This window comes from Rhinolophus sinicus, linkage group LG03 (genome assembly GCF_036562045.2).
Source record: "Rhinolophus sinicus isolate RSC01 linkage group LG03, ASM3656204v1, whole genome shotgun sequence".
In the NCBI taxonomy this organism is placed as follows: domain Eukaryota; kingdom Metazoa; phylum Chordata; class Mammalia; order Chiroptera; family Rhinolophidae; genus Rhinolophus; species Rhinolophus sinicus.
In genome coordinates this window covers 82,838,507-82,899,454 of record NC_133753.1, presented here as the reverse complement: position 1 = coordinate 82,899,454, position 60,948 = coordinate 82,838,507, and the positions used below count along the sequence as shown (strand labels likewise).

Genomic DNA, 60,948 nt, shown 5'->3' with positions numbered 1-60,948 from the left:
GGAATGGCTACATATTCCATATAAACTCAGAATCCAGCAAGCTTTGGCCTAGACACTTATGTGCCTTTAAATCCTATTTACATCCTTACTGTGAAACAGCCAAAAGTCAAATTTAAAAGAAACAAGATTACCTAAAATGGGATCCTCAAAGACAAATTTGAGATAAATCTCTCTATCAGGGGCCTTGTGTAGAGAAAACGACTCTTCCCACTTTCCTGAATTTCAGAGGGTAAAAAGTGAAGAAATGTTTTAAATGTCAACCCTCATCCCTATCTTTCAAGAGTGTTGGAAGGGTAATAGGAAACAAAACAAAACAACAGGTTTGTAGGAAGGTAGTTTCTAACTAGAACTAAAAGGATGGAGCAAAACTTTCCTTAAAAGGATTGTGGCAAGCCATTTCTCTTGGGGAATGATGATCTAAATGGAGATTATAGAGAGCGCAAAATTTCCATCTCCTGCCAGCACCAGACTCCGATATCAAGTGGACACTCAAAGTCACTGCTTAAATGTCTTGAGTCATATCAAACTCAGCACTTCTAAAACTAAACTCCTGATCTTTTCCTATGACATGTTCCAGTCACATCTTTCTCATCTCAGTGGGTGGCACCTCCCTTCTTTCCAGGCCCTCAGATAAAAACAAAAAACAAAACAACAAAAAAACACTTTTAATTTCTATCTTTAACTCCTGTCTTTCACAACCCACATTCAATTTGTCAGAAAAATCTGTTGTCTCTTAAAAATACATTCAAAATTGAACCATGTCTCGGCTTCACTGCTAGCACCCCAATTTAAGCCACCATCACACTAACCCCCTGGATTACCACAAGATCCTCCTGGGGTCCCCCTGCCTCTGCTCTTGTCCATCTGTTCCCTATTTTCAACACAGCAGCCAAAGTGATCCCTTAAAATCAGAAGTCAGTTCACGTCACTTCTTTGCTCACAACCCTACAATGGATTCTTAGTTCGCGCAAGAGGAAAACAAAATCCCTCCAAAGGCCTACAGGGCCCTACATGATCTTCCCCGGTACTTCTCTGGGAATCTCTTTACTCTTCAGCCCCAGCCATACTGGCCTCCTTGCTGTCTGGAAGGCACCTGCCACACTTCACCTCTCAGCCTGGAATACTCTCCCCCTAGATTACTGTCATACATCCCCTTCCTATCTTTGCTCAGATCTCACTCTCAGTGCCATTAGAGGTGGCACCAGTTCAACTGGATTTCAGATAAGCAATGCATAGCAGCTTAGTGTAAGTATGTACCAAATACTGCACAGAACACACGTATATACTAAAACAATTATTCATTGTTTATCTTAAATTCACATTTTACTGGGCATCCTGTTGTTTTGTTTTCTAAATCTGGCAACACTACAGTGGGTTCTACCCCTGTGCAAGTACATTCTACTTTCCTTCAACCCCCAGATTCTGATTCCTCTCCCTTGCTCTATTTTTTTCATTCCTCATAACATCCAGTTTCTTCTAACAAACGACACAACTTACTTAAATTTCACGTTTATTGCCTGTCTACCTCATCTGGAAAATCATCTCCATGTGAGCAATTCCAGCATAAAAGCATGATTTATTTTGTGGTTAAAGAATTTTATTTTTCAGCATATTTATTTTCCACTGGTTTGAAGGGTTTGGAAGGTTTTCATGAAAACAGCTGGGGAAACATAGGCACTTGTATCTCTCCACCCTTGCTGTTCTTACACATTTAACACACATGCACGTATGTTAATATAACTGATTTCCATTCAAAGCTAACCATTTACTGTAAACTATAGGAAAGAAGTTTGTCTTCCAAAAAATACACCAGACACATAACTCACAAAATAGAAAATTCCCATTGGAGGAAGAATTACCTTTAAAAAAAAATCCAAACACTGTGATTCAGTTTCCCAATTATGACCTTTCTTTGATAACAGCCAAACATAAATGTGTGTTGTGAATTAATAAACGAACTTTTCTGCAGCAGCAACAAGGCCATCTGTGGATTTCTAGAGTTCAATTCAATGTACGGAATATGTAACCACCTTGTTCTATGTTGATTGATTCATCTACTTATCATTCAACACATAGGCCCTCTGTCAAGTATTGGGGAGGAAAGTAGTGGGAGAGAGACACCCTTGAGAGGGAGGGAAGAAGGGCCCAGGTCCGAAGGAACCTGTAAATCAGCTTAAGGAGCAGGTTGGAGGAGAAGGGGATGTTTCGATCAGACTTGCAAGGTAGAAAAATTACTCTGGCTTCTGGCTACAGTGTGAATAGATTACTATGCTCAAGTACATTTCATTTTATTAAGAAGTTATTATTACAAACAAGGTCTTATCTTTAAACTCTAGGTCTCAAAGTAAATATTTCAGAAAAGGGCCCTTTTGAAGAAACCACAGTAAATCTGTTTTAAATACCCTGATATGGTCTGTTTAAATGTAGTTTTTAAAGGTATATGTATAGCAAACATCTGCAATTTTATTCAATTGTGAATTTCTACTAACTCTAATTCTAAACCTAACCTTAACTTTTTAACCATAACCTTAACTCTAAGCCTAAATGTATCCCTATGCCTCACCCTAACTCAACACCTAACCTAACTTGTAACCCTGACCCTATACCTAACAGTAACCCTAACTCTATCACAAACCTAAACCAAACACTAAACTCCCACACTAAGCCTAATACTAACCCTATACTTTACCTCAACCTTAAACTGGAGGTGAGAGTTTAATGGAGAAAAAGAAAGAAAGCACTGGCACGAACTAATAATTGTGAATACTCTCACTCAAACCAGATAAGGATGAAGGTCTTCTCATGCATTATCTCTTTTAATCCTTACAATAAACAGAGAGGTTATATATTATTATTCCTATTTGCAGATAAGAGATTTCAGATTCAGAAAGGCGAGTCCTGTCCTCTCTGAGGGGCAGGGTTGGTTACCCTGCCTTCACCACCTTCTCTGAAGCCCATATTCTCGCCAGGACAAAATCCTGTAAATACATTTATAGTACAGCTAAATTAGGCAGCAGACGAGAAGGGGAAATGCTGGGATAATGGTGAATAAAAACAGAATAAAGGGGGAAATGGTCAGCTAAAGGAAAAGGGAAAAATTAATTAGAAAAATAAAATTAAGAGGAATTACCCTTTTGATAGGAGCAAAAGAGGCAATTTGCTTCTCAAATGAAGAGAGATGGAGCTTGGAGATGAAAAACTTTGAATTTTTTGGAATACCACAAGTACAGCCATAAACATAGCTTCTATTAACTACAGAATTCAAGAGATGGCCTTCTTGCTGAGGTACTAATATGAAAGATAAAATGTTACAGGAAAAAGTCCACTTATTAATTGATTTAACACAACCCCTTTCACATAGCCTGATCTTTGTCATTGGCCAAGGAGATTTGATCAGCATTCAAATCCTCTGAATTCCAGCTGCTTTTAGTAGAGTTGGCTGCCTGCAAGGTAACATTGCTTGCTACAGGAACAGTGGGTCTCCCCTCCCCCAAAGAAACTTTCATCCAAGTTTCTGCCCACAATTCTAGCATACAGACTCTCTCTGGAGGAAGATCCAGTCACTCAGAATGATTACTTCAAGCCCTTTCAAAGATACAGGTTAATCCAGGGCCAGTTAATGGTCACCCACATACTGAGATTTGAGGGGCACAGGAAATATCTTCGTCCTGAAACCAACTTCCTTACTACCTGGCAGAGAGATTTTAGGTTAATATGCGTGGTGGCATTACCTGACACATCTCATTAAACGGCCCATCAGCTACCAAAAACTTCACGAAATGGAACACAGATTTGGAAGGGTGTGAGGGAAGAATGCTGGCGCAGGTTAATCTGCCTCACAGAGAAGGCCAGCTAGTCAAGAAGCAGGTGAATCTATGTAGGTAAAGAAAACAAGAGCTGTATATCCGACATTCCACAAAGTATTGTGTACGTGCTCAGTATTTTTTGAATAATTGTTGAGGTGTTATGAAAACTAGGGGTCAGGGGTCAGCATCCAAACTAATGCTTATTTAACAGGTTTTTCACTGACTATATATGAGCAGGCCAACAAACAAACAAACAAACAAAACCCCCCACTGCTTAGTTGAGCAGTGATGGTGAAGTGAAAGCATATATATCGTCTCCATGGGACATGGTGGGAGCCACGTATGCACCTTTCTCTTTGTGGGGACAGAGTCCCAGAGAGCAGTTTCCAGGCTCTCGGCCTCACATGGAAAGATGCTGGCTCGGGTAGTAGACAGCCATTAGCTGTGACCAGTTGGCCATCAGCTGTAATCGGTTAGCATTAGCCACTAATATAACTGTCATGGCTAAGCTAGCAAGTGTGGATTGCAGCTAGCAAGTTGGTTGGTTGGGTGGCAGAGAAGTGGACTGCGGATTGCCGATTGTGTTGCTCCTGCTTCCTGTGTCTCCAACCCAGCCGCCAGCAAGACTATAGTGGTATGAACCCCCTATCCATAGCTCCGTTGGTGTTCCTTTTTGGCCTCACCATATCCTGCGTTCTTATGTGGGGAGCGGGACCAGAAACCCCGCATGACACTCTTCTAACTATGGGTGGCTTTCTACTTGTTAAAGCAGCAAAGAAAAAAGATGGACGAGAAGGAAGGGGAGAGAGGCAAAACCAAATTTAGTAGGTAATTCTCTTAGCTCCTGTCTGGCCTCTTTGGGCTTTCAGACAGCATCACTTTAGGCAGGCAGATCAACTATAAATCAGTACACCTTTGTCCCCAAGGTGGCCTTTATGGAGGAATATATTTTTACTGAGAGACTTAAAGCCTAACTGGCATTAGCTTCCCGGAAATGGGAGTGGGGGCAGTCTTTGAAAATTCTGATGCAATAAACCAGCAGCCACTAAATGAGAACAGGAGGGAAGAGAAACATTCCTGCTGCCAGAGCATTTTGCAGATAATTAAAGCAAAGACTTGGATTCACAGCAGGATGATTTTAACATACCTGACACAGGGCTTGACTAGAGCTCTCTCATGTCTCTCCCAGTGCAGTTATGTTATTAGCTTTCAGAATATCCTATATGAGGGAAAACACTTTTCTTCAAGCTATTCCATTTTTCAATTACTAAAGAGCTTTGAGTTTAAAAGTTCACCAAAAAAACCCATCATGCTCCCATCTTGGACATACCCCTTGTCTAATGAGTAGTAACGAGATCACTCTTTCAGACACTACAGTCCACATTACTTAAATATCCAGCTGTCCCATTTCACACTTAGCATAGGCTACTCAATAAACCTATTTGATCTTTTCTTTATTGTCTGTCTCAGGAATGTGTGCAGGATTTTCTTTGCTATAGGAACAGATTTCTTCTTTGCAGTGTAGGAAGTGATTCACCTCTAGGAGGCTAATTTCTTATAGTTGAGTGCAGGATCTTAATAAATAAACCAAAAAGTGAAGTGCTATTTTGAACAGCCCTCACACCAGCAGGAAGAATCGGTGAATGAGGAACCGTGGAAGACTGTTCACTACATACCCATTTACTCCAAAAATGTTATTTGGATCAGCATTGGATATTTTTTAATAAATTATAAGTGATTCTTCTTTCTGTATTAATTAAGGACGTACACTACTCTTCAAGTGTTTTAACTCCCCCAGTGCCAAGCTTAAGTCCTTTGGATTAATCCTAATGCATGAAGAGCTTTGGAAACATAACAATGGTAAGCAACAACCCAGAGTGATTAAGAAATCAAGATGTGTGCAGGTGCTAGTAAAAAAAATATGCAGAAAGATGGAAAATGGAAATTAGAAAGATTGCCCAGACATACTGTCAGAACAAGCTAATACCTCAAGGCTTCCAATATGCTAGGTTTATATCATATCTCTCTATAGAAGAAACTGTGGGAGGGTATGAAGAATATTGAAGACACAAAGCTGTTAGCAGAGGGCCTAGCTCAGTGTAAGTACTCAAAATTAGCATGAGACAAAAAACAGTGAAAAAAGATAGGGATAGAAAGAAAATAATTTTTCTATGGTCCTTTTAAGTAGATTTGCAGCACAGAAAGGGGACTAAGGCATCTTTTGTCCAAGCTAGCAACATCTGATGAGCTATCCTAGGTATGAGATTGGACAATTAAGTTCGCGAGCTTGTTGCAACGCAGTTGCTAACCTTTTTTATATCAGAGGGATTATTCATTAAGAATTTGTACCAACTGGACAAACAGTTAACCAAGTTTATTATTTGGAAGTGCTGAAAAAGCTGTGTGAAAAAGTTAGACAACCTGAACTTTTTGCCAATTCATGGCTCTTGCATCACGACAATGCACCAGCTCACAGGACACTGTCTATGAGGGAGATTTTAGCCAGTAAACAAATAACTGTATTGGAACACCCTCCCTACTCACCTGATCTGGTTCCCAATGACTTCTTTCTTTGCCTGAAGATAAGGGAAATATTGAAAGGAAGACATTTTGATGACATACAGGACATCAGGGGTAATACGACAACAACTCTGACAACCGTTCCAGAAAGAGTTCCAAAATTGCTTTGAAGGGTGTACTAGACGCTGGTGTCCAGTGCATAGCTTCCCAAGGGGAGTACTTCGAAGGTGACCATAGTGATATTCAGCAACGAGATATGTAGTACTTTTTCTAGGATGAGTTCGCGAACTTAATTTTCAGTCTGAGTATGTGCATTAGTCAGGGTGCTCCAGAGAAACAGAGCCAGTAGGATACATGGATGGATGGATGGATGGATGGATGGATGGATGGATGGATGGATGGATGGATAAGAGATGATGATAGATAGATAGATAGATAGATAGATAGATAGATAGATAGATAGATAGATAGATATAGAGATAGATAGAGAAAGCTACATTATGAGATTGGCTCACATAATTATGGACACTGAAGTCCACTGAATGTCTGCCATCTGTAAGCTAGAGGCCAGGAAAGGCAGTGGTGTAGCTCCAGTTCAAACCCCAAAATCTTAGAACTACGAGCACCAAAATCCAAGAGCAAGAGAAAATGGATGTCCCAGCTCAACAGAGAACAAATTTGCCCTCCCTCCACCAATTTGTTCTATTCAGACTCTCAACAGATTGGATGATGCCAACCCACAATGGTAAATAAAGGTGATCTTCTTTACTCAGTCTACCTATTCAAATGCTAATCTTTTCTGGAAACACCCTCACAGACACACCCAGAAATGTTTTACCAGCTATTTGGGCATCCCTTAGCTCAGTCAAATTGATGCATAAAATTAACCATCACAGTATAACTATCAACTTACAAAGCCTATTTCAGTTCAATCAATCAAGCAACCAAACCATTCTTTCTATGCCAACATAATACTGTCATTCTGTGATATAAGCCTGTTTCTTCATGCATAGGTTTTTCTCAGTTTGGAGAAATGGTGGCCAATGGTTTTCTCCAAAGCCATTCTGAGAGGATGGCCACTGGAATTTTCCACCCAGATCCTGTTAATTGGAGGCTTCCCTGACAGGGAAGGAAGCAACCAACATGTAGTGATATTGAAGTGCCTCAATTTACCAGAAACAGTGAACCAGGATCCAAAACGCGTCCCTCAGGGCTTCCCAGTAATGATCTCCCCGACTGTCTCAGGACTAGAAAAGTAATCTCAATAAGTCTTACTTTTATGGAAGAAGAACAACTTCAGAAAAGCTAACTGTTTCAGATTTTGATTAACTTTATTCCAACATGCAAGTTTTCTTCATTGATAGGTTTTTCATGTCAGTGATAAATAATTTAAGACTTTCTTGACAAATGCCCAATAGAAAGCTTAAATAGTGCTTTATTTGCCTTCCCTCAAGGTAAACTCTTGCCCACAGGTTCAGTACTGATTTCTTTAATCAGTACTGAAGGATGGTCAGTGTTCATTTTTACCTGAGCATAACTGAGCAATTGGATTTTATAGACTGACTTACAGAGTGGAAAACAAATACAAGCTAATTTTATGGAATAATCTCTAGGAAGAAACAACCGTATCAAAACAATTCCCTTTGTAGATCTTCAATTAAACTATGCTGTGTGATGGACAAAATACTCATCATAACCAGGAATTGAAAGGTATTGTTTCAAACCTATTATGTACAAATCATCTAATTTTTCAAGGTTAATGAGTGTAATTTACCCATTTTTGGTAACTAAAGGGGTGATATATGATGAACAAAACTTAAGAGATCATCCATTTCATTTCTGTTGTTGATTCACCCACATTTGTTTGGCTTTTATGCTCATGTAATTGATTTGTATAATTCTGTCCAAAGCAGATGGGCAACTGCTCATGACCACTTGCAAGCCATTTAGATTATTATTGTACTGATGTTTATTCAAGGACAAATGGAGAGAACATAAAAGGTGTGATGTTCAACTTAGCATAACAATATCATGAAAAATCTATTTGGTCTCAGCAGTAAAATAGATTCTCTCTACCAATCAGTTTCATAAGTGCAAGTGAATTGCTTCTGTCCACGTGGCTGGACTAGCTACCCAAATTAATTACGGTACAGTCTTCTAGTTCCACAATATATTGCAAACTCTCCAAGAGCATAATAAAAGAACAGTCATCTCCGATGCTACTTGATGTTACTTTCACATTGAAGACTTATACTTCTCCTCACACTTTTGAACCAGAGGATAAAAAAATTATAATCATCTGTTAAAAATAAGTGAAGAGATATGTTTGACAATCCAGAGAGCCATAGTCTACTCAAATAATTCACAGATATCACTGATCCTATTTTTTTCAATGAATGGCTTTTTTCTACTTTAGAAATATGCTATGTTAAATATCCCAACTTTATAGTCTTGCTTTGAATTATAATTAGTACCACCGAAATAACACAATGTCTATACAGAAGCTTTCAGCTTTCTTTTCTGGAAATTTCCTATACAAATTTATAATTTATTTTCTATGTTTAAATTTGACATTTGGCTGAATATAAACAAGTTTAAAGGCCAGTGTTTATTAGGCAAATAGCAGGGAACTTTTTCTTTATGCCACCAGAAGCTAATTAAAGCTATTTCCCTAAAACGTAGATCAGTTAAAAATGCTTTGGAAGGACTGGCAGGGTGTTTCAATTTTTCTCCTCAAGTGCTAATGATCAACTCAGTCTACAAAGCAGATCGGAGATGTCAAGAAGATACTTAAGATGTGTGCAGAAGAAGGCCATGTGTTTGGAAATGTGTACACCTCGGTAACTGAGAGGAAAAGCAAATGATCTCTAATCTTTTGCTAAAGATCATTGTGGCTGAGATCTGTGAGAGATTCGCTAATACCTTTTTCTTTGGATGGACGTGATATAAGTCACAGACATGATATAAGCCATTTTCTGGCTTGGCCATAACCCCTCCCTGGTCTCTTCATACCAGAATTTCTTTGAGGTCAGTCCAAATTTACAAAGGGAAACTGAAGTCTACTTTTTATTTTTATTTTTTAACATACTCATTTTAATGGACATTTTTAAAACATTTTTTTTTAAATTGGGGAATATTGGGGAACAGTGTGTTTTTCCAGGAACCATCAGCTCCAAGTCAAGTTGTCGTTCTTTTGTTTTTGTTTTTTTGTTTTTTTTCAATCTAGTTGTGGAGGGCACAGCTCACTGGCCCATGTGTGAACCCAACTGGCGACCTTGGTGTTATTAGCACTGCACTCTAACCAACTGAGCCAACTGGCCACTCCCTGAAGTCTATTTTAACAATCAGATAGAAATTCAGATGATTAGGCTGAAATTCTCTAAACCAGAAAGCTTTGGAATCCTTGAAGAATGAAAGTTGTTTAGGCCAGTCTAATATGAGCATTGCAATATATTCCGTTTTTTGAAGACTGTGTGTCTTGGAAACTGGAAGTGTCACTTATAGTACATACATTAGTGAGTGTGAAGGATTAAGATACAATAATATAGAGAGGTTTTTAAAAACTCAACCAGATGTAATGCAATTTTGTTTTGATGATTGTGCAGACAAATCAGAATTCCAAAATCTTCAGGTTCATCATTCTGAGCATCAGTGTTCCTTGAACAGTAGAGTTGATGCAGAAGGTAAGGGTGACTTGGCTGAATCCAGAGTAGCCCATGACATTCCCTAGCTTATATTTTTAAATAAAATCCTAAAATGCAAGATTTTTTCATTGTTTTTTCTTTCTGCGACACCACCCAGACAAAAACACTTCAGTTACTTTAACTTTCCTATTTGTTTATTGCTGAGGAATGGGAATTTATTATACATATACTAATTCAATTTTTTCATGTCATAAGATGTACATTTATGTCCTTCTCACAACACCTACCACTGGCCTCTTTCTCTAAGTGAAGGTTATTTAGCTTTATAGAAATACAAGAAATGGCATGCATTGTACATATTAATATTTAAAATCTCCGTTTAAAAGGCAACATATTTTACAGTGAATGCTAAGACATTAAACAACTCACTCTAATGTGAACTTTAAGTCTGGCATTTAGGCATAAAAGATATTTTCTTCTCTTATTCATTTGAGTGTTTATAAATTCAAATTCTTTGTAATGTTTTCCTTCTTGTATTTAATGTCGCTTGATCTTTTATTTAGAAAAATATATTGTCATATTTATTAATTTTCTGAGAAGTCTCTTAAACAGCTTTACCTTATAAAATGCTAGCGCCACAGTGTAATGGTAAGTCTACAATGAAATTATATATTTTTTGTAATCCTTCTCCCTTAAGTGAATAATTATTGGTTAAAGAATAGTTTCTTCCTAAGAAGGCTTTTGAATGGTAGGGTCCATAATGCCACCCGATAACCTCAGCGAGTGAATGAGCTTGTCACTAGGGCATATAATCCTCCAGGCAAAGAAGAAAATATGTTAAGACATAATTAAATACTTACTTTTGGGGAAAATATAGGAAAAGAAACTTCATCTTTTGTTAAACACACTTTTGTTAACCCAGACTTTGCCAGATTTGCAGCATGTCAAAACTGGTCTTTTCCTTAGCCATTTAAGTTCCAAGAATGCACACTCATTGTTCACAACTAGTTTCCGCTTGCGTGTGACAAAACAGCTAGTTGGAGAGTCAGCCTCGGTCAGTGTCTATTTAGGGCAAAATGTCAAAAAAGAATGTCCTGCATTTGGGGCTCAACAATAATGAACATGGCTAAATCTGAAAATTAACAAAAGAAAGTGAACAGCCTTTTAAATTCTGAAGAACATTAGATTCTGGTGTCCTTTTTGTTCTGATTGTTGTGGTTTAACACTCTGAAAAGACCACCTGTTGGGCAACCATTTTGTGATTGTATTAAATGCAGTGATTGCATAAAAGAACACTTTCCAAAATAACCTGGCATGATTATTCACTTATTTTATAGTACATCTGCATTCAAAACCTGCATTAAAATATAAGGCTTTTCTCCCACGTGAAATTTAAAGCTGTAAGTTTGATATAAATGCATACTCAACAGCAAATGCATGATTTTATGGTCAAATGCATTATACTTAAAAATGAATTCAAGCAAACCTTTGATATGGCAATTAGAGAGTATGTTGAATGAAGTGAAACAGTCAAAAGTGGTGCATAGTAGACAGGGAATCCCCGAGGAAATGACACAAACGGATAGCATATAATTAGACTGACACAGAGACAAAATGTAGTAGGAGAAAATGACTGTTGCCTATTAAAAGAATATGATATCCTCAGCAATCCTGAAAGCATATTTTACTGGAATAATACCTCCAAATTCATGAATAAAAGAAATGTCATGTCCCAAATTCACAGACTTTGCAATTCACTTATGCTAAAAATTTCTCCTAGAAGACAGTGGAAATTAAAATATTATTGTTTAAGTCCAACTGCTGAAAATGAAAGTTTATGATGACTAAGAAAATACAGGAAGAGAATACTAAAATAAAAAGAAAAACTGTTCTTAAGGTAAAAAAATAATTTGTCATAACTATCTTTCTACTAAGTTTTTTAAATATGCATTTTGACATTAAATATAACGTGTATCAAAGAATCATCTGTGGTACATGGATAAATATTTTGGATGTTTGACTCTATTTTTAGCTTTGTGGCTACTTTAGAATAGCATGGTGAAGATCAGTTCTGTATTCCATGATTTTTAGGGATACGTGAGCCTAATACATTTTCTGAATTTGGAAAACATAACTTTCAAAGTTTTTTAAATATTTCATTGGTTTCTAAGATTTCCTAAATATTTCCTATTTCAGTTTAATTCTGACTATAGTCTTTTCCTCAAGATGATTTATTTCATTTCTTTAAAATTTGCTCTACTTAATGACGTAAAGGAAGTTGGGTGAAATGAATGATTATATTGTAACAAAAATAACACTCTTGTGTCACTGAGATACATCCAAAAAGTTTTTTCCCTAAGTTTTTTAAAGTTTCCATTCATTTAAGGCTTTACTTCTATAAATGTTTTAATTTTAAAAAGTAAAGCTTTAGTTCTGTTATATTAAAAGTGAACTTCTCACAAAAACTCATAGGCACAGACAATAGTTTAGTGGTTACCAGAGGGTAAGGGGGACAGGGGGTGGGAGATGAGGGTAAGGGGGTTCAAATATATGGTGATGGAAGGAGAACTGACTCTGGGTGGTGAACACACAATGGGATTTATAGATGATGTAATATAGAATTGTACACCTGAAATCTATGTAATTTTACTAACAATTGTCACCCCAATAAATTTAAAAAAAAGCCTTTGAGGAATTTGATATTAAAAAATAAAAAGTGAACTTCTCCTTGGAAGAGAAAAAATAAAAGTGCTTTCTTTAAGCCTATTTCTGAAGTAGAAAAGACCACCAAAAACATTTCCAATTTGATTAAGTTTGTAAAAAAAATCTATTTCATTGTTGATTAATGCAAAATATATTGCCACATTCGTCAATTTTCCAGTAACTTCCCTAACTTACAGAGACTCTGTACGGTATAAATTTTGAATATTTAGTCAGTTTTTAAAAATCCCTCTCTGGTTAGATTTAAAGGAAGACTTTTTTCTAAAAATAAGCACATTTGGATTTTATATCTTCTCTGACTTTATTTTATATTATTTAAAGAAAAGCTTACAACTTCCATATCCACAAGCAAACATAACCTCAGTTCTTCAAGAATATTTTTTCCTTATGTTTAAGAGTATTATATAGAGAAATACAACATCAAAATATAAACTTATGGAAGAATACAGCAAAAAGCAAATATTCACGAACAGGGACGGTAAATGAAATAACTCTTCATAAATTTGGGTTTTTATTATGAAAAATTATGCATGCACCCAAATATCATGGCCATGTAGTATCTGGAAAAAGTTTAAGATATTGAAATTATCTGGCAATTTTAAATTTTAGTTCGTCTCTCATAAGTTCAGCTTCACAAAGATATTTGTGCCACTCAGTGGAATATTCATCACCCTTCTATAAGAAAAACCATACGAAAATTTGATGAAGGAATTCATGTCATGTCAAATCATGTCATAAACTAGTGTTAGAGACCATCGGAAGTCAGAGACTTAGCAGGTTAATACAATCTAAAGATGTTTGTAGAGTTGTTCTATACCCAGGCTAAAATATATTTTATTCTACTAAGGAAAATACCATCTTACACTCTCAAAAAAAGGCAAAATTATATAATATATAATAAATTAATGTAAGAGTTTCCTGTTTGCTAAAAAGACTGAGTCCATGAATTTAGTTAGATAGAATCATGGATAGAAACTTGAGTTCGTATATAAAAAAAAATAGGTTAGGCTTAAAAAAAAGAAAAGTGTATCTTTATGAGAGTCACAATGCATCTGGAACTGTAAAGGTTAATAACAGGTAAGGAGGATGTAAGGGAAAGGAGAGATGAAGGAAATAAGAGAAACTGAGCAGAAGAAAGAATGGATTCAATGAAAGGTATTGTTGGTTACAGCTAGGTGTCAGAAACAAAACGACAAAAATGGGAACTGCTTCAACATTGGAAGGGAGATTAAGAAAAAAGTATACCACATAGTAAAAGGAAAAAGAAAATAAGAAATAATAAAAAAAGGCTTTTAGGCATTCCACAGAGCATATCTGTGAAAAAAAAAAATAAAGCAAGCAGGAAAGAAAAGAAACAGTGAAATTGAAATTTTCTCCAAAGGTATCTCATCTAGACGGCTTCATTGTACCTTCCCTTTCACATCAAGAATTTAATTTTGCATTCCCTTTGTCTGTCTTGAGGCACATTTCTAGTTTATTCCATGGATTTCTTTTTCTTTAAAGTTCTCCTTATTGGCTAAAAGAAAGGAATAAAAATCAGATCCTTGCCTACTCTCTTGTCCCAAGGTTAGGAAAGAGGGTAATATTTTATTCATCAACGTTTGGGGATTTGCTCATTTTCTCTACTGTACTTGTAACAGCCACCATTTTCATTGTCTTTAAGACACTCCTTATAATGATCAACTAACAGACTCTATACTACGAATTTATCATTAGTCAATAAAGCTCCTTCTATATGTTCATGAAATGGAATATAAGTTGAATTGCTCTTTACAATCCCAGGGTTGCAGTACTAACCTGAGGACACATTTTCCTTCTGGTCCTTTGGGGTCTGCCCAGGCTGCTGTGGGAAGTCCCAGCCATCAGGAGGAGGGATTCCAAAACTTAATAAACTTAAATTCCAGATTTGACTCTGGAAGGAACTAAGTAATTTCCTCACTCTTTTGCTGTTATGGCCCAGGGCCACATAAGCTAATCAAATTCTGTCCGTCTTTGCAGTTTGGGATTAACTCTGACCTGCGCTAACCTGCAACCAGGAAGAACACCTGTCCAGTAACTTCCTTAAGCTATAGCACACGGGAACAAGACTAGGACCCAGCAACTGCATCAGGTCCCCAACTGATTCTCACATTACCTGGGCAAGGAACCTCAGCTTATCTCTCTATAAATACAAGGGTATCAGTTATTTCTCACTTCACCAGCATAGCACCAGGGTATAGACCTGTTCTCTTCCACTGAACACGACATTTGTTGAGTCCCCACGAAACGAAGACACTACCATTCCGCTGATGATGCCAAGCCCCCATATACTGTGTCTCGGCTTATGCCCATCCCCCATAACCGCAGGCAGCAGTCCTTATTCTGAGCTTCTCTCTGGTGCCCATGGCAACCCCATCTACTAATGCTGAAATGTTACTGCAGGTTGTTTTGTGTGTGTGTGTGTGTGTGTGTGTGTGTGTGTGTGTGTTTCTTTCCTGGAACCTTTTTGAAATGAACTGTTGATGCTGCAGTTTTTGCACATCCTTCAACTCGTGCAGAATTCACAGCCGGAACTTACCAGCCTGAATCCAATCAAGTTTGCTAAGACACACCATCTAAAAACTGACTTATGCATTCTTACTGATTAAACCTGCCATTTAACAAAAGCTTTTTGCATTTCAGAATTCATTTTCCTCCTTTCACTATTTTCTCTTAATTACTACAGTAGAAAACTACTTTTGGGAGCGAACTCTCTTGCAAACCCTTTAGATTTACATGAACAACTTACACGTGTGTGTGTGTGTGTGTGTGTGTTTGTGTGTGTGTGTGTGTGTGTGTGTGTGTGTATGCATGCAACACTTGAAGGACTATGGATTTAAAAGCTTATACATATTCTATATTTAGAAAGTTCTATGTAGTTTCTTTTCAATTTACTACTTCTCTGGGCTATCATATTTACCAGATTGATATTAGGGGTAGAACCTGAAAAATCTCCCTTGCACCAAAATGTTTTATCAATCATTTATTTTTTGCTTATTTACAAATTCTTTATAATCAGTTTCTGAAAAAAAAAATGACATTAACATCAGTTTCTGCAAAGAAACTTGTTAGTGTCCAGGTAACATTTGAATGTTTGATAACGTTTCCTGGTTTAACTTCTTCCCTTCCCAATTTATATTACTCTCACTTTCACTGGAAATTGCACATTACTCAGTTTATCCATTCTTGCTTCTCCAATACAATTTTTTTAGCTTTTTAAAAACTCTGTTTTGGGGTCAAATATGTGGTAATGGAAGGAAACTAGATTTCGAGTGGTGGGCATGCAATAGAGTATACAGATGTCTAATTATAATGTTGTACACTTGAAATTTATATAATGTTATTAACTGTTACCCCAATAAATTTAATTTAAAAATAAAAAATAAACAAAAACTCTGTTTAAAAACTATTTATTTAATATGTCTGTCTATAAGACATTAAAAATCCTAACGCTCCTTCATTTGTATTATCGCCTGTTAAGGTAACATCTTTTATAAACTGCAATAGAATGCCCAAGTAATTAGAAGAGCCAGAACTCTATCCTGGAATCACCCACTGCTGAAATTTAGCTACTTATTACATAAAAAGTAACAGTTGTGTGTAAGCATAACACCGGCACACCCTGGTAAGGCAGGAAATAAATGGAAAGACTTTCTCGACCTGAATGGTGGTGGGGGAGAATGTTTAAAAGCTGGAATGTAATGACCCCACATGGGAATTTAAACCAAAAAACTCAGGGTTAAATCTTGCCTTATAATAAAAGATGGATAAGGCCATTATCAAAGAGAGGGTCTGCTCAGCACCAAGCTAGGGCATGTCCTTGGGGTGGAGACAAAGGCTGCCTCCTATAACATTATGGAAGGGACCAGCCACGGGTAATTTCATTCTTTTCTGTGCCGGCCCAAGCTGAACCTACCAGGAATGTAGGCAAGACCTGGTGGGCTACAGCCCTTGTAGGGGAGTGTTTTATGTGTCACTCCCTAGAAGAGGAACTTTCTGGCTGCTTTTAGAAAGGACTGGCACAAGCAGAAAAAGTGATACCTGACAGGCTTGCTAAGCAAGGGCCAGGTTCTTACAGTAAGAGATGGTCTTTTCCTGTGAAGTGCTCTATTAATTATCCATGTGGGCAGGAATTGTTTCTCTTGAGCAGTTACTGATACAGATATTCAAACAGTTAATGAAACTCCATCTGTATAGGGGCTTCCAAGTGGGAGTGCAGGCTGAATTCATTAGTTTCAGATGTGAGGCTTTTTCTTTTCTTTCTTTTCTCTTTTTTTTTTAAGCAAGGAGAAAACCCACTGTCCAAACAAACAGCATTTGTAAAGTTCTGAAAAGACACTGCTATTGGAAATAGGGAGTGAAGAAAAGGATAAATGCTTTTGAGCAAACCCTACTTTCTTTAAAATGAAAAACAATAGTAAAGGTTTCCATATGTAATTAAAATCTCATTCTGAAGTTACCATTGCTACTGGCTTCCAAAGGACTCAATTAACAGGAAACTGCAAAGAATATGGTATTTTCTTTGAGATGCTTTAAGAAATGCTCCTAAGTAGACAATAGGTTGGATAGTAGCTTTTACCTCCAAATGATAAGCAATTATGGTTGATTCCAGGGTAGAAGAAAGGGAGGTAAGGCTAAGAAAAGTAGGTTTATAATATTGAAATTAGATTTTCAAGTGTGCGTATTTATCATTAGAACCTATACTGAAATTCAGACGGGAAATGATACGTTTGTACAAAGTCTAACTTAACTAAGAAAATTACCTTATTGCTTTAAAAATAAACTACAATCCCTCCCCTACCCATTGAGAATATTTCACTCCCCCCATGCACCAAGGTCTCATGTCTCAGACAGAAGTTTCCTTACAATTGAAGACTAAATGCACAGTTCTGGGGGTCACCTCACCAGCCCCCCTTGTTGGTTTCCCAGGTGCCCTCAACACTATCAGTTTTAATTTCAAAGTACTGAATGAGGCCTCCATAGGTGTGTGGAGATGACAGAAAGCACAGAAGAGACAACTTATGTCACCCTGCATGGTAGTGAAGTTGACAACCATGCTAGTCAGCCGTGGGTGATTTGATTAAGCACTGCGTCAGGTGTCTGCCTCTTTGAGTTACTAAAAACTGGGTCTTAGAATTCAGTTTCTGGAACAGCCCACCGCACAGCCAGGGCACTGACAGATAGATGGGGGCTCGCCTATCCCGAAGAAAGTGGACCGCCATCCACACCTGGGGAAGGCAACAGCGGTGCACGCTCTTAGAGCTAATGAGCAAAAGCAGGGACACCTGGGATGTAAAAAAAAATTAAATTATAAATAAATGAATACCAGCCAACTACCTGTTAGTAGTTGGCCCTCACTACCTGTGAGGGCCTAGGAAGGCTACATCACATCCCTGCACTTTCCCTTTGATCACAGAAGCAGACTGGGAATTTTTTTTTTCGATTCCTTCTTTTCTTACAGGCTTTTTTTTTTTTTTTTTGGTCCTTAATGGAGATCTTGAACTGCAGAGCCGCCGTGTCAGAACTCAGATGGTTAACATTCACTTCTTGCTGTTTTATTGCATATTACTGTGCGCGCCTGAGCAGCGGGAGCAGATTCGGGCAATTACAATCAAGTCAGGGCACACGCCGCGGCGGAGCAACACGAGCATGATGAGGATACTGATGAGGCACTTATGGAAAACCCCACATCATCCACACTCATCAGCCACAACATGTCACCCCAAATGAGGCATCAGCTGCCTTCAAAAGGCTCATTGCACAGTGTTTACCGCTTCCCTCGGACCCACTTTTGATTTTACGGTCAGAGCTGGGTTCAAACAGCAGCTGTCTGGCAAAGACAGGTCTGCGGCTTCTAGCAGCTTCCCCCTCCTCGGAGGTCTGGGGCTTTGTCTGGGGAGCTTTGGGCGGCGGGGCCTGGCAGGGCAAGGGGACGCGGGATGGCAGAGACGTGTCCAGTTCCGTTTCTCTCCTCGAGGAATCCCTTTCTCAGAAGGGGCCCTTGATTAATTTCAAGCACTAGCACACTGTGGTGGCATAATGGGGGGAGGGGGAACGAGAGGGAGCCTTTCACAGTTTTCCTTAAAATAGTAACAGGGTGGGTGGGACCTCTCACGCAGAGGGAAGTCCTAGAAAGGTCAATCCCTTTGGAAAAGACAGCTCCAACCAGGAGAGCCATTCAAGTGATAATTTTTAATTCTTTCATCATCGACTCATTCCTGGATGGAGGCCTTATTTCCAAAACCATTTTTCTGCTGTAGAAGGAAGTAGGTATGTTCCCAGTAATACTCCTTAAAACTATTCTTTGTTTTTACTCCTTAAAAGTATACTTTATTGTTTTGGGTTCATGCAACTTGCAGGTAAATACTTGGGAGAATCTATTTGTTTACATTGAAAAAATAATATGAAAAAACATTGCCGTATGTTTTCCAACTTATGTCATTCCTGGTAGGGAAAGGGCATCAGGCCGACTGTTTTTTTTTTGCATGTTATTTTATGGTTGGATTAATCAATGTCATTTATTTTAAAGCTAAGTGCTCTTAATTTTGTAAAACTCATCCTACGGTAAAATATTTTCCAGTTAGATCTAGACCAGTTGAACAAATACCAATAAAAGCCACGCAGACTTCCAAGTTTTCAGTCTTTTGGAGACTTTTCAGCTCTCCCTCACCCGAGTGAGTGTCATCGCAACCATCCAACGTACCAAAGTGAGAACGAGTGGTAGCATGTGGCATTGAGCCTGGCCTGAGGCAGGTAGGGAAGGTGGGCTTCCTCTCCCCACCCCCAAAAATGATCTGTCCTGGAGACAGTGCCATGTGCAAACATTGTTCAGCAAGGGGCTTAATGGACATTAGGTAGGTGCAGTGAGACTGTGGGCATGTGGCAGGCCACCAGACAGCCACAGATGCTGATGAAGGACCAGGATCCTGGGACCTGGAAACAACCCTAATGCATCCGTCACAGGACTGAAGTGCTGCTTTCCATACTGGGTACTGAAAAGGAACTCTTGTCCTTTTCAGCTTTACCGCAGCCACTGGTACTTTATTTTCACTATTTTTGTATGTGATTCTAAAGCAGTTTGGCACTAGGGTTTCAATGGGATTTTAACATCTTTATAAAAAGTGGGAATCAAACTAAATACTTTGGTAGACCTCTGGATTTGAAGAACTCTGATAATTATGAGAAATTAATTTACTTTTTCTAGTTAAGTCATTTTACGCACTCTTCGATACTAAAGAGTTTCCAGAAATGTCAGGAAAGGGGCTCCTTGACTGCCATTCTGTCTCAGAGGTTGTGCTGCTTTTCTTTCCTTCTAGGTCCTTTTTCTTCTCTAAACCTTCTAAAACTCCTCTTATGTTCCTTACTTGGTATTCCAGGTTGACCCTTTCTACCCAAACTCTTCTATAGTTTCTGGAGGTCTTTCCTAAGTTTAAGCCCACAGGTTGGTATTACATACTTGGATTCAAGGGGAAACCTCATGACATGGTCTAGGGTGGTGAGTGCAAAGCTCAGAGCAGGCTCGGTTTTGTTAGCTCCACAGGAACCAAGGCAGAAGGAGGCAAACATGAGCTTATGTTTCCCTTTATCACCTTAGCCCTCTCAGTCTCCAGCAGGAAAGAGAAGGCTTGATGCCTCAGGAACCTGTGATTATTATATTATGGTAAGTGAATACTAAACAAATACGCACTATGAAAGCAGGAAAGAAAATGGGTGGGTACCATGGGATAGTAGAGAATTTTGGAAGGTTCAATGAAAAATTAACTCGAGAATCTCAGATTCATCTTGGTCTTCCCAAGTTTTGCCTATGACTGATTTTCCACTGTCGAGTCTTATCTACCTTTCACTTAGTATTTCTTTTTAGAGCTCTTCTAGTAGGTGGCATCTATCAATGACATAAAAAGAGAGAAAATGAACATTTAAAGTCAGTAGTGGATTATGGAGAGGATTCATTAAACAATCAGATGAATTTATACGGACTTTAGCAACTTTCTAACCATCAGCAATGCCTATCTTGGTTATTGGTTCTAGGGGTTGTAAATGTTACTTATAATTCTTTAGGAAATTTTAATATCGTTGGTTGTATGTGTGTGTTTTAAATTTTTGTGTATCGGATACCTTTTAACGTCTTGCTACTAATGGAAGGGGATGGGGGAGGCAGGAGAAGGGCTGCAAATTAAAATGCAACGTGATAAATTGTAGGCAATTATCCAAACCAAATGAAAAGGAATTATTCATGTAGAGTATTCAGAGGAAGGAACTCACTGGTCAGATGGCTATCGAGCCTCCTAGTTTTCAACCTCTGGCTTAGGAATCTGGAGAAAAACAATCCTGCAGTATCCTTGCTGGAAGCTTCAAAGAAGATCCAGGCAAAAAAGAGATAGTTTGCACGTGTATACGCATGCAGCATGCACGTCTGGTGTGTGTGTGTGTGTGTGTGTGAGAGAGAGAGAGAGAGAGAGAGAGAGAGAGAGAGAGAGATCTTTGTGGGGTCATCATCTAACGCTCTTTGTGATGCACATTCTAAATTAGGCAAGAGGGATGCATCTTTCAAATGCAGATCATGTTTGCATTAGAAGAGCAATGAGAACACTTGTCAGTTTCAGAACATTTATGTGCTAGAAGTACTGTTAGCAGAAGAGCAGTTTAGATAAATTCAAGACTTTTTTTGCTGATCACAAACATTAAGCTTCACACCTGAAGCCCTCAACCCCCCGCTGTGCTCTAATCCTAGCACCATTCACCCTTAGAGACTCAGAGTGCTGTGCCTCAGCTCTCAAACCTTTGATTGCCCTTACTTTGAATGCCACCACCTGCAAAAATGCCTTTTTATTCCCTTTGAGCCTCTTGAGAAGGAAGTAAAAATGATAATTCATGACAAACATTAATTAATTGTTTACAAGATGATCTTTTCTTTTTCCAACTTCTGTTCAGCAGACATGTTGAACTGCAAGATTCCACTCGCGACGCCAGAATTCGTCAAGAGGCCTGCATTGTTGTTTCTCACTGAGGCATAGGACCGACTGCAGGCCATTGTTTCTCCAGCTCAAGTGGGCTTGTCTGGTTCGTGTTGGAAGAATGGGGGTGACATGCGTGAGTTCCCGAGTATAAAAGAACTACCGGTTCTAGGAAGGAACGGGAGTTTAGCCACTAATGCAGAGTAAATAAACATTTTTCACCACCTCTTGCTCCATGTGATTTTTTTGTAAAGGTCAAGAGCTGCCATTACAGTATTTTAAAAGCTTCAAATTATGTTTAAAGACTGTATCCCTGAACTCACAGAAACCTTATCAGAATTTAGGAACCTACTGTGATTGTTTGGATCTTGAGTTTATCATCACTGGGAGATGGATTGTAAAAAGAATGCAGATGCCCCGTGGTTTCTGACATCCTGCAATTTGCTCAAAGTGAATGTTGTTCAAGTTCTTCCAAATTTTCTTAAAAATATGGAGAGCGTGGAGACACTTCAATTTCAAAATGTCATCTGATCCACATCGGAGGTCACCCATTCTGGACAAACAAGAATAAGGTTCTGGGGACCTTTCATGACAAGCATGTTCAAAATGCAAAGGATGGGTCATGTTCCGGGGAAACCTCCAAATGTGTGCGTGAAAGAGAAATAAAAGGCAGTGGGAGATTTCTCTTTTAAATTAAAGACTAAAAAGCTTACTTCAAGGAAGTGTAGAATAACACAGAAAGACTTCCTCAGCAACTGAGGTTTTTAGATTTCAAATTAGGAGCCCTTAGATCACGGCTGCTAGGCTAAAAATCAATTCTATATTTTCTGAGTTAATACTAAGGATTGCACTTAACAGACACGGAGACTAATAAGGTATGCAGAGGGAGTAAAAGCAGCACACACACACACACAAATTCAGGCCTTAGTTTTGGCCACGATCCAGCACAATGATGTTTCAACCAGATTTGAAAAAAAATCAATAACATCTGTGGTATAATGGTTAATTAAAGCAGCTCTTCAGCAGAGCTCAGGAGGAGAGGCTCGGCCTGAAATTCAGACAGCTGAAGCTTGATTATCAGGAAAGAATGCTTTTTTAGCTATAAGTGGATAGGCCAAAAGCTGCAATGTGCCGAAATGGGGAGAAAAAATTGCTTTTATTTTAACTTTCTTTAAGTAATCAATACATGCTTTTCACCTGTATTAGGACCCTGCTCAGCTCCAAAGCCTGTTACTCCACTTCAGCATAAATTCTAGCTACTGTCTTTTGAAACTTAAGTTTTAAAAGGAACCCCCAATTCCCTTTAAAGCAAAAGGAAAGAATATGCAGGTGTGAATGCATGTGCTTGAGACCAGTTAAAGCTCAGGCTCTAGCATGGTCCAAAGGGTTTAATCCACATGCACAATGCTGACCTGACCTGGGAGTATACAGAGGTCACAGCCAAAGTACTAAATTGGCGTGACAAAACTACTAAAAATTCTCAAGGAAACTGAAGAGGAAGGTAAAATTTCCCTCTTCCTTTTGTCTTCCTATTATTTTGAGGACCATGCTGGGGATGTCTTCTTTTACCTTTTTAAGCACAAAGTTCAAAGAATCAACCATGATGTCTCCTGGCCATAGATGGCAAGGTCAGCAGGTGACTTCTCCAAAGAAAAAACAATTGGTAACAACACCCCATCTGACTATTTTCTTGGCATCTTGCTTGGCTTCTACCTTAAGTAGAAGTGTCCGCTAGGGCTACAAATTTCAAAACTCCCTCCAGTCAGCTGCACTCAGAAAACGGCAGAGTGAGGGTTCCAGAGTTTCACGGAGAATTGACTCTGGAGCAGAATCTTGGAGAAAGAGTTTCCAGGCAGACATGGGAGAAAGGCAGAGAAAGCATTCATAACATATACTTATGTGAATTGTAAGGATGAGCTCAGAAGAATATATATATATGGAAGAAGTGATACAAAAGTTTGATAAAATCTTCATAATCTATCATTTTACATCAGCTACCCTCATTTTAAGAACTATTAGGATCAGAGATTCCAACACCTTCCTTTATAGCTATCACAATTAGCTAGCTTTTTCTTTCATCTGACCATACTCTCTCACAGGAGGTTGGAAAATTCATCAGTATGGTTTCTTCTCTAAATTGTGTTCAACATTTTGGCTTTTCCTCAGGGGTCCAGCTTCTCATCCTATCACTTTCCTTTTTAACATTTCTCTGAGCCCTTTCCAGATTCCCTTCTTTTTCTCCACAATTTCAAAATGTAAACTAGATTAAAGGTGCTAAGAAGCTGGCCTGCCCACCAGCACACTTCTAAGTATGCCTTAGAAGAATAAACAATAATGCATACCACTTGTCATCTTTAAAATGTTAGTGTCTGGGTGAAATCCTGTTCCTCCATTTATTGTGTAATCTTGGGCAAGAAACATAAACTCTCTGTACTTGTTTCCCCATCTGAAAAATGGACATATAACGATAACTACCTCAAATGGTTGTTATGTGGATTTAATGACTTAACATTTGTAAAGTGTTTAGAATTGCCAAATCAGGCATTGTTAAATAAATCAGTTATCAGCATATGGTTCTCTGACCAAGCTTATTTTTGTCATAATTTCACTTGTTCATTTTATTGCCTCAGACGCAACTTACTAGTTATGCCATTCAACCTTTCTCTGCTTTGATATGGATCAATTCTCCACTATCACTTCAGATTTGATTTTTTGTCCTTTCATGTATTAGCAATTCATACTTAGAGTCAATTATTTATTGCTAATTTTTTAATTTCATTATCCATATTTTAAAATAATTTTAAAATTATGTTGCTAGATAGTCTTCCCAGCAAAAGAATGACATTTGCCTTTACATTCCTCTGGCTAACTTCTAAGATTTTATATCTTGAATTTGTTTCCCTGAGTTGGCCTTTATGCTCTCCCTTGATAAACTGGTGTAATTGCAGTTTTTGTAGCCATTTATTTAGCACCCCACCTTTAATTATTTCTGGAATAAGGCAGGTATAAGTAATTAAATAAAACTTCAAGTGCATATATCTTGAGCAACTATCAATTTAGGTATCATGCTCTCTGTTGTGAATACAAAAATATGATGAGTATTGCTTAGAATTTGTTTCAGAAATTAACAGAATTAATTATTATGAACAGAAATTTAACTATGGGGCTTAAGTCTTATGTTGGTGCAAAAGTAATTGAGGTTTAAAAGATTACAAATAATTGCAAAAAACACAACTACTTTTGCACAAACCTAATACATTCAGATCTGTATTCCAGGCAGTAGGAAGACAGATGGAAGCAAAGGCAGAGAAGGTATATACTTCTTCCCTTTAAGGAGTCTTCCCAGAACTCCCACTTTACAATTAGTCTCACATCTTATTTGCCAGAATTTAGTCATGTACCTAGCTGCATGGAAGGCTAGGAGATGTAGACTTTATTCTGGTATCACTCATTCAGCCAAAAAAATCGTATTAAAGTAACCGGATTAAGTCCAAGATGGAGTTACTCATGCTAAGCCACATTTCAGCAAACCAAAACTTATATGCTAGGTTCTTCTAAGAGAGGAAGACATATGTCAACTGACTGCTTAGCACATGTTACCTGACCCAGCTCCAAGACTTCCCTTTGCTCCATATAACCTTGCAATAACCTATCAACTTATTCTCGTATGGCTTCCCTGTACCTATTCCCTCCTGTCTATAAAAGCCTTTTATTTTGTTCGGCTCCTCAGAACTCCTTTCTGCTAGATTGGACAATTCCCAATTCATGAATCACTGAATATAGCCAATAAGATCTTCAAAATTTACTCCGTTGAATTTTGTTCTTTAACAGTCAGGATTCTAATGCTAAGGAAGAAGGGAAAAATGAATGTTAGTTCTCAACTAGTAGTCTCTGCCACAAAATGGGTTATGGCAAAGAGGATCTCAGAGTTCAGTGGCAATGATAAATATGCAAATAAATAATTATAGTGAAATGAGTGTTAATCAGTTTTATGTAAAGTCGGTATCTTTTTATTTTCATTCATTGATATGATTTACTCCTCTGTAGTTCTTTTTTTTTTTTTTTTTTTTTACTCGTTTCTACTGCTTGCTTTTCCCCAGCTCCTGCCATCCTCCAGGCTGAACCACACAGAGTGAAATGTGGCATTAGTTGATCTCCCAAAGTACAGCCGTCAGTGATTTTCAGGGGCTTATGCAAGTGTACGTCTCACATACAAGTCACAAAGCAACTTGAGGGTAGGAACTGGGCCTTGGTTATCTTTACAAAGAGAGTGTGTTTAGCTTGGGAGGTGCTCAACAGTTGCTGGTTGGATGATTTCCTGTGCTTGAAAAAGTGTTTTTTAAAGGCCATCCAGCTCCTCCAGGCATCTTTGCCACTGAAGGAGAACGTCCACCTCAGATCATTTCTATCAATGTATAATGGCTTTCCCAAAGTTCTGGTCTCACACCATTGACCAAATAGCATATAACTTTAGGCATATCCTTTAGCTTCTCTGGCTTGCGTTCTCCAAATATTCCCACCTTAAAGTTTTGAGCACGAACAGAAGTGAAAGTGATAAGATATGAATGAAAGATTAATGTTATGAAAATACTAATTTTATGTTTTTCTGAAGACTTTATAAATCATGAATTGACTGTAGGATTTCTTTTTCATTTGGCAAGAAAAAGTGATAGAAATATGTATGATACAGGTATTTTATAGGAAAAATACACACATACCCCAATGAAGATCAAATGAATAGATGTGAAAAATGCTTTGAAAATGTTAAGTATTACAAACAAAAACACAAAGAGTTGTATTATGTTCATTATATTAACATTTTCATTAGGATTTTCAAAGAAAGTAAAGGAGATAGTTTATGTTTTTGTAGTTAGGGAGGAAATATGTACACATATGAAACCACTGGAGATATTTTCAATGCAGAATATAAGGACTAGTATGTTAAAGGGGTTTCTATTGTTCAGAGAGGCAGCTCATAAACGCTGAGGAAGCATTTAAGTTGAAAATCAAGCAATACATATTATGTAGTATAATTCATTCATTCAACAATGGTTAGCTGTAGGAAATAATGGGAAAATAGTAAGAAGGAGTATTAAGCTAAAATGAATACAATAATACAGCAAAAGTGACACTAACGTGACACAAAATCTTCCTGCTTAAATATTCAAAGCCTGCAGGTCAATTAAACTCTGTCACTAAATTCAGCTCACTTCTAAGTGAAACTCATTTAGTTTTTATTTTCTAGATATTTTTTTCACTTGGGAGAATACTAAAATAGACTCATAATGATTTAGCTTGTAATGTCAGCAGCTAAATGCTACCTATTACAGAGAATTTCAGCCTTTTATCAGAGTGTTTTGTTTGTTAGGGCTTTTTTTTTTTTTTTTTTTTTTTTGAGATTTAACCATTGTGCACTAAACATGTGATTAGAAGAACTCATATTAATGCCTAGCACTTTTCATCTTAAAAAGCCTTTTATGCACGTTAACAAATTAATTCAAGTAACATTTAGCAAGGCAGGTACTATATGAAAGTATTCCCATTGTACAGATAGGAGAATGAACCAAAATTGCTTAACTCAAGGCAATATCCATACCAGAAAAAGGTGGGGGTTGAGATGGTTATAGCTACAATGAGATGAAATAAATTCTTGTATAGAGTTGTCAGATAAAATAAAGAATGTCCCATGCAATATTTGGGACATACTTACACCAAAAAAAAAAAAAAAAAAAAAAAATTTGTTGTTTATCTGAGATCTAGATTGAATTATTTGTCTTGTATTTTTACTTGATAACTATGGCAACCCTACTCAAGAGGTCACACTTTTCCATTTGAACCACAACTTGCTTTGAAAGATAAGAGCTGGCAATAGCATTCTAAGAAACATGAAACTCCAAAGTACTTTATCATGTCCTTTTTCACTTGTGTTTCTCTGTTTACACTGAGAATGATGACATAAAAGGAAAGAGAATGATCAGGCAACCTAGAGTTTCTCTTCCTTTCAGTCCTTTCTTACTCATCAGTAGGCCTGAAGTAGAGAGTTACTCGAGTATGCATGTATCAATAAGTGAAATAAAAACAGTTCAGTTAGTTTTGTGCAGTGTTTCCACTGTTTTCATAAGCGCTAAATAAATACATGAGCTATGAAATCCACCCCCCACCCCCATCCGAAAGAAATGCTTGGATTCCCAAAATGTGTTCTGTACAGAGTATTTTTTTTATTTCTGAAATGCTCTTTTACCATTAGACTAAATAGTGGAGTCAAACTCAATAAAAATTAATTGTGTCTGGCCTGGACTAAGGACCTGTTGTGCTGTGTCTAGCTCATTGTTAGTTATCCTTGAGCATCGTAAATATGTCCTGACTTCTTTTAGTCTCTAGCTCTCAATGTTATCATATGTAAAATTCGCAGAATAGTTTCATACTTATTTATTAACCATATATACTTACTTACCTCACATGCTTATATGACATAAAGGATGTGGATGTTTGCAAACTCATACAACTCCATTTCAATTGTCTCCTGCATTGTACACTCTGATGTAGTCACCTTGAACTCCCTGAAAGACAGAGAAAAAACAACTCACACTGAAAAATTAACAACTCATTACCAGCATCTTGGAGGCATTTTTTACAAACTATAAGATTGAGGAAGCTGTAATGAGAAATAATAATCAGCTATGATATAGCTCAACAAAGAGAAGAGCGCCTTCTCACCCACAACCAGCATTTCTGGTTAGCATATACAACAGTATATTCTCAAGTCCTTTCTCCCTCACCCAGAAAGACTTGCTTTTCAGACATGTCAATGCAGCCCCCTCCTCCGTCCCTGAATGTGAAAGTGGGAGAGCTGCCATCTTAAGACCACACGGGACATGCATGTGGGTGAAAAGCCAATGCCCTAAGGATGGCAAAGCAGAAAGAAAGTTAATAACCATTGAATCGCCAAGACAATCCTGAAATTGCTTACCTCTGGACATAATGGGTAAATAAATGTTGTTACAGTCTATTCAGCTGTTAGTTAGATTTTCTGTTACTTGGAGCTGAAATACCACACACACAGAAAATGGTGAAAAGCTATATGGTCTCATCATGGTCGTCTTCTCTCTGGCTTGGGACAAAGACAGAACTGGGTAGCTTTCCACTACTGTGCAGATGCTGCATTTTAAAACAAATCATTTTTATTTATTTGGTTACAAAGTAATTAGTGTATGTTGTATAAAATATATAAAGTCCAGAAATGCACAAAGGACAGATGAAATTACCCATAATCTCACCACCTAGCGATAATAATCATTTATATTTTTACCATATATACTTCTATTTTTAATTGTTAAAAATTAGAAGCGTATGTTTCTAGCTCGTTCTATGAAATTACAGGTGTATAAGCCATGCACAAATACGCACACATTATTTTGTAAAATGGAATCATTACAATATAATCCACACAACTCTATTTTTTCTTTTACTATATGTTGAATATATTTCCATACTAATAAACATCTGTTTGCATGGATATACATTTTGCTGTATAGAGTTTCATTGTATGTGGATACCAAAAATGTATTTTATCATTTTAAAATATCATCCTTCATTCAAAATAGTGGCCCTATTTTGGCCATGATGCACTTACATGGGATCTTCTACCACCCTGCAGCCTGATTTGCTGACACTCCAAACCTGTGAAACCCACAAACATCTACACTCTCCAGAAGGTTCTGCTACCCCCACTTTCCCCACTCTGTTCCAGCTTAGACTGCTTACTGGTAGGGAGTGTCCTTGCCAGGACCCTGTGTCCCACTGCTCATCCTTTCTAACACCTTCATTTTGAGAGTCATAATACGTCTCTGCCTGGCTGGAGAAACAAGCCCTAGTCAGCCGGGCAAAAGCTGCAGCTTCTCAGTTTCAGCCTGGTTCCCAACCTTAGCAATCCTTCTCTTCCATTTAACAGGAACCCCTGCTAGACAGACAGCTGCAGATCCAGCCCTACTCCTATTTCAAAGGTCGACCCCTCTTCCAGCAACAGGGAGGGCTGGGCCCTGAGAGAGAGGGCTCTAAGGAGGAAGAACTTAAGGATATTGAAAACTCAGCCCTCAGCTACCCAGTGAAGTGCCTGACTATTCCAAATAAATGCCAAATTCTTTCAAGAGGAGGAAGCACTGCTATATATATAGCACTGGTATTAGGTCTCAGGAATTTTTAGAATTTCATATACTATGTAATTGATAAATATTAGATAGTTTGGTGACTGGTTGACTGGTGGGATGTGTGGCTAGATGGATGAATGGATGGATGGATGGACAGATGGACAGATGGAAAGGCTAATGATCAGAAACCATCTTCAGATGCCTGAATTCTTAAAAACCTAAGGCAGAGGTCAGCAAAATTTTTCTGAGTAACATAGTAAGTATTTTACCACATAGAAAATATTTTAGGGTTTGTGGGTCATATTGTGTATTGCAACTACTCAAATCTGCTGCTGTAGCTCAAAAGCAATCAGTCAATATGTAAAAGAATAGATGGACTGTGTTGAATGTCATATACTTTTCATGTGTCACGGAATATGATTATTCTTTTGATTTTTTTCTCCAATCATTTAAAAATGGGAGAAGCATTTTTAGCTAACAGGCTATGCAGAAACAGCCAATAGGTCAGAATTCACCCAAGGGCTGTAATTTGCGGACCTTTGACCTGAGCTATAGAATGGGGTTAACCATGAAAGATTTGCTCCAAATGCAAAGGCCATAGTTGCAACTGAGGAAACAGTCATTGGAGCTGCACTGCCTGCCACTCTTACCAGGCTCTGGCATGTCACCCAAGCCTCCATACTGCTTAGACCACTGAATCAAGCTTTAAACTCTCTTCATTATCAAGGTTAAAGCTAGTGTTGTCTATCACATTCAGCAGATTCCTGACCTTTTCATGAAGCTTTATGAACCTTTATTAGTCAAAGAATCCTGACCCAACCAGGCCAGATTGATTTGCTGTTTTGTCACCATTTCAAACTCAGCATGTTTAAAATGAAACCCATTACTTTTTCTTCAACATGAGTTCCCCTTATTTTTTAAGCCACCTTCATTCAAACCCTTAGACATCTTTGAATCTTCCTTTTTGATCCCCCAGGTCTGGTTTTCCCTCCAAGCTGCAAATTTAACCACCCCTACCCCTGGACTAAGGCATGGAAAGAGAATGGTCCTGGGTTGTAGGTCCAACTCTTCCATGAACTTGCCTGATGACCTGGGGTCTCTGAGTCCAGGCTCACTTTAAAGATGCTTTAGGAATTCAGAGAAGAGCTATAACCTTGTGACCTAAGAGTATTCAGGAAACGTGACATGCACTTGCACGAATCTTGAAGAAACTAGAATCCAAATTGATAGCTGCTGAATGGCGTGTATCTAGCGGATAATCAGCTAATTATTTGATTAATTGCCCGTACTCTTCCTCCGTGCCTTTCATCAAGAAGTAGTCTTCCTGCGTTAAATCTTGACATTATCTATGTATTCTAAGCAAGAAGAAACTTTAAAAATGAACCCATGGCTTTTAGCACCAGTTTATTCACTAAGTACTAGAGTTTAAGAATTTCTCCTTTTCATTGAAAAGAAACATACAATTCTCTTGATACTTTAGCCTGTGTGAAATAAAGGAGAATGGGCTGGCAGCAAAAAGAGGTAATTTAGCCAGAATTCCTGTGCTCTGTACTTGAGCTATAAACAGGTCTTCATGAGGGCCTGGTGCACTTTTAGACTTTAATAACTCAGGTTGTGCGTGTTAGAGAAACAATCTGTAAACGGTACTCAAAAGTAAATGTATTAAAGTTTAGGACAACTACATTACACGATTGCACACAATATATACTCATTTCAGACCTGTGCCAAATGAAATATGGCCAGCAGAATTGAAGTTCATGACAGCTCTAAGAAGAAAATTGAATTTGCCTTTAAATTCCATTTACAGTTTACTGTCATGTCTACCTTGTATGCTTTTGAAGTTAAAAATTTAATAATGGCCCAGAGACTTTATAAAGATCCTGTACTTGAATTCAGTTATAAGTATAGTTAGGGAGAAGATCACACCATCTGTTAGCAAAGATAATATACCTGCTTACATTGGTGGTTTTAAAACAGCTTCAGAAATAGAAAGTTTAGAGTCTCCACAGTTAGCACAACTTGGTAAACAAGAATAAAAGAGAATATCTCTAACAGGAATCTAGTTCTAAGCGTGGCTGAGTGATGCAGGAAAATCAGTTCTCTCTCCTGTCCTTCAGATTTTCTTCATCCTATGCCAAAAAAAAGAGTACATATGCCACCAATTCACAGTCACGTGGTTTTTATAAAGTGTGTGTGTGTGTGTGTGTGTGTGTGTGTGTGTACAAGGAAAGGAGGTACCCTTTATATTTTTCCAATGTATCTTAATATGAGGACAAACACTAGGAAAAAGCACAACACAATTGAACTGTTACTATTTTCTACTTGTTTCCAAAACTAGAGGTTGCAAAATCAAAGCCCACAGTCACCCCAAAAATCTGGGTGTGTGCATTTGAGAGGGAGAACAAGAATGAGGTTTCTCTTGAAGTCCTCGCTGAATACATAGAGCTGAGAGCTGGGACTGAGTTACACAATTTGCAGATTGCTTTGGCTGGTCTCCGTGTGCTTTGCGAAGTTATTCATTTCCTGTATTTGGTCAAGATAGAGAAAAATTGGGCACACACAAATTTGACGTGGCTTTTGATTGCAATAGTTTATCAGATAAGTAGGTAAGATTTCATGATAAGGATGGAGAGCATTTTAACATTGAAGACCAAGGGCAGTCGAAGAAAATGGTGCAATGCAAAGGTATCCATATCCCAGCCTCCCCTTTGGGAAACCTTTTCTCCTCCTCATAGCTTTCCTGATTTCCCGGGGTGGCACCAAGTGTTGTTCTGCTCAATCACAGCCTTCTTCATAAGGGAATCTGATAAACATCTTCACACTGAGATGAAAGTTGCTATTAACTCCCTTAGTGGTATTGCATTTTAACAGAAGACAAGTTCAAGAAATAAGCCTCTAATTGAATGATTTTAGGCAACCCTAGAGTTGGAGAAGTACTTGGGGGAAGTGAACGCGAAGAAGCAGAAAGGCTTCCAAAGGCCCTGATGCTCTGGAGAGGGCAGTCCTTTTCCCAGTCAACTCTGACCTCCTCAGTCAGGTTTTACCTGAAGTCAGCCAAGGGTTGCATGCAGAGTTTTGGAAATAGTCTGGAAATGAAGATCTTTTGGGTGTCCCGATGGACTTCAGTATTTGGAAAAATGGGGATGACTCCTCTATAGTTTTTTCTTAGATAAGGCAGCACTTAGATAAGGCTGTGGAGCCTGAAAATTTGGAGAAGCCATTAATAATATTCGAATTGCTATTGAATGAAGAACAGGCAGTGGGCTTGGCCTCTTAGTTCCAGGGCTGCAATAGGGAGGGATTTTGGCTCAGTAAAGAGAAGATTTACTCCACTTCATCGAGCTTTGTCAAACACAGAAGTATTCTTTATTGGCCTGTGTTTTTTGCAACTTTGAAGGCATGAATTGGAAAAAGTCGTGTATGCTAGTCCTGGTTTTAAAAGATTTTGTTAAAGGTTCTCCAAGCTTTGCTGTAGAATTCCCTTCAAAGTACAGATTCTAAACTAATGAAAAATGTTTTTGCCTTCACCCCATGCTGGTTTCTCATTAGGAGCGTTCCAAAAACTGTGATGTTATTTATTGTATTGTGATTTGTGTTAATGGATTTGCACAATCACTCTAAACTCTCTTGCTTGGTCTATCTTAGGTGCAATTGCCTCTCTTTATAAACAGGGCAGATAGCCAGAGTGTCTCAGACAAGAAAAGAAAAAGAAAAAAAATCCCAGTTTTAAAAGAGCATCAATCAAAAGTGCAAAAGCCAAAGCTCTTTCTTCAAGTTCTCCATTGTCACTGGGGAGAAAGGGGACACCTAATATATCATCTCGGATGCATGTGGTCTTGCCCTCACAGGAAAAAGCTTTTAGAATGCTCAGGGCAGCACTGAAAAATGTTTTAAACTTTAAATAAATTCAAGGTACTAATTAATTCTCTTTTGGTTTGTTTCTTATATCTGCTGGCAAACCTAAAGGATTTTATAGGTTTGACTGGGAACTCATTTGAGAAATGCTTGGAAAATTTTGCTTTCATCTACTCTCCACCAACTGCCCTGATGTCACACATTCGAATTCTGGTTCTTTTACCTCATCTCTCTGAACTTCGGTTTCCTAGTAAGGAAGGAAGGAAGGAAGGAAGGAAGGAAGGAAGGAAGGAAGGAAGGAAGGAAGGAAGGAAGGGAGGGAGGGAGGGAGGGAGGGAGGGAGGGAGGGAGGGAGGGAGGGAGGGAGGGAGAGAGGGAGGGAGGGAAGGAGGGAGGAAGGAAGACAGAAAGAAATAGACAACTGTATCGACATGCATCATGGCTGATAAATTCCCAATCAATTAGGAAAAGACTCTACACACAAACACACATGGCTGCTACCACATAGCCATGGATGAGAGACTCTCACATAGCAGGAGTGAGAGCAGTGCACTTCTGCTCAGCTTTTCCTTTATCCCTGGTTCCTCATGGGGCATTCAGCTGACATTCACAGTACCTTCAGTTAGAGTGCTGAAGGGATTGAAGAAGAAACCAAATTTTTATCATATTACTAAGCCAGAAAAATGTACTTGAACTAAATTTGTGCATAGCTTTAAAGCAATGTTTACAAATACCAGGCTCTCTCAGTTCTTGAACCAAAGGTAGCACTAACAAGAACCACCCACACGTGAGGGAAGAAAGCAGAGTCAGTGCCCAGGTGTCTCTGGACAATCGTGCCGCCTTCCACTTTGAAAAGCCCATCTCCCCTAATCTGTCTCATGCTTGCCACAGACTTACATGAGATAATGGATGCTGAAATGCTCTGCTCACTCTCAAGCACTTTATATTTATGAAATACTGTTATTACTCCACCATACCTATAACACAGCTAAAATGTTAAAATAACTCTGATTTGGTGCCTACGATGATTTTTCCTATTATATATTGAACTAGTTTGTGTGAATGCTGGAGCAAGAAGTCTTGGATTAGCATTTTTATTTTCATGGAGTAGTACTGAGTTTAATAGATTAGGAAAACTCAAGAGGTCTTTTAATTTCTATTATACTTTCTTTTTCACATATAGGTCTCAGAATTTGAGGATACCCTAAAATTCTCCATACCTTGTTAAATCTACTCTAAAATATTTCTATCTGTGGTCTTCTGGCCTAGACCGTCGTCCTTGGGATACGGGAGAACTTACCATCTCAAAGTTCCATTCCATCTACACGTAGTTCTGTAGAAAGTATTGCTCTAAGTTAAAATCTGTTTCTTTGAAGCTCTTTTTAAGAATGTTAAGTGATATATGCACTCCTATGTTTACTGCAGCACTATTCACAATAGCCAAGATATGGAAACAACAGAAATGCCCTTCAATAGACAATTGGATAAAGAAATTGTGGTGCATTTATGCAATGAAGTATTACTCTGACATAAAAAGAATAAAATCTTACCATTTGCAATAACATGGATGGACCTAGAGGATATTATGCTAAGTGAAATAAGTTAGAATGAGAAAGACAAATACCATATGATTTCATACTCACTTACATGCAGAATCTAAAGAACAGAATAAACAAACAAATCATAAGTCGACTCATAGACACAGAGAACAAACTGATCATTGCTAGATGGAAGGGAGATTGGGGGAGAGGGTGAGAAAGATGAAGGAATTAGGAAGTGCAAATTCGTAGTTAGAAAATAGTCATGGGGATGTGAAGTGCAGTATGGGGAATACAGTCAGTAATGTTGTAAAACTGTAAGGTGTCGGGTAGGTGCTGGACTTGATGGGGGATCACTTCATAACTTGTATGGATGCCTGGCTGTACACCGGAAACTAATATAATATAGTATTGAATGTCTATTATAATTTTAAGTATATATATATATATATATATATATATATATATATATATATATATATATATATATGGTCACAGGATGTAAAGTACAGCATAGGGGATATAGTCAATGCTATTGTAATTGCAATGTACAGCAGTAGATGGGTAGAAGATTTATTGGGGTCATCACTTTGTGAGGGGTGTAAATATCTAATCATTATGTTGTTTTGTACACCTGAAACTAATAATAATAATAAAAAAGAATGTTAAGTGGTGAAATATTTTTTTCTGGTAATAGTCATTCACACTTACTGTAGAAAGTTCAGAAAACGCAAAGAAAATATAAAAGTTACCCATTTTCACCACACCCCAAGATAGCCACTTTGTTTTTCTCTACTTTAGTGCTTTCACACCCTCTCTAAACAACATCATATTACACATGCAACATTCTATCCTACTTTTTAAAAATTTGACAAGTTATCTGAAGTAATTTCCTTGAAAACATAATTTTCTCAACATGTTACTAAAAATTTTCAAACTTATAGACAAGTTGAAAGAATTTTATGGCAAACAGCCATATATCCACCACAGAGATTCTACCATTAACACTTTACTATGTTTGCTTTGTCACATATTTAGTTATCTACTCATGCCTCTATCCATCTATTAACCCATCTTATCTTTTTTGATGCTTTTCAAACATTGCAGACATACTTCCTTCTAAATACTTCAGTATTCATATTTTTAGCTGGAGTTTAATATTAGTTAACACTTCTATTTTAAGGTAAAATTTACACACAATAAAATACACAAATCTCCAAGTGTTCATGCATTGACTTCTGACAAATGCAACACTTGTCTAACCCAAACCCTTATCAAGATATTGAGCATAATTCTTGCCCCCAAAAAGTTCCCTAATGTTCCTTTCCAATCAATCCCTGCCTGCACCGCCCCCAATAGATTCGTTTTGCCTACTCTTGAACTTCATATCATTGCCTAATCTTGAACTTTATATTGTAGCACACAGTGTGTGCACTTATGTATAAGGCTTATTTTTCAGCATAATATTTTTTAGATTTATCCATTTTGCTGTGTGTAAACACACACGAACAAACAAGCAGTTGTTTGTTCCTTTCTACTGATAGTTACTATTGCATTGTATAAATATGCCAATTTATCCATTTTCCTATGGATACACCTGGGCTGAGACCATTATGAATAAAGCCACAATAAACATTCTTATTACAAGTCACTTTGTGAATACAAGTTTTTATTTCTCATAAGTAAATATCTAAGAGGGGAATTTCTGGATCTAGGGTGGGTATGTGTTTAGTTTTTAAGGAACTGCCAAACTTTGCCCAAACTTCTTGTATCATTTTACATTTCCAGTGTCAATGTGTGAGAACTCCAATTGTTATACATGCTTATGTTGTAGTCTTTTAAATTACAAACATACTAGTAGTAAGTATAGATGGTATTTCCTCATGATTTTAATTTTAATTTACGTTGCTCTGATCACTAATGATGATGAGCATCTTTTCATATGCTTATTGGCTACTCACATATTTATTTTGCGAAGTGTCTTCTGAAGTCTTTTGCCTATTTTAATTGGGTTGTCTGTCTTTTTATTGTTGAGGTTAGGAGTTCTTTGTATATCTTGGTTACCAGTCCTTTGACATATCATTTTGTGAATATTTTCTCCTAGTCTGTGGCTTAGTTTTCTTAATGGAGTTAAAAATATAATTGTTGGAGAGACATCATCAAAATGGCGGCATGAGGTGAGCCTCTGTGGGGATCCCCTGGAGTTTGCAACTGGTCGAACAATGGTGGCTCCGCAGGGGACTGACTGCACAGCAGACGGGCAGGACGAGGAGGCCCACTACTGAATTCACCTAGGGGTGGGAGGGTCATGTGAGCGGGGGAGGAGGGAAAGGGGAGGTGTGGAGACGGAGCCACGCGGGCGCGGGACGCAGACCTAGTTCAGTGCTCTGAGCTCACTGCATCCCAGAACTACCGCGGCTGTGGGAGAGGGAGGAACTCGGACTGCTAGGGCTCCGCTTATGGCCCACAGGGCTGAAGGGGCAGCATATAACACGGCTGAACCCAAAGCTCACGGCAGAGACCTCGGAGGGAAGACTGAGGGAAGAGGGCTAAAGGCGGTGGTTTGGGCCCTCACTGCCGAGCAGAGAATGGAAACCTTAGGCACTGAGACTGGCCGCCCCCTCCCTACCCTCCCAGAGCTCGCCCTGCCCCCACCTGCCTGGTGCTAGAAGCAGAACAGCAGCAGTGTCGGGTCAAAGGAGCAGAATATTTGCTGTTCTGAGAACTGTGGACCGCAGATACAGATTTGCAGCCCAACTGGTTCCAGCAGGGGGGAGGGAGCTGTGGAAGCAGGACCGGCTGTGGTGGTGGTCACTGCCATTGCTCTGGACCACCTCTCACAACTCACCCCGCCCCTGGCCCCACATATCTGGGCAGATCCCTGCAGGAGTAAACAGAACTACTGAAACATACGGGCTCTGAATATGGTGCAGGAAGAGATTTGGAACTTCAAAAGCTCTCCGCATACCCACACGGACACTGTGCCCTGTGACACAGGCGAACTATTAACAGAGGAGAAGCCCGTCTCCCAGGGAATCCCCCCCATTGTGTGAGAAGCTGCAATAGTGCAGAGAAAACATAGCACTACTGTGTGAGAGAGAAAAAAAAGGCTGTAGTTGGAGAAAAACTAAAACATTCTACCAACAAGTACTGGAAAACAAAAGAAAGACCTCTTCCTATCAACCTGTGGCAGAAGCCACTCCTGTAGATGTCTAGGAAGAGAAATAATAAATCAGTAATTGCCATGAATAACCAAGGCAACAAGACAGCTCAGAAAGAAAGTGAAAAGTCTCCAGAAAAGGAACTTAAAGATATGGAAATATGTGACTTAAATGACAGAGAATTCAAGATTGCAGTTCTCAAAAAACTCAACGAGATGCAAGACAACACAGAAAGGCAGTTTAATGAACTCAGAAACACAATCAAAGAACAACCCAAGCATTTTAAGAAAGAGATTGAAATTTTAAAAAAGAACCAAATAGAATTTCTGGAGATGAAGAACTCAATAGAAGAAATTAAGAATGAAATAACCAGCTTAGATAGTAGAGTTGACCAGATGGAGGAAAGAATCAGTGACATTGAAGACAGAAACCTGGAAATAACACAGATGGAAGAAGAAAGAGACTTGAGACTTAAAAGAAATGAAAGAACTCTACAAGAACTCTCTGACTCCATCAGAAAGAGCAATATAAGAATAATAGGCATACCAGAAGGAGAAGAAAGAGAGAAGGGAACAGAAAATATATTCAAACAAATTGTTGATGAGAACTTCCCAATCTTGTGGACAGAACTGGATCCTCGAATCCAAGAAGCAAATAGAACACCTAATTACCTCAATCCCAACAGGCCTTCTCCAAGGCACATTGTATTGAAGCTGTCTAAAATCAATGACAAAGAAAGAATCCTCAAGGCAGCCAGGGAAAAGAAGACGGTAACTTACAAAGGAAAGCCCATTAGATTATCATCAGATTTTTCAGCAGAAACTCTACAAGCCAGGAGGGAGTGGAACCAAATATTCAAACTATTGAAAGAGAGAAATTATGAGCCAAGAATAATATATCCAGCAAAGATATCCTTTAGATATGAAGGAGGAATAAAGACCTTTCCAGACATACAGAAGCTGAGGGAATTTTCTAATACACGACCTGCACTACAAGAAATACTAAAGGAGGCTATTCGACCACCATCAACAGGGACAATTTGTGGCAACCAAAACATAAAAAGAGGGAGAGTAAAAGCCTGAACTGCAATAAGGGAATGGAGAAAGTAAGCGTGCTGAAGAAAATGGAATACTCTAAATATCAAACTTTCTTTTACATAAGCTTCAGGGTAAGCACTCAAAAAAATATATAGAACTGAAATAAATATTATAATAAAAGAAGAAATAGAGGGAAACATCATAGAATACCACCACACAGAAATAATAGACAACAGCAAAAGGCCAAGAAACAGTGGAGACACAGACTTACCAGAAAACAAAAGATAGAATGACAGGAAATCCTCACATATCAATAATCACCCTAAATGTAAATGGACTGAACTCACCAATAAAAAGGCACAGAGTAGCAGATTGGATCAAAAAACTAAACCCAACCATATGCTGTCTCCAAGAGACACATCTCAGCTACAAGGACAAGCATAGACTCAAAGTGAAAGGGTGGAAATTGACACTCCAAGCAAATGGTACCCACAGAAAATCAGGTGTAGCCATAATGATATCAGATGAAACAGACTTCAGGTGAAAAAGATAACAAGAGACAAAGATGGACATTTCATAATGGTGAAGGGGACTGTACAACAAGAAGACATAACAGTCATCAATATTTATGCCCCCAATCAGGGAGCACCGAAATACACCAAGCAACTACTAACAGAACTAAAGGGAGAAATTGACCAAAACACAATTATACTAGGGGACTTAAATACATCATTGACAGCTATGGATAGATCATCCAAACAGAAAATAAATAACGAAATAGCAGCCCTAAATGACACATTAGATGAAATGGACATAATTGACATTTATAGAGCACTTCATCCTAAAACATCAGACTATACATTCTTTTCTAGTGTACATGGAACATTCTCAAGGATAGACCATATATTGGGACATAAAATCAGTCTCAACAAATTTAAGAAGATTGAAATCATACCAAGCATATTCTCTGATCACAAGGCTTTGAAATTGGATATCAACTGCAAAAAGAAAGCAGGAAAAAAACAGAAATACATGGAGATTAAACAACATACTTTTAAAGAACGACCGGGTCAAAGAAGAAATTAGAGGAGAGATCAAAAGACAATGAAAATACATCCTACCAAAATTTTTGGGATGCAGTGAAAGCAGTTTTAACAGGGAAATTTATATCATTACAGGCCTATCTCAAGAAACAAGAAAAATCCCAAATAAATAACCTCATGTTACACCTTAAAGAACTACAAAAAGAAGAACAAGTGAAACCCAAGGTCAGCAGAAGAAAGGAAATAACAAAAATCAGAGCAGAACTAAACGAAATAGAGAAGAAAAAGACAGTAGAAAAATTAATGTGACAAAGAGCTGGTTCTTTGAAAAGATTAACAAAATTGACAAACCCTTGGCTAGACTCACTAAGATAAAAAGAGAGAAGACACTAATTAACAAAATCAGAAATGAAAAAGGGGAAGTTATCACGGACACCACAGAAATACAAAGGATCATCCAAGAATACTATGAAGGACTATATGCCACCAAATTCAATAACCTAGAAGAAATGGACAAGTTCTTAGAAACATATAGCCTTCCAAGGCTGAACCATGAAGAACTGGAAAATCTAAACAGACCGATCACCAGTAACGAAATTAAATCAGTCATCCAAAACCTTCCCAAAAGCAAAAGTCCGGGACCAGATGGCTTCACTATTGAATTCTACCAAACCTCCAAAGAGGATCTAATACCAATCCTCCTCAAAGGCTTCCAAAAATTGAAGAAGAGACAGTACTCCCTAACTCATTTTATGAGGTCAACATTACCCTGAAACCAAAAGCTGTTAGGGACAACACGAAAAAAGAAAACTACAGACCAATATCTCTCATGAATACAGATGGAAAAATTCTAAACAAAATCTAGCAAATCGAATACAACAATGCATTAAAAAGATTATTCATCCCGACCAATTGGGGTTCATCCCCGGGGCACAAGTATGGTTCAACGTCCACAAATCGATCAATGTGATGTATCACATAAAGAAAATAAAGGACAAAACTCATATGATTATATAAATTGATGCAGAAAAAGCATTTGACAAGATACAACATCCATTTATGATTAAAACACTTAATAAAATAGATGTAGAAGGAAAATACCTTAACATAATGAAGGCCATATATGACAAGCCCTCAGCTAATCTCATAATTAATGGAGAAAAACTGAAGCCCTTTGCTCTACGTTCAGGAACAAGACAGGGCTGTCCCCTATCACCTCTGCTTTTCAAAATAGTGTTGAAAGTCCTTGCCTGAGCAATCAGACAAGAGAAAGAAATAAAAAGCATCCAAATTGGGAATGAAGAAGTTAAATTATCACTCTTTGCAGATGACATGATGCTATATATAGAAAACCCTAAAGACTCCACCAAAAAACTATTAGAAACAATCAACGAATACAGTAAAGTTGCTGGTTACAAAATCAATGTATAAAAGTCCATTGCATTCCTATATACTAACAATGAAATCTCAGAAAAAGAAATACAAAAAACAGTTCCTTTTGCAATTGCAGCAAAAAGAATAAAATATCTAGGAATAAACTTAACCAAGGATGTGAAGGACCTATATGCTGAAAACTATAAGACATTTTTGAAAGAAATTGAAGAAGACACAAAGAAATGGAAAGACATTCCGTGCTCATGGATTGGAAGAATCAACATAGTTAAAATGGCCATATTACCCAAAGCAATATACAGATTTAATGCAATCCCCATCAAAATCCCAATGGCATTTTTTAAAGAAATAGAACAAAAAATCATCAGATTTGTTTGGAACCACAAAAGACCCCGAATAGCCAAAGCAATCTTAAGAAAAAAGAACAATACTGGAGGTGTCATACTCCCTGACTTTAGCTTGTACTACAGGGCTACAATAATCAAAACAGCATGATATTGGCAGAAAAACAGACACATAGACCAATGGAATAGAATTGAGAACCCAGAAATCAAACCACATAAATATGGACAGATAATTTTTGACAAAGAAGCTAAAAACATACAATGGAGGAAAGACAGCCTCTTCAATAAATGGTGCTGGGAGAATTTGATAGCCACGTGCAAAAGTCTGAAACTGGACTGCTATCTGTCACCATGTACCAAATTAATTAAAAATGGATCAAAGACTTAAGCATTTACTTAAGACCTGACACAATAAACTGCATAGAAGAAAACATAGGTACTAAACTTATGGACCTTGTGTCCAAAGAGCATTTTATGAATTTGACTCCAAAGGTAAGGGAAGTAAAAGCTAAAATAAATGAATGGGACTATATCAAACTTAAAAGCTTCTGCACAGCAAAAGAAGCCTCGACAAAATAAAGAGGCCACCAACTGAATGGGAGAAGATTTTGCAAACAGTGTCTCCAATAAGGGGCTAATATCCAAAATATACAAGGCACTCATGAAACTCAACAACAAAAAAACAAACAACCCAATTGAAAAATGGGCAGATGACCTAAAGAGACATTTCTCCAAAGAGGACATACAAATGGCAAATAGACATATGAAAAAATGCTCAACATCACTAATCATCAGAGAAATGCAAATCAAAACCACAATGAGATATCACCTCACCCCAGTCAGAATGGCTATCATCAACAAGACAAATAGTAACAAGTGTTGGAGAGGCTGTGGAGAAAAAGGAACCCTCATACACTGTTGGTGGGAATGTAGACTGGTGCAGCCGTTATGGAAGGCAGTGTGGAGGTTCCTCAGTAAATTACGAATAGAATTACCATATGACCCAGCAAGCCCTCTCCTCGGTATCTACCCAAAAAATCTGAAAACATTTATACATAAAGACACGTGAGCTCCAATGTTTGTTGCAGCTTTGTTTACAGTGGCCAATACATGGAAACCACCAAAATGTCCTTCGATAGATGAATGGACAAAGAAGTTGTGGTATATATACACAATGGAATACTATTCGGCTGTAAGAAAAGATGATGTAGGAACATTTGTGACAACATGGATGGATCTTGAGAGTATGATGCTAAGTGAAATAAGTCAGACAGAAAAAGCAGAGAACCATATGATTTCACTGATATGTGGTATATAAACCAAAAACAACAAAAGAACAAGACAAACAAATGAGAAACAAAAACTCATAGACACAGACAATAGTTTAGTGGTTACCAGAGGGTAAGGGGGTGGGGGTGGGAGATGAGGGTAAGGGGGATCAAATATATGGTGATGGAAGGAGAACTGACTCTGGGTGGTGAACACACAATGGGATTTATAGATGATGTAATACAGAATTGTACACCTGAAATCTATGTAATTTTACTAACAATTGTCACCCCAATAAATTTAAAAATAAATAAATAAATAAAATATAATTGTTGAATAGTCGCAGAAAATTAAATTCTATAAATTTATATAATTAATTTCACTATTTCTCTACTGTTGGATACTTTTTCCGTTTTATTTTATAAATAACATTTTGATGAACATTTTTACATTCTTATATATTTTAAACACTAACCCTTTGTCATGCTTGTTGAAACCCTTTTCCAATAATTTGCCAACGATACTTCAAATATTTTGGAGTACTCTGAACTTTAAAAACACTTGTGAACAGATAAGTCTTGTGTATTTAGATAGGTCTAAACTCAATAAATAAGCTACAGACTTGAGAAAAAGAACTTTTCTGAACCTCAATTTTCTCATCTTCATGGGACTGTTGGGAAGATAAAATTAGTTATGACATAGTGCTTGACATAATGTGTAGTATACAGTATATGCTTAATAAACATTAGACATCTTTATGATGATTTCTACTATTGCATTTATATTTTAAATGTTTTGTTTTACCAATTCCAGTATCGATGAAATGTACTCTTATATTAATGTCTTGTAGTTTTTGGCTTCTTAACAATTTTAACTCATCAATACACTTCATATAGTCTTAAAAAATTATTGTTTTTGTCGGTCCCATTTCCATAGTCATAGCTTATTTTATGAATCATTGAATTGATTTGATATTGATTGACTAGGACTTTCTGAACAGGATATATTAGTTAAACATTGCTATGTAACAAATTACCCCAAAACTTGCAACTTAAAACAACAAATTTATTATGTTACAGTGTTTGAAGATCATGAATCCAGGAGCAGATTAGGCAGGTAGTTCTGACTCCGGTATCTCATGAGGTTGCAGTTGAGATGTCAGCTGGGGAGCCATAAGTCGTCTGAAGGCCTGACTGGACTGGAGAATCTGCTTCCAAGATGAGCCTCAAAGAATTTGTGGACATATTTAAAGTCATCAAAAATGGTGAATAATGTTAATACCGTATTTCCCTGAAAATAAGACCTAACTGGAAAATAAGCCCTGATTTTTCAGGAAGACATCCCCTGAACATAAGCCCTAATGTGTCCATTGGAGCAAAAATTAATATAAGACCCAGTCTTATTTTCAGGGAAACATGGTAGTAGACATTCTTTCTGACCCTATCTTTTATAAAAATACCTCTAAAATTTTTATCATGACTCTTAGTTTGACAGAGACATTCTTTATCATGTCCAGCACAAGATCTTTAATTCCTGTTATTTCTAATAATTTCTTTTTTTGAATGGGTAGTTAATTTTGTCAGGTCCCTTTTGACACAAATATTTTCTTCCTTTAACCTGTTCATGTGACAAACAGCACTGGTTAATTGTCTTGTATTAGATCATTTTTATATTCCCAAAATAAACAGTTCCTGGTGAAGCAATTCATAAATACATTGCTGGCTTTGATTTGCTGATATTTTAGTCAAGGTTTCTGTTTTGATATTTATATGTGAATCCATCCTCTTATGGGTTACCTATTATGTTTTACATACATATCTTTTAAGCAGCATATAATTAGAATTTGATATCTAACTCACAGTCAGCACAATTTATGAGGTCTGACAATTAAGTTCGCGAACTTGTCGCACCGATGTTGCTAACCATTTTTGATATCGGAGGGATTATTCATTATGAATTTCTACCAACTGGACAGTTAACCACATTTACTACTATCTGAAAGTGCTGAAAAGGCTGCATGAAAAAGTTAGATGAAAACAACCTGAACTTTTTGTCAACAATTCGTGGCTCTTGCATCACAACAATGCACCAGCTAACAGAGCACTGTATACGAGGGAGTTTTTAGCCAGTAAACAAATAACTGTATTGGAACACCCTCCCTACTCACCTGATCTGGCCCCCAATGACTTCTTTTTTTACCTGAAGATAAAGAAAATATTGAAAGTTCTTTTCAATATTTTTGTTGACATTCAGGACATCAAGGATAATTCGATGACAGCTCTGATGGCCATTCCAGAAAAAGAGTTCTAAAATTGCTTTGAAGAATGGACTAGGCACTGGCATCGGTGCATAGCTTCCCAAGGGGAGTACTTCGAAGGGGACCGTAGTGATATTCAGCAATGAGGCATGTAGCACTTTTTCTAGGATGAGTTCACGAACTTAATTGTCAAAACTTGTATGTTCAAAACCAAACTTTTGATCTCTCCCTTCACCCTCACCCATACTTGTTCCTCACACAGTCTTCCCCATTGCAGTGAATGTCTATTGTATTCTTCCAGTTACTCTGAGTTTAGTGAGTACCACAGGATAAAGGGGGAAGGGTGTAAGTAAAAAAGGGTAAAGGGGGTCAAATATATGGTGACTGAAGGAGATGTGACTTTGGGTGGTGAACACACAATGTGATCTATAGATGATGTATGACAGAAATGTACACTTGAAACCTAAATAATTTTATTAACCAATGTCACCTCAATAAATTTAACAAAAAAATTAAAAGAAAATTTGAAGTCATCCTTGACTTCTCTCTTTCTCTTGTATCATATTCTCTTGTATTAATCTGTGAGTAATTGGCTCTATCTTCAAGATTTATTCAGAATCCTGTCACTTTTCACGACTTCCATTGCTACTTCCTTGGTCCAAGCTGCCACTATATTTTGTCTTGACTATTTCAATAGTCCCCTAACTGATCTCTGCGTCTGCCCTTGCTTTCTCCTTCCAAAGTCTTTCCTGAATAAAACAGCTAGAGTGATCCTTTTAAAATATATCAAGTCACTCCTCTGTCCTAAACCTTTCAATGGCTTTCCGTACCTCAGTAAAAGCCAAAATTCTTTGAATGGTCCACAAGGTCCACGAGGTCTTATCCTCCATTCACCACTACTCTCATTTCCCAAGTTCCCCTCCCTACACTCTGCTCCAGCCCCTGCCTCCTGGCTGATCCTGGGACACACTAGGCATGCTTGAACTTGCCGCTTCTTCTGCCTGGAACTCTTGCCTCAGCTAGCATCATAAATATTTCTGGTCTTAGCTTAATATCACCTTATCAGTGAAGCTTTCCCTGGTCATCTTTTGAGAAAGCGACCTCCCTCTGCCCTTTCCAGGCTCTCTTTAGCCTTCATCTCTATTTTACTTTGCTGTTCTTGTCACCATCTGAAATAGTACAGTTTTGTTTATATGTTTATTCTAAGTCTCCCCAATCTAAAATGTCAGCTCAAGACAGCAAGGATCTCTATTTCATTGACTATTTTAACTTGACTGTTTAGAACAGTGCTTGACACATCATAAGTACTTAATAAATGTTTGTTTTAAAGCTGGCTTTAACACACATATCTGCAAGAAACTTGGATTTTAGAAAATAAAACCTCCAACCCCCACTCTAACCTGTGTCAGTTAGCTCCCTTTTCTCTTCAGCTTGCTGGACAACATAACTTTATCAACACATGCAGACTAGTCCCTGATTTCAGCTAAGAACAGGTGCCCAGCCTCTGCACTGCCTGGTCTCAGTGACAAGGATGCACTTAGTAGATAGCTTTAAGATAGTACGATTTTGTTTATATTTTTCTACATCTATGCACATAATCATTCCCTCACATTCACTGGCATAATTTCTTACTTTTTGTATAACACCTTAAAATGACTTTTAAAAAAAGTAAACTAATAAACGTTTATTTTAGAAAATTTTGAAAACCAGAGAAAATATAAGAAAAAATAAAAATCACTGAGTCTCCCTATGCAAGTATAAACAACCATTGTTAGTATTTTATATTTCCTTATAGTCCTTCATCTATTCAAAGGATTTTTTTGCTCAATCAGAACTATATTGATTCCTACATTTTTTTATCTGACTATATCACAGGTGAATATATACTGACTCCTACATTTTTTATTTGAATATAGGTGAATACATACCATAATAGCAAAAATGATGTGGGGAGACTAAAACACTGGATTGGCAGACATTTAGCTACCCATCCTTTTGGAGGAAATCTGGATTGAGCAAATTGCTTTCCCAGAGGCCATCTCTCTAGGACAGCTGCCTAAGCCAAAGAGGCTAATAATTACATCGAAATCTTTCCTGGATGGTCTTGTAAAATGGTGTCTGGTTTACCGTTAAAAATTATAATAACATTAACCTCATGCTTCTGAGAGCTGGAGAACTAAGGCTGACCTTTTCCTGTTCCTTACTCATACCTACCCACAACTATGACTTCTCAGGAATGGGGCCTACCTCTTGGAGGTGAGTGAAGTGGGGACTCTCCAGCTATCGTGAGTGGAATTACTACTTTAATTTAATTATGCAGGTTGTCTTCAATGGGCCGGATATTGTTAAAGTGATTTTATCTGTCACTTTACCTGAAAGTTTCTGATCAGTTCAGTTAGTCCTTAGAATATTGATAGTCTCTTGATTCTCATTTTAAGTTACTAGTACCTAAGCAAAATAGCCATTAAGAGCTATGGAAATGTAATTGCTCCACCAACTGGTCAGCTATAATATTTTATTGCAGCAATAGAAATGAAAACAATACTGTTTACCTATGAGAGAATTATAAAGAAGTAATTACACATAAACATAGGAGCAGGTTTTTTTAAAACGAAGTTATTCATTGAAATCCATAATTGTGAAATCCATTGCTTTTTTTCTTCATGCTGAAGAACATAATTTTTAAAACTTATTTTCCTTTCTAAGTTGCATTCCAAATTCCAATGTTTGTTAAATCCATGTCCTTGCTTCTTGCTTGAGTTAATGACTGAGATAGACTTCAGGTGGGACATTTCCTTAGAGTATTTAATATTAGAAGGAAATCCTTAATTAAACCCATAGCATACCCAATTAATTAATTAATCTAAAAAACAAAACACACCACCTAACTATTCAGATATGTGAAGTCTTTACAGATATTGCTCATGGCAAACAGCCTTGATTTACAATTTAAAAGAAAGAATATTTCTGATAATTATCTTTTAGTCTTTTAATTGTTTTCCCCCCAATCCTTCAAGTCCCTAACCCTTCTTGTGTGAAAAGAAAATAGTCTGCAATGTTTTTGCTGCTTGCAGCTCTTCCCAGGATGACTGCTCTTAGCACTATGACAATCCTCATAATGGATGATCTATTCAAAGATGGCTGGACTGGAAGGCAGAAATTGGGAGTCTGCTTTCTCCTTTCCCATCTGCCTCTGTGTAGATTTGGGAGCCCAGGGAGCTTTTCTGGGCCTGAGTTTTCTCATCCATAACTTGAGGCCCTACTACAGATCATCCTATTTCTAGCACTAAACAATCCATGACTTCATGTTGTCTATGAGTTGCAATTACACTTACAAATGAAAAAACATTCAATTTTTCAAAATGTGGATGCTTTCAAGCCATATATCAAGTATTTATTATAAAGTAATTTATGTCAACTATCATAGTAATGTGTGGAATGGTTAGATTTATGTGTGTGTCTATCATGGTATAAACACACACACACACACACACACACACACACACACACACCATTGTTGTCCTTTGACTCATTTTCCGAGATGCTGACAGTGGATTACAGTATCACTTATTTAAAAGTTCTCTGGATACATGTCTTTAAATGTTCAAAGCCTAGCAACTAAAGGGTGTTTAGAAAGTCATCTATCTCCATCGCCTAGAAAGCATAGTGGTAAGCCACCTTGGAAACATTTGTATTATCAAGTGACCATTCACTTATTCATTCATGACATATCTGTTGAGTACTTACTGTCTGCCAGCCTCTGTACAAGGAACAATACCACTAAAGAAGGGAAAGAATGAGGAAGAGGGGAATTCTCTAGGAAAGGGTGACAGGAATTGGGCAAGTTATTTTGGAGTTCATCTACTAAAATTCTGGTGTTTTAATTAAATGCTGAAACCGCAAAGAAAAAAAATATTGAGTATGAAAATGACTTTTGTAAATTTTTGGTTACAAGAGGAAGTTGGGGGTAAACAGGAGGTAACGGTGTTGTTTCAAGTTATCTAGGAATCCATGATATGTGTCTGGAGAATACGTCATAAGATGTCACTTAAACATGAGGCACTAAGTGATTGCTATGTTTGAGAAGTCAGACAGGAAACAGTCACTAAGGAGAATAAACCAGGATAAACCCAAAATCAGAATAAATGTAAGTGCCCTAACACAAGGCAATAAGACGCTGAAAAATGTTATTTCCTAACAGTGGAGTGTCTTAGATAGCAGGGGAGAATTCATGAAGGCTCAAGGCCCCTGATTTCCTCCTATTCTTTTGTTATCCAACTTATTACCCACAGAATATGAGTTCCACCTCTTCCCACCCACACTATCCCTCACACACTCTTGTATTTTCAATGTGCTGGCCGTGACTCATCCTGTACCCTATTTTGCTGTCAAGCCTCCCTGCATAATACACTTGCCACTACTTCAGACTTCAGTTTAGCACACATGGACCAGGCTGCTTCCATTTTCCACATCTACATTTCACCACCTGAGGATGGACCATCACCTACCTGCCTGCTCTTCTGCTTACCAGGGCTACGGGGTGAATGATTGCTTTTTCTTTCTTGCTAAATTCCAGGGCATTTCTAATGTTGCCACTAAGCTCAGCTTGCCTCCCCTCAGTGCTTTTCCACAAAGCAAATTGTTAAGAAGCCACATATCAGGAACTGCTTTTGTAGAAAAAAAGCATCGAGGAAGGCATGAAACCCACTGCAAACTGCCATAGAAGCCTGCGCTTTGCTGGGGGCAATGGGGTTGTAGGTTTGTTTACCACTGTTTCTCTCTGAGCCCAGGTTGGCTAGTGGGGAGGTGTGCATATGCTTATGCTATTAGGTGTGACTATATTTTTATCTAAGACTATATTTTTATCTAAGTGTCACCCTTCAAAGTAGTCACCGCAGGAGGTTACTCCTGCGTTGTGTTATGATGTGTTATAATGTGTAACATATGTGTTATGATGTGAAATATATTTTTGAAATTCTTCTTACGTAATTTGGAGAACAAATTTGTATCAGCAAAATCAGGATCAGTTTATAGATGCACCCCTTTCCAAAACTAGTCCTCTTCACCTCAGCTGCCCCTTGCCTGAGTTTCTTATTTCAGAAATCAAATCTATTTTCTCTGAAGATATTCAAAAGAAAGTATAGATTTTGAATACCATTCCAAGAAGAGGGTTCCAAAAGTTTGCTGAGAATTATAGCACCCAGGTCTCCCAGGAATACCACTTTAATTTATTTGGATGGATTAAATGTGGAATATATGTTTTAAGAAAATCAAACAAACCACAATATTTGGTTTCCTGGTAGAGGGTCTCATTTCTCCAAGGAGGGTCCCACATCTCGGGAATCCCAAGTTTTCTCATTTTATCAGAATTCCTTACACTGAAATTTCGTCACCAAGTAAAATGACCATTTATTTCTAATCAGGTTGGTTCATTTCCAATTTGTTTAGGAACTTGATCCTTGAACATTTGCAACTTGAATTAAACATTCATCTAGCATTCACTCTGCTAGGTACTATGAGAAATAAATAAATGAAACTGCCCATTCTCCATTATTTGTTCATGAAATTTTTGCTCCAATAAGCAAACCTGTTCTTCCTAAATCTTTAAACATTTTATTCCTGCTTTTTCTTCCCTTTTCTGCTCACCAATTGCTATAATTCTCTACCTTCAAACCAACTCAAAATCTCCTTCCCCTAGGCAATCTTTCAGGATTAACTTCACCTAACTCTGGTTTTGTTCATTGGCCTTCCTGGGCCAAGGTGGTACTAAATTAGTTTAGACGTGTTAAAAATTTATTCTGTATAAGTATTCTTCAGCCATTCAATTAGCATTTTTTTCTCTCTCCACATGGACATGCTGCCTCTCAAATGCCTTGGCCTGGAAATAACAAATTTCCACTTACCTTTCAGAGGCAAGGGTAGTCACATGACTGCCTAATTACATGTGAATTGTCAGTAGAGTCTACCAGTGTGGGTTGGGGAGGTTTTCCTGAGGAACTGAGTTAGAGTTGAAATCTATGATAAGCGGAATTCTAAGATGGCCACGATCTTGGTTCCCTGGTGTTGGGTCTTTATAATCTCCCCACCTCAGCATGGGCAGGACCTGTGACTTGCTTCTAACCAATAGAATATGGCAAAGGTGATGGGACCTTACTCCTGTGATTAGGTTGTAACATATTAGAGAGGTGGCAGTGGAAATGAGAAGAGAAACAGATACATTTGAGGAAAAAAATCAGAAGGTAAAATTTATAGGATTCTGTGATGGCTTAGAGATGAGGGTATCAGAGAAGGAGGTATCAAAGATAACTTCTTGGTTTCTGTCTTGGTCTCATTCTTGGGCAGGGGGAACATTAAAATGTGGTCAGATCTGAGGGCAAGGACCAAAGATAATGAGTTTCGTTTGGGCATGTCGAACGTAAGGTACCTTTGAGACATATGAGAAGTAACAAGAAGTTTTATGTAGCAGTTCAGAGCTCAGAGAAAAGCTCTGGACAGAAGATATATACTTGGGGATCTTGTTAGTAATTGAAGATTAGTGAATATGGACTGTTTTGCCTAGGAAGAGAGATAAAGGGAGAATAAAAGAGGCCTCTGACCAAACCTATGGGACTCTTCCAATTAATGGCTGGTAGAGAAGGTAGAGGCCCGGTAAATCAACCAAGAAGGAGCTGCCAGAGAAAAAGGAAAACCAACAGGGCATAGTGACACTTGCTTTGGTGTCTCTCTTGGATAGTGCTGGTGTCTTTGACACAAGGATCACTAATCCATTCTCCTTCTTTGATTAACCTGGAAGCACTTGTAGTCTTGGTCTTTCATTTTTGTTGTAACCCACCTAGCTCTAATAGTATCTAGGGCACATAGTAGGCACTGGCCAAATATTTTTTGAATTGAATCATTTCCTTGTTGTTTAAGAAAAGGTGGAATGAATAGATGTAGAAGCCTGGCTCCTTCAAGCACATAAACAAATGAGCAGAGTACAGGATATTGTTTCATTGCATAGAAGGTAAATATACAGCTACGTGACTAAAATAGTTCAAAAGCCATTTCAGTAGTTTCTGTTGCTGAAATATGTTTAATCAAATGTTTAATCTCTTAGAGATCAGAGAACTGATAACAAAACAGGACTTTTTGGCTGTATATTACACTCAGGAGTTAATTATTGTTCATGTCTTTGGTGTTCCTTGTCTCAGTTTCTTTAAGGAGGTGAACTCCCAGTGGAAAAGGTGTTAGGAACTATTTGTTTACTTATTTAAAAATGCATAAAAAACTTACTGCATTCGTAATCAGTCCTTTACCAAAAAACTGCCAACTGTGTTTTGGATTTTGAGTTCTTTTCCAAAGTGAGTTAAAACATATTGATGCTTCATCAGGTGCCAACAGAATATGATATAACCCTAACAAACCAACAAAATCCAGACCCTTCAGAAAACGATGCTAGGTAATACACACTCAGAAACCATTCTTCCCTCCTTTAGAGCACTTGTGGTCTTGGACCTCAAAGAATGTGCTTGTATTAGTTTCCTAGGGCTGCCATAACAAGTTACCACAAACTGCATGGCTTAAAACAATAGAAATTTATTTACTCAACAATCCTGGAGGCCAGAAGTCTGAAATCCTGGTATGAGCAGGACCAAGCTTCCTCTGAAGGAATTAGGGAAGGATCCTTTCTTGCCTTTTTTTTCCAGCTTCTAGTGGCTCTAGGTGTTCCTTGGCTTGTGTCAGTAAAACTCCAATCTGTTTCTGTGTTCACATGGCATTCTCCTGTGTCTCTATGTCTTCTTTTCTTTTATAAGAAGACTTATAATTCAACTAAGGACCCACCTGGGTAATCCAGGATGATCTCCTTTTACCTGATCTCATCTCTACTTTAATAACATATGCAAAGACCTTTATTACCAGTAATAAACCAGTAATAATATGTGCAAAGACCTTTATTGCCAGTCACATTCTGAAGTTCTGGGTGAATATAACCTTGCGAGGGTTACCATTCAACTCACTACACCACTAAAATCTCTCAAGAGCCCATGAAGTAAGTAAATTCAATTATTCCCATATTAAAGGAAAAAAAAAAAAAAAACACACAGACTTTCCAAAATGTATTTTAAATTTGCCTAAAGCAAGAGGGAGCTCGACTGGACTTTCTGAAAAGCCTGCCTGAAGAGATGATGTCCTGATGTCAGGAAAGGAGCTATATTAGGAAGTCCTTTCTGGAATGGGATTTAGTGCCTCCTAAAGAGCCTTCTGACCAAAGATATCTTCAGGGACTTGGAAGCCCCCCATTAGCATCACTCTTTGAGGGTCTCTTAGAAGCAGGCACAAGCTCACTAAGCAAAAGCCTGTGCCTAGGAAAGATGATACATTAGTTGGCTAATGCATAAGTAGAGCTTAATTTAGTTGATTAATTTATCGCCCCAAATCACCTAACTTACTACCAGATAATAAATAATGTATTTGGGAGAATCTAGTTCATACTATCACAATTTTTTTTAAAAGAGATATTACTTCTAGTTAAGACTAACTCAGTTTATGAATTCCTCATGCCTGTGAGACCCACTCACTTCTTCCTAATTTGGGGTGCTGACTTCCCAACAATTAGTTCTGGCCAGAGAAAGGACCTTGTGGTGGCCTGTGGGGGTGAGGCCGTGACTGTGATCCCCGAGAAGCCAAATAACCTACCCTACTAGCCTGCCACTGAACCTGCTCTAGGAGGCTGTCATCTTGTGGAGACCCCAATGACAGTATGATAACTCGGCATGCATTTCCAAGATAACCTGTGGGGTCAAAGGGAGAAGGATTGTCCTTAACTTGGTCTTCAGTGACTCATACCTTTATAGCAATGCCATGGCCCAGTTTGGAAGCAACAGTGCTCAGAGTCTACAGAACACACCTTCATGTCCCATCCAATTGTGAAGAAGAGATAAGAGTATGTAGATCATTGTTGAAAAGAACCAGTTATGAGTCAGTTACAGCAGAAGAAAGGAGAAAGAATGAAACTTCTCAAGCCGTTAAAAATTACATTGCTTGTAAACTAAATATAATTGTGCATCCTGGTTCCTGCTGGTTGCTCATATCAGTAAGCATGTGCACTGAGGGTGTGTGTGTGGGGGTAAATCACCATTCTGAGCTGTGGTATAGAAGCTTAGATTATAGGAGCTCAGAGTGTGGGACCTTAAATTTGGGTCAAAGGCATAATATTTATGATCCCTGTCCAATGGGATTGGTCATGTCAGCTCCCTAATGGGAAGGCTAAATGCAATAATGGCTTCAAAGAGTTGAGAGCTCCATGAAAGAGTGACATGGTTTCAGCTACAAAGGCATATTAGCCGTGGTCTGCTCAGTGCCTGGTGGGAGTAGGGTGAGAATAATGCTGTCCTCCACCATCACCCTGAATTTACAGAGGCTTCAGCCCTCATCACACTACTTTTTGGTCTAGAAACACCCAGCTCTTCCAGCCCACAAATAAAGTCCGAAGATCTTTTCTTGATTCCATCAATTACCATTAATGTTATTAATCCACAAAATTCTAAAGCACAGAGTAAAAATATCACCTCCAAATCCCAGCCCCCCAGAGAAAACCATTGTTCCACATTACACTTTGGCATGTTTTTCTGGCCCTTTTGAAAAACAGCAGTGTATCCATTTTAAAGCAACAAACAAATAAACGGAAATTTGGGGGACACTTTCTATTCTTTTATTCATTTCACAATATTTAATGAGTACTCAATGTATGCTAAGCTCCATGATAGACACCAAGATGACAAGGATGGGTAAGGCCATGTCATTTCCCTGATGCACATATTCCCCAGTCTATAGAGAAAGACAGACGTGTGGACAGAAGGTGGTAATTCACTCCTGTGTGATTCTCAGGAATCAGAGATGCTAAAACTCAACTCTCAGAGTCCTTCTCTTGGGGCTTCTCATCCTGATAATATGACGTAAGATCACACATGTGCTCCCGAGCACAAGGACATTTCTCCATCTTTAGTCCTGTAGACCCCTAGTGTGTACAGCAATATCATGACAAGTGTCCCCTTAGGTCAGAGCAAAAACTGACAGGTCATCAGGCAAAGGCAACCAGGAAAGGAACAGAAGAGACTTTATTTAATTGTAGATGAAAGCAAACAGCCCCAGAGATCCCACGGTGTAAGGGAGAGCCATAGTGAAGAAGATGATAATCATATTTACTGAGCATTTGCTATGTGCCAGGCACCATGCTAAAGGCTGTAGACACACAATCTCATTTAAGCCTCAGAATATAATTATGGGGTTGGTATTAGAATTCTCATTTTATAGGTAAAATCGTTGAGGCCAGAGAGATTAAACAATTTCTCCAAGATCATCCAGCTAAAATGTGGCAAACTTTGCCTTGAGCCCCAAATCAATGCTCTGAACCTCAGGAAACTCACAATTCAGAAGATGCAAGCCAATCAAGAGAACAGCACAGCGTGGAGGAAATGGCATGAGCTTCAGAATTATACAAATGGCTTCACATTCTGGTTCTACTCCTCCTTTGGTGAGATCCCTTAACTTTTTTTCTGGTTAGTTTTCCCATTCATGTACAGGGAGCCATGTCTCATTTATCACTGGGTCATCAACATCTACAACTATGGCTGCCGGCCTGTAGCATTGGTCCGCCAAAACTGTGTTGAATGAATGCCAGATTAATACATGAATTCAGGCAGGACCAGAATACTTATTTTTCTAGGACTACAGTGAGGGTTGGCAATAATGTGAGTGAAGTGACTCACCTGGTACCTGCACAGTGTAAACACCCCCTATAAGTGCTGGTTGGCCTCAGTATCCTACAAGGAAGGCACAGCATGGGGGAAAGTGAACTAACCCAGTGGGCTGCTTCTTCCCTTGGTCTGAAACCTCAGTGAATTTCGCCACTTAAGACATATTCCAGAATGTGTGAAGACACTGAAGAGACATAAAAGAGGGAGAACTAGACAAGAATGAATTCCATTTGGGAGCCCTGCACAAATTGTCATACTGTGATGAATTTCCTAGAATATAAAGACTCTTTCCTTGATGCATGTGCACGGCGCCACCGGGTCCCTAAAGCATTTTCAGAGCTTAATGCAATGCCAGGCTCTGTTTGCATGCCTGTATTGTTCTCCTGAGGCAGCGCGAAAGTCCTTTTTGATTCCTGCTTCATCCATAAGAAAAAAAAAAAACATACTAGAGAAGTCCTCAGTGGAAACGGCATTGTCACCAAGCATAATAGAAACATTTTAAAGATAAATTTCTTCCGAATGCTACGTACTTTTATCTGGCAACTCAGACGAGGGTGTTAAGACTGATAAGCAGATTTTCTTTACAGTACAGCAAAATATCGGAGACTGTATAGAAAGAATGATCACACTTATGTTGTCTAAAATAAGATCTGGCTTTTGTAAAGTGTGGTCTACTCAAGATATCACTGTTCATCTCCTACAAAGCTGATTTAGTTGTTTTCTCACCTTTTCACAATAATCTCATAGGACACCCTCATATTTCATTTGAATTTGGCATGAAATCTGACAGCAGCTCCACTGGCCTTCTTCAGGGAGGAGGCCCACACTGCAAATGATAAGCCTCTTCAGAATACCTAGTCATTGGCTGCTTTATCTTTAAAGCAAGAAGGTCTTTGATAAAACCAACTGCTTTGTCCAAATAAGTCCTCTACATGATAGGTTCCAAATAAGCTGGTGTAACTCGCTTTTAGGGGATGTGGATCTTTATGTCCAGAACAGTGTTCTTTTTCCCCTTTCCTCTTGTCTTATCGCTCTCTGATCACAGAGAGGAAAAGAATGACTCTGCTTTGCTCCTGGCTCAGAATAGGCATCAGCCAAAGTCAGAAGGACAAATCCTCCTCCAGGGGGCTGTCCCCAACTCTGCTGAAAGCAAACTTCTTTTGGCAATTCATTGGCTGCCTCTCACACACCACTTCCCAGGACAAATCCCACCTGGAGGAGTTCAGGGACAGAAAAGGGTTGTTTCTCTTAAAGAACCAATTTGATTTTTGTGATTAGCCAGGAGGGCTCTGTAATTCATAGGGTTTCTCTCTTTTCCTGGTTGCTGGAAATCTCAGAGCTGGAAATTTTTCTCTATTTTGCCAAGATTTCTTGATATGTTCTTTTTCTTCAACAATAACTTCCTGGTTGTTTGTTGTCTTTTAGCTTCTATTAACGAGTCTCTGTTTTATTAGAAATCCATTTCTTGTGTAACTTGCCCCAATTTCTTTTGGAGAAGTAGATGAGAAGTAGAAGAATAAATGAACATTTTAAAAGTGGCTATCATCATGCTGTTCTTCTCAGCTGAACAGTAGGAAAATTAACCCAAGAAAGCCCAGGAATCATCTTCCAAAGGAACACCAATTTCTAGGTGGAAGCTTTTGACATCACCAAGACCAAAATAAAGAAAGTATCTCATTTATTCCTATAGAAAAGTTCTCATCATTAATCAATGTTTTCCTATAGGCTCAAAGTAAACTCACTATGCTGCCTCCTCTCCTTCCCTGCCCCCCCCCACTTAAAAAAGACAGCATAGAGTAAAAGAGCAGCATATTTTAGATGGGTAAACTGAGTCACAGAAGTCAAACTAATCAGACTAAGCAAATATACCAAGTTATAGAAAAGGTAACAACTGGAGACATTGTGGTCTATGAAGTCTGCGGTGAAAGAACGAGCTGAACATCTGCAGACTGATGCCTTACAACCCCACCCCAACACAAATAATTTAAACTGGGAAACTTGAAAAGTCAGGTCTCATTCCACCTCTATGAGGAACTTCCCTAAGAAAGTGACATTTTTCTCTATGAAAATGACAAATTTCAAAACTTTTACTTTTTGTTTGAGAGGTTTTTATTCCTGTTTATAATTTAATAAAATAATACTAATTACAGATTCAATGCAATCCCTATCAAAATCCCAATGGTGTTTTTCATAGAACTAGAGCAAACAATTCTAAATTTTGTATGGAATCACAAAAGGCCCCAAATAGCTAAAGCAATCTAGAGAGAGAAGAATAAAGCTGGAAGAATCACACTCCCTGATTTCAAACTCTACTACAAAGCTACAGTAATCAAAAGAGTATGGTAGTGACATAAAAATAGACACATAGATCAACAGAATAGAACAGAGAGCTCAGAAATAAACCCACACATATATGGTCAATTAATTTATGACAAAGGAGCCAAGAACATACAGTGGGAAAATGTCAGTCTTTTCAATAAATGGTGTTAGGAAAACTGGACAGCCACATGCAAAATAATGAAATTAGACCATCATCTTACACCATACACAAAAATTAACTCAAAATGAATCAAAGATTAGAATTAAGACTTGAAACCATAAAACTCCTAGAAGAAAACATAAGGAGTAAGTTCCTTGACATTGGTCTTGGTGTTTAATTTTTGGATATGACTCCAAAAGTAAAGGCAACAAAAGCAAAAATAAATTAGTGGAACTACATCTAATTAAAAAGCTTCTGCACAGCAAAGGAAATCATCAACAAAATAAAAAGACAACCTACTTAATGAGAGAAAATATTTGCAAATCATATATCCAATTCAAGGTTAACATGCAAAATATAAAAAGAACTCAAACAACTCAACAGCAAACAAACAAACAAACAGAAAAAAACCCCAAACAATTCAATTAAAAATGGGCAGATACCTAAATGGACATTTTCCCAACGAAGACATACAGATGGCTAACAGGCACATGAAAAAATATGCAGCATCACTAATTATCAGGGAAATACAAATCAAAACCACAGTGAGATATCACTTCACACCTGTTACAACGGTTATTATAAAAAAAAAACAAGAAATATCAAGTGGTGGTGAGGATGTGAATAAAAGGGAACCCTCATACACTATTGGTGGGAATGTAAATTGGTGCAGCCACTATGGAAAACAGTATGAAGGTTCCTCAAAAAATTAATAATAGAAATACCATATTATCCAGCTATTCTACTTCTGGGTATTTACCCACAGAGAACAAAAACACAAATTCAAAAAGATATATGTACCCCCATATTCATTACAGCATTATTTACAATAACTAAGATATGGAAATAACCTAAGTGTCCACTGAGGGATGAATGGAAAAAGAATATGTGAGATATATGCTGATTCTCAAGGCTGTGCTACTTTAACCTCATGTTCTATTTAAGCCAAAGACAGCTTGTTTAAAGTTAGAACTGAAGCAGAATTAAGAATTGGGCAAATTTTCTTTTGGTGGTTTAGGTAACACAGGAGGCAACACAAGTCAAGTGCGTGAACCTCTTTTGCTCTGCATATATGTATATATATATATATATATACACACACACACATATATATATATAATACGTATGTATATATGTATATATAAAGTATACAGAGGATGCCAAAAAATGTATACACATTTTAAGAAAGGAAAAAACTATTAAAATTATGCTGATGGTAACCACTTTGAGCACCTCTTGTAACTGCAGAAGTCAAACGTGACTTGTATTCATCATTTGTTATCAGTATATATTGAGTATTACAATTTCAATACAGTTTTTTTCCTTTCTTAAAATGTGTATACATTTTTTGGCACCCTCTGTATATATATATGTAAAATGGACTACTTCTCAGCCATATAAAGGAATAAAATTTTGCTATTTGCAACAACATGGATGGACTTTGAGTGAAAGTCAAGTATTTCATACTAAGTGAAATAAGTCAGACAGGAAGACAAATACCAATTATTTCACTTACATGTAGAATCAACAAAAAAATGAACAAACAAAATTTATAGACACAGAGAACAAATTAGTGGTTATGAGAGGGGAAGGTGAATGGGAGGAAGGCAAAATGGGTGAAGGGGGTCAATCATATGACGGATATAAAACTAGATCTATTTTGGTGATCATTTTGTAGTGTATACAAACCTGAAACTAATATAATGCTATATGCCAAGTTTACTTCAATTAAAAAAAAATCCGAATTAGAACATTTCTGTTAATGGAAGAGGAAGATAAATTGCTTTTGATAAATCAAAGCCAGATAATATGATTCACTTAAAACATCCACCAAAATAATTAAGCACAGCACATAAAGAAGCACAAAAATTATGAAAAAAAAAAATAACCAGAGAAATTGAGGCAGAGGTCATTGTATGAAAAATCTATTTACAACCCAATGAGTATATGTGCAATCAAAAAGTAATGTCAATATAAATGCCGTTTACAAAATATATACAGACATTATACTAACTTCCTCAGGATGG

The 60,948-nt window shown here is 37.8% G+C and overlaps 1 long non-coding RNA gene across 1 annotated transcript; it reads right to left on the bottom strand.

Annotated features, from left to right (window-relative positions):
* Positions 1 to 19,188: 19,188 nt before the first annotated feature.
* On the bottom strand, positions 19,189 to 28,769 carry LOC141570629 (uncharacterized). Its single transcript, XR_012494848.1, has 3 exons — positions 28,634 to 28,769; positions 28,118 to 28,223; positions 19,189 to 21,766 (listed from the first exon to the last, which is right to left on the bottom strand). It is a non-coding gene; the product is annotated as an uncharacterized LOC141570629 (long non-coding RNA).
* Between the last annotated feature and the right edge of the window lie 32,179 nt (positions 28,770 to 60,948).